At 40.8% G+C, this 72089-nt stretch overlaps 4 protein-coding genes across 4 annotated transcripts; all 4 read right to left on the reverse strand.

The window, feature by feature from the left end:
• Positions 1–447: 447 nt before the first annotated feature.
• Positions 448–3105, reverse strand: LOC311242632 (beta-1,4-galactosyltransferase 1-like). Its single transcript, XM_084331626.1, has one exon. The coding sequence runs from the start codon at positions 2967–2969 to the stop codon at positions 1965–1967; it is 1005 nt and encodes a 334-aa protein (XP_084187752.1). The 5' UTR covers positions 2970–3105; the 3' UTR covers positions 448–1964.
• A 17546-nt stretch (positions 3106–20651) lies between these two features.
• Positions 20652–23301, reverse strand: LOC311242659 (beta-1,4-galactosyltransferase 1-like). Its single transcript, XM_084331658.1, has one exon. It carries the CDS (start codon positions 23163–23165, stop codon positions 22161–22163), a length of 1005 nt encoding a protein of 334 aa, XP_084187784.1. The 5' UTR covers positions 23166–23301; the 3' UTR covers positions 20652–22160.
• A 16029-nt stretch (positions 23302–39330) lies between these two features.
• LOC311242718 (beta-1,4-galactosyltransferase 1-like) lies at positions 39331–41980 on the reverse strand. Its single transcript, XM_084331731.1, has one exon. The coding sequence runs from the start codon at positions 41842–41844 to the stop codon at positions 40840–40842; it is 1005 nt and encodes a 334-aa protein (XP_084187857.1). The 5' UTR covers positions 41845–41980; the 3' UTR covers positions 39331–40839.
• Positions 41981–58018: 16038 nt separating this feature from the next.
• LOC311242612 (beta-1,4-galactosyltransferase 1-like) lies at positions 58019–60680 on the reverse strand. The gene has a single exon (XM_084331599.1). It carries the CDS (start codon positions 60532–60534, stop codon positions 59530–59532), a length of 1005 nt encoding a protein of 334 aa, XP_084187725.1. The 5' UTR covers positions 60535–60680; the 3' UTR covers positions 58019–59529.
• Positions 60681–72089: the final 11409 nt, after the last annotated feature.

The following is a 72089-nucleotide window of genomic DNA, read 5'->3' on the forward strand; positions in this document are numbered from 1 at the left end:
GTTAATATATACGTTGAGGTTTAAACACATTAGTGTTGTAAAAAGTGGTTTTTGCAGCAAAAATTAAAAAAAAAAACGGGTGAGGAGCTATGACCAATGCGACCGTTACATGCTGATGCTAAACCGGAAGTGCTGTATATTCTGTATTTTTTAATATACTGTAAATAAAATAATTGTAAAAAGAAACTTTGCATAAAAAGGGCACTTTTTTACGAGGCACAAAAGGGCTGGTGCTCGAGCACCCTTTGGGCTCTATGTGTGCACGTGCCTGTAGCCTGGTAACACAATATCTTGAAAGAACTATAACATGTGTACCGGGATGCACCAAGCGGTGGTGGTATGCAACAAGAAGTGCAGGTTTTGTAATAAGATGTGCAGGTACACAGGTGGTAAATCTGAAGTGCTTTGTGTGTTCTTCAAGGTCTTGGATATGGTCTTAATAATATGGTATTTTGGAAGGACTTTTGACCTCTTTTTTATTATTATTCTTGAGTGGTCAACATTTTTCAGTTTCGCACCAAATCTGAATAACTAATGGTATCAACCCAAAAACTGTTGCAGCAGCTTGCAAGCGTTTGGAATGGCTATCATTAGGCATAGTTGTCCCAAGCCCCATACAAACAGAATGTTCATAATTTAAATAGACAATATTCATTAAAATAACACTTAAGACACAATAATATAACACAATAAGACAATAACACAATAAGAATATTGCATATTACTTAAAGCTTGAGTGAAGATACTGGTATCATATTCAACTAGAGACCTTGCTGCATCTGTAGATAACAACCATATACAGTAGCTTACTGGTAAAGGCAATAGATATTACTCCAAAGTTGAGCACAAATTTGATGTGAGAAATTGACATGTCCATTTTCAAAGGGATATGAATACGTTTCAGATACGTTTCAGATTTATAGGGTCATAGTCAGGGTAGACTAGGCAGGCAGGATATAGTTAAAAAAGCTGAGCCATGTAACTAAATTTGAATTAAACGTATTGTGATTGACTATAAGGCCAGAGCCTTAATCATTAACCTTACCCCTCAACCCAAACCCTCATTTCTGACCCTGTAAATCTGCTTTTTCCAAACTGCTTTTGTCCACAATAACCAGAAACTAATCCTGTGCATGCACACATACACACGCACACCCACATACACACACAATTGCACAATTTTAATATTACTGTAAAGCTAAGACTCGTAAATTATTATTTTGTGAAAATATGTAATACTGAATTGATTATAGATGCTTATAAAATTGGAATTGCATTTGTTGACGAGCATGAGAGGATGTTTTGAAACTACAGTATATGGACAAAATGTATAGAAAAACACATAGGGGGCTAGTGAAAATGCAAGCTATGAAACATTTTAAGCCATTAATGACTAACGAGTATATTTAGTCAATATATTTGTATATATTTACAAGGTAAATTAGCTATGTTAATTTATGAATTTGGTATTGTTTAGGCATGCAGTTTCTATGGTTATAGGTCAGGTTAGTGGTTAGGGTGAGGTACTTAAAAAGGCACACACACACACACGCACACGCGCACACACACACACACACACACACACACACACAGACGCACGCACGCACGCGCACACACACACACACACACACACACACACACACACACACACACACACACACACACACACACACACACACACACACACACACACACACACACACACACAGTAGAAGGAAAGGACTTTGACTTTTACCAGAGTATCTATTACATTTTTTATTTATACTTATACTAAAGGATCTGTGCACTTCTTCCACCACTGATTACTTACCAGCTATGCAGAATTGATTTAGATTTACATTTAGTCATTTAGCTGACACTTTTATCCAAAGCGACTTACAAGTTCTGTACGACAAGTCATCAGGAAGGGCTGAGTAACAATGTTCATCAAAGTGTTGAGTGCTACACTTGATTCTTTCCATGAATCACATGATAACATTAACAGTGATGAAAGTGAAGAGCCTGTCTTTCTTGATGTTAACAACAGTGTACTTGAGGGAGTTGATTCCATCTTTGCCCATGGTGTGTCTTGTATTATACATTAGATTATGTCTCCTGTGATTAAGTTCATTCTTCCTGTCCCGCTGATGCTTGATCATCCGGCATTTGCCAATGATCTCATTAGGCCTGGAAATATGCATTCCTCTGTAGGTGAAGCGTAGCTGGATAGCATCGTCTTCCCCTCCCCAACCCCAGAACTGATTGGAAAAGCCATTGATTTTCAAGAACTGCTCTTTGGACAGTGATGTGGCTCCACCAAAGAGAGTGGCATAGCCTAACCTGAAGCCAAACTTGTCAACAGCCACGGCCAGGTGACGAGGTTGCTTAAAACACCTGTAGGTGTTACGGTCATCCATAGGAATCAGATCCACGTCGCTGAAGACAAAGCAGTCATAGTTGTACTCTTTCAATGCTTCGACATAACCGGCGTTCATCAGCTTGGCTTTGTTGAATGTCCCTTCTCCGTGCTGGTTGATTATGTAGACCCCGTAGTTGAGTTGCTGGCGCTGGAGGAAGGGGTGAAGGTAGTGGAGCCAGTGCAGCAGGTGCTCGGAGCGATTGCGGAACGGGATGATGACCGCCACCTTCTGCGAGGCGATGCAGTCTGGGGGTTTGAAGAGTCCTCCCTCCTGGAGAGCTGGGTTCTCCGTGCGGATAGTGTCGAGAGTCCGCAGCGAGTTGAACTCCACGGTGAACGGACCCAGCAGATGAGGAGATGTGTCTGGGCAGGGGGGCAAGTTTGTCACCAGCTTTGTTTCGTCCGAATTCTTTACCGTTGATGCGGAGACATTCCTGGTTTGACTCCATGTCCATTTAAATCCATATGGTGATCTCGTTTTACAGCAGTTAACATAGCTGAGGTAAAGCCAATAGGGCATTAACGAAAATACAGCTAAAAGTAAAATCCATGGAAAGAATTTCTTCCACATCTTTAGTAATTCCAAGTATTTGTTCCTATGTGAATTATTTGGGTCAAGATTGTGAAGTAGAGTCAGAACACTACAATAGAGCTCCCGAAGTGGTGTTCATTCTCCCCACGATGATGAACGTCTGAACATCTGAACCCTGTCATGTCAATGTCATGAGGTGAGGAGATGAGGTGAGGAGAAAGGAATGATGTCAATCCACGAAAGATGGTTTTAGAACTGAAATATGTACTAAAACAAACCATCTGGAACTACTGACCACATCCATACCCTGTTATTGTACTCCCTGTTCTAAAAACCTGGAATTTCTAAGTTTAAACAAATAGCTAAGAACTACATACCAAAAAGACACAAACTCTCTCCAGGCCAGGCGACACAAGGGATGGGGGAAAACCAGGAACTCTAACTCACACAGGCCATCCGATAGACGGGGAAACAAATCTAAAACACCCGGTCATCTCACATCCGGACACAGCCAAACTAGGAGCAATTCTAGAAGAATCTATTATGACATCACCATGACATCATCAATCCAAAAGCAACCTTCCGGAACAACCCAACCAAGGGACACCATCCTTAAAAAATTCAAAATTTGAACTCAGGGAGATACATACTCCTACCAACCACCATCTCCACCCAATAACGTACAACATACCTCTCCTCTCTTCTTTTCCCCCCCCCCTCTCTTCTTCTCCTCTTTTTCAAAAAAATAGGGACCCGAAAAACAGAAAAAAAGATTGGTATATTCAAAAAAAAGGGGCTTCACAGCAACAAACTCCAATCCTTTGAGTCAGGTCCCACAACAAATAGGAACAAACACCCTAAGGTCCCCCTGACACAAACGAACGGAAAAGCTGAATAAAACTTAAGAAACCCGAACTGAAATACCTTCTAAACGCACAAAAAAAAGGGAAAACAAGCCATCATCAAGACGCAAGGAGAAAAGAAACCACCCCCTACTTGAAGATAAGAAGCACCATACCTGCACCATGAACCCATTTAAGAAAAAGATCGGAAAACCAGGGTATAAACCAAAACACGACACATCCTCAAACAAAGGAATGAGAACAAACCAACAGAACGAAGAGGAACAAAGCCAGACTACAAAACATGACTACACAGAAATGAGGGACAAAAGGACCCCTCTGGTGGTAAGCCGCGAAATCCTTATTCTAGGGGACACAAACACGTCTCTACTACCGCCCATCAATGACAACCAAATACAAATAGACAGCTACCAGAACGCAAAAATTAAGGACGCCATACGCATCCTTAAACACCAAACAGCCACAACAGACATAGTTAAACACGTAATACTATCCGTCGGCCTAAACGACAGGAAAACAAAACCTTCCACACTATCACACAGACTCCTACAACAACTCTGCTTAACAGCAAAAAACACTTTCCCGGCCGCCAAGATACACATACCACTAATCAACACAAACAGCCGACTACCACGCCAAACATTGATTAACATAAACAATCTGAATGAACAAATCACCCAAACAGGATACGCAGTACCCAAATTGGAACGGGAACTGTTCAAAACAGAAAAAGATCAAATCCAATGGACAAAAGATACGGGCAAAGCCATTTGGAGAAATTGGAACAAACACCTAAATTTGACAAAAAGACAAAAAGACGCCCCCACAAACTGGAAAAAGCTAATAATTAACTTAGCACCAGATTTCCACCCCACCACAGACCAAATCAACGCCCTCATGAAAGGTCTCTCCTTCGTGCCCTCAAAGGGAACAGACAAGGGCAAGGTAAAAAAACTAAGACACGACATAACACAGCACCACAGACAAATAAAACTAAGAACCTTCTTCGCGGACATGAACAAAACAAAGAACACCAAACTACCGTTCGTACACACATCAGACTGGACACCCCGAGATGACCAAATTAACGCAGCCACCCACGACCTAATCCGAAATAACTTGGAATCAATTAACAAAATAACACGGACACACTCGAACACGACCAAACCAAACCTATCCACAGCGGAAGAGAACGCATTAACACAACTAGCCAACAACCAGGACATAGTCATTAAACCAGCGGACAAGGGTAGCGCAATTGTGATACTCAACAAGGAACAATACAGGAAGGAAGCCCTCAGACAGCTCAACGACACAACATACTACCAACCCCTAGAAACCCCCATCTTCGAGGAAACCAGCAGGGAAATAAAACACGTCCTGGACCACTTAGCACACAGAAACTACATCAACGAAAAACAAAGGGACTACCTACAGGGACCACTCAACCCTAAGCCGAGAACGTTCTACTTACTCCCCAAGATCCACAAAACCCCGGACAAATGGGCCTTCCCCTTCGAAATACCAGCGGGTAGACCCATCATCTCGGACTGCGACAGCGAGAGCTACGCAGTAGCCGAATACATAGACTACTTCTTGAACCCACTCTCCAACCAACACGAGAGCTACATCAAGGACACGGGAGACTTCATCCAAAAAATCAAAAACACCAGAACGACGGAACCCTCTTTTCTATTCACAATTGACGTAGACAGCTTATACACTAACATCAACACAAAACAAGGCTTGGAAGCAATACAAAACTGCTTTAAGAAACACCCGGACAGAAAAAGACCAGACTCAGCACTCCTAACACTCCTAGAACTAAGCCTAACCAGGAACGACTTTATGTTTGACGACAAGTGGTACCTACAAACAAAGGGCACAGCAATGGGCAAAAAATTCGCACCAGCCTATGCCGACATCTATATGGCAGAATGGGAAGAAACCCTCTTTCCAAAATGCCCATACCTACCAACCAAATACTTCAGATACCTCGACGATATCTGGGGCACCTGGCCACACGGCCTCCCCCAATTCCAAAAATTCATAGACAAGATGAACCAACACCACGACTCCATAACAGTTAAGTACATCACACATAAAACCGAAGTGGAATTCCTGGACACAATAACGTACAAGGGAACCAACTTCGAAAATACCGGGATTCTAGAAACCAAGGTGTTCTTCAAACCCACAGACACCCACGCCCTATTACACAGAAATAGCTTCCACCCAAAACACACTTTCAAGGGACTCCTCAAAGCCCAATTCCTAAGATTCCACAGAATCTGCAGCCAGGACACAGACAGGGAGGAGGCGTGCAAAACCCTATGCGCAGCCCTCAGAACCAGAGGATACACAAGACAGGAACTAAAACATGCAAAACAGAATTACCTCAAAAGAAAAACACCACAGGACACAACAACACTACAACCTTCACTCCTACCCCTAATAACAACCTACTCGCAATACACCACAGACATAAACACCCTACTGAAGAAAAATTTCACCCAGGCACAACCGTTAAAGGACTGCAAAATCATCTCAGCATACAGAAGGAACAAAACCCTTAAGGACCTTCTAGTCACATCCAAATTTCCACCTCCACAAAAAAAAGAACACAGAACAAATCCGGAACCCAGAATAGAACCACCACCAAATTAAAAATGGAAAAATTGGAATTTGAAAAATTTGAAAATAAAAAAATTAAAATTTGAAATTTGAAATCTGGAAATTGAAATTTGAAATTAAAAATTAAATTGTCTACCTCCTCAGGGGTATGAAGACATACATCATGTGACAACTTAGATTATCTACCTCCTCAGGGGTATGAAAGCACATCATATGAAAATTGAAAACAAAAAGAAAAACAAAAAGAAAAAGGAAAAAAAAGAAAAAAAGAAAAAATTGAAATTTGAAATCTGGAAGTTGAAATTTGAAATTTGAAACATTGAAAATTGGAAATTGAAATTTGAAAAATTGAAATTTGGAATTTACAATTTGGAAATTGAAATTTGAAATAAAAATTCTCTACCTCCTCAGGGGTATGAAGACACATCATGTGACGACTTAGATTATCTACCTCCTCAGGGGTATGAAAGCACATCATGTGAAAACACCTATATTACAAAAAAATTTATTATAAAAAATTAAAAAATGAATACCAAAAACCACCTATAGAGGGCGCCATCCCACTTCAAAAGAATGGACCAAATAATGAATAAAATTCTCTACCTCCACAGGGGTTTGAAGGCACATCATGTGACGACTTAGATTCTCTACCTCCTCAGGGGTAGGAAAGCACATCATGTGAAACACTTATATTACAAAAAGATGAATTATTAAAATAATTGTGCCCCCCTCTACCTCCTCAGGGGTATGGATGCACATCAGGTTAAAAACTAGATTACGACGTGACCCCTCATACCTCCTCAGGGGTACGGGTGAACATCAGCACAAACAAATCTGGAAACTGGAGTGGTCCCTTGAGCCCATAATGGTTCTCTTTTCTGCCTCTAGACCCAGTAGGAAGCCAAGCAATGGATGAGGACCGTGCACCCCCCCAGCCGCCGACCACTCTATACCAAACTAGTACTAACCTACTGGGGAGTGACCGCCCGCAAAACCCAAAGCCAGAACCTAAGCCTAAGCCTGGTCTAGAGTGTAACTTCCTCATAACTGGTCCACAGGAGTAGAAAAGCAGAAACCATTCAAAAACAATGTAACTACAAACAACCGACCTTAACTAACTATTTACCTATCTATCTAAGTATAAATAACCTAGACTCTCTACCTCCTCAGGGGTATAAAGACACATCATGTGACGACTTAGAATCTCTACCTCCTCAGGGGTATGAAAGCACACCATGTGAAAACACCTATATTACAAAAAAAATGTATTATTAAAAAATAAAAAAATGAATACCAAAAACCACCTATAGAGGGCGCCATCCCGCTTCAAAAAAATGGACCAAATAATGAACAAAATTCTCTACCTCCACAGGGGTTTGAAGGCACATCATGTGACGACTTAGATTCTCTACCTCCTCAGGGGTATGAAAGCACATCATGTGAAGCACTTATATTACAAAGAGATGAATTATTAAAATAATTGTGCCCCCTTCTACCTCCTCAGGGGTATGGATGCACATCAGGTTAAAAACTAGATTACGACGTGACCCCTCATACCTCCTCAGGGGAACGGGTGAACATCAGCACAAACAAATCTGGAAACTGGAGTGGTCCCTTGAGCCCATAATGGTTCTCTTTTCTGCCTCTAGACCCAGTAGGAAGCCAAGCAATGGATGAGGACCGTGCACCCCCCCAGCCGCCGACCACTCTATACCAAACTAGTACTAACCTACTGGGGAGTGGCCGCCCGCAAAATCCAAAGCCCGAACCTAAGCCTAAGCCTGGTCTAGAGTGTAACTTCCTCGTAACTGGTCCACAGGAGTAGAAAAGCAGAAACCATTCAAAAACAATGTAACTACAAACAACCGACCTTAACTAACTATTTACCTATCTATCTAAGTATAAATAACCTAGACTCTCTACCTCCTCAGGGGTATGAAGACACATCATGTGACGACTTAGATTATCTACCTCCTCAGGGGTATGAAAGCACATCATGTGAAAACACCTATATTACAAAAAAATTTATTATAAAAAATTAAAAAATGAATACCAAAAACCACCTATAGAGGGCGCCATCCCACTTCAAAAGAATGGACCAAATAATGAATAAAATTCTCTACCTCCACAGGGGTTTGAAGGCACATCATGTGACGACTTAGATTCTCTACCTCCTCAGGGGTAGGAAAGCACATCATGTGAAACACTTATATTACAAAAAGATGAATTATTAAAATAATTGTGCCCCCCTCTACCTCCTCAGGGGTATGGATGCACATCAGGTTAAAAACTAGATTACGACGTGACCCCTCATACCTCCTCAGGGGTACGGGTGAACATCAGCACAAACAAATCTGGAAACTGGAGTGGTCCCTTGAGCCCATAATGGTTCTCTTTTCTGCCTCTAGACCCAGTAGGAAGCCAAGCAATGGATGAGGACCGTGCACCCCCCCAGCCGCCGACCACTCTATACCAAACTAGTACTAACCTACTGGGGAGTGACCGCCCGCAAAACCCAAAGCCAGAACCTAAGCCTAAGCCTGGTCTAGAGTGTAACTTCCTCATAACTGGTCCACAGGAGTAGAAAAGCAGAAACCATTCAAAAACAATGTAACTACAAACAACCGACCTTAACTAACTATTTACCTATCTATCTAAGTATAAATAACCTAGACTCTCTACCTCCTCAGGGGTATAAAGACACATCATGTGACGACTTAGAATCTCTACCTCCTCAGGGGTATGAAAGCACACCATGTGAAAACACCTATATTACAAAAAAAATGTATTATTAAAAAATAAAAAAATGAATACCAAAAACCACCTATAGAGGGCGCCATCCCGCTTCAAAAAAATGGACCAAATAATGAACAAAATTCTCTACCTCCACAGGGGTTTGAAGGCACATCATGTGACGACTTAGATTCTCTACCTCCTCAGGGGTATGAAAGCACATCATGTGAAGCACTTATATTACAAAGAGATGAATTATTAAAATAATTGTGCCCCCTTCTACCTCCTCAGGGGTATGGATGCACATCAGGTTAAAAACTAGATTACGACGTGACCCCTCATACCTCCTCAGGGGAACGGGTGAACATCAGCACAAACAAATCTGGAAACTGGAGTGGTCCCTTGAGCCCATAATGGTTCTCTTTTCTGCCTCTAGACCCAGTAGGAAGCCAAGCAATGGATGAGGACCGTGCACCCCCCCAGCCGCCGACCACTCTATACCAAACTAGTACTAACCTACTGGGGAGTGGCCGCCCGCAAAATCCAAAGCCCGAACCTAAGCCTAAGCCTGGTCTAGAGTGTAACTTCCTCGTAACTGGTCCACAGGAGTAGAAAAGCAGAAACCATTCAAAAACAATGTAACTACAAACAACCGACCTTAACTAACTATTTACCTATCTATCTAAGTATAAATAACCTAGACTCTCTACCTCCTCAGGGGTATGAAGACACATCATGTGACGACTTAGAATCTCTACCTCCTCAGGGGTATGAAAGCACACCATGTGAAAACACCTATATTACAAAAAAATGAATTATTAAAAAATAAAAAATGAATACCAAAAACCACCTATAGAGGGCGCCATCCCGCTTCAAAAGAATGGACCAAATAATGAATAAAATTCTCTACCTCCACAGGGGTTTGAAGGCACATCATGTGACGACTTAAATTCTCTACCTCCTCAGGGGTATGAAAGCACATCATGTGAAACACTTATATTACAAAGAGATGAATTATTAAAATAATTGTGCCCCCCTCTACCTCCTCAGGGGTATGGATGCACATCAGGTTAAAAACTAGATGACGACGTGACCCCTCATACCTCCTCAGGGGTACGGGTGAACATCAGCACAAACAAATCTGGAAACTGGAGTGGTCCCTTGAGCCCATAATGGTTCTCTTTTCTGCCTCTAGACCCAGTAGGAAGCCAAGCAATGGATGAGGACCGTGCACCCCCCAGCCGCCGACCACTCTATACCAAACTAGTACTAACCTACTGGGGAGTGGCCGCCCGCAAAACCCAAAGCCAGAACCTAAGCCTAAGCCTGGTCTAGAGTGTAACTTCCTCGTAACTGGTCCACAGGAGTAGAAAAGCAGAAACCATTCAAAAACAATGTAACTACAAACAACCGACCTTAACTAACTATTTACCTATCTATCTAGGTATAAATAACCTAGACTCTCTACCTCCTCAGGGGTATGAAGACACATCATGTGACGACTTAGAATCTCTACCTCCTCAGGGGTATGAAAGCACACCATGTGAAAACACCTATATTACAAAAAAATTAATTATTAAAAAATAAAAAATAAATACCAAAAAACCACCTATAGAGGGCGCCATCCCGCTTCAAAAGAATGGACCAAATAATGAATAAAATTCTCTACCTCCACAGGGGTTTGAAGGCACATCATGTGACGACTTAAATTCTCTACCTCCTCAGGGGTATGAAAGCACATCATGTGAAACACTTACATTACAAAGAGATGAATTATTAAAATAACTGTGCCCCCCTCTACCTCCTCAGGGGTATGGATGCACATCAGGTTAAAAACTAGATGACGACGTGACCCCTCATACCTCCTCAGGGGTACGGGTGAACATCAGCACAAACAAATCTGGAAACTGGAGTGGTCCCTTGAGCCCATAATGGTTCTCTTTTCTGCCTCTAGACCCAGTAGGAAGCCAAGCAATGGATGAGGACCGTGCACCCCCCCAGCCGCCGACCACTCTATACCAAACTAGTACTAACCTACTGGGGAGTGGCCGCCCGCAAAACCCAAAGCCAAAAAAAAAAAAAAAAATAAAAAAAAAAAAAAATAATAATAATAATAATAATAATAATAATAATAATAATAATAATAATAATAATAATAATAATAATAATAATAATAATAATAATAATAATAATAATAATAATAATAATAATAATAATAATAATAATGCAATAAAAGTCTGAAAATGAAGGGATTATGTCCATGAGTGTCATTTTTAGAAATTAAGGCCTGCCTCTTATATAAGCCTCTCTCTAATAAAGGCCTGGTGCTCTTTGCAGCTGAGGTAAATAGAAGACCTGTCCTATATTTGAGGATTTACGGTATAGCATTATTGTACATGATATCATACAGAGTTATATGGGTTACATGCAGGTGTATCAGTAGGTAAGTATTATATGCAGGTGTATCAGTAGGTAAGGATTATATGCAGGTGTATCAGTAGGTATATAAAAGTATTATATGCAGGTGTATCAGTAGGTATATAGAAGTATTATATGCAGGTGTATCAGTAGGTATATAGAAGGATTATATGCAGTGTTAATTTTGTTGACTAAATTGATGACGAAAGATGTTCGTCAACGAAGGTTTTTTTCATGACAACAACGAGACGTGACGTCACGTTATTGAAGACCATGCCACGCTAACGAGACTAAATAGTTTATTAAATATCGTTGACCACAACTGAGGACACAAAAATGTAATTTACAAAAACCAGGACGAAATCTATGTTGATATAGGCGGCACGGTGGTGTAGTGGTTAACACTGTCGCCTCACAGCAAGAAAGTCCAGGGTTCGATTCCCGCTTGGGGACCAGGTTTCCATGATGCCAGGTACGCAGGTGGGGTATCTCCCAGGCCTTTCTGTGTGGAGTTTGCATGTTCTCCCCGTGCTCGCAAGGGTTTCCCCCCCGATGAGATAAACCCAATGGAAAAACATGCACAACAACAGATCGCTAACGCTGTGGCGTCCTTGACGAAGACGGACAGGAGCACTTGGATTGGTCCCCTGGCGCGGCTCACGTTGATGCCTATCTGCTCCCGGCTGCCCTTGGGGGGGAAGGACGACGGGATGGGTTAATCGCAGAGATGAATCGCATCGGCGATCCTAAAGAGACAATGCATGCGTGTGTGTTCCGGTGTGTGTGTGCTAAACTAACCGCTGTGTGTACCGCTAAAAAACATTGAGTGTCGTTGCATGCCGAATAAAGACCTCTGCAACAGGTCCTACATTATTATTAATATTATTATATTGTTGACTAAAACAAGACGAGACAAAATAATTATAACTTTTCTTAATACCATCGTCCCGACAGAGCAGTGTGACGGGGAGCTCTGTTATTAGCATTAGCTGAAGAGCTATTTGAAAAGCTAGTTTTAGCTTAACGTTACCTTGGCTAAAGTTGGGACTATTCATAATCCAGCTGCAGACCTGCAAGCAAAGTACAGCAAGTTGGCAAAGGAGTATTCCAAGGTAAATCACTTTTTCACCAGTAACGTTACATTGTTTGTATTTCTAGCTCGCGTTAACTAGTGGCTAACCTAGCTCACGCTAATGTGGCTAACTGATCGACCTCTTGCACACAATTAATGACATGTTGCGGGCAGCCATGCCGGTGACAATGTTTAGCTTTTAGTGCCAAATGATAAGAGTCTGAGGCGGAGTCTCAAAAGAGAATGTTGAATATTTATTTTGCATTTAAAATCACAACAGAGCCTCTGCTACTAGCTGACCTAAACGGAGCAGCCTGGATAGGAAGTGCGCAACAATGTGTAACGTCTGTGCGGAACCAATGTACCAACAACCATTCCGTGGGTGAACTCATTGAGCTTAGTTGTCAATTAATGATAATAATACTAATCTATACAATCACCTGTTGTTGAATAAATACCATTACTTTCTAGTTATTACTAAAAAAAACAGTATAAACAGTAGCTGTAAAAAAGAAAAGAAAAAAAAGTTTTATAATTTATATAATATATATATATATATATATATTTTTTTTTATATATGCACTGGTATCGGATCAGTATAACCAGACCTAGACCACCTCTAACTCTAACCCCTAACCAGACCTAGACCACCTCTAACTTTAACCCCTAAGTTAGGGTTGTGACTTAGAGGTGGTCTAGGTCCGGATAGGGGTTAAGAGTTGGTCTAGCCTTTTACATCCATCTATCTAAATAATAATAATAAATTATAATGAATGCTTAACTACCCCTAAGATACCCTAACCAGACCTAGACCACCTCTAACTCTAACCACTAACCAGACCTATTCCATGTGGCACTTTAACACTGACCTCAGAATGTGATTTTATATAATGTTTTTATGCAAGCAGATTGCAATCAGTGTGTACTACTACTAGTACTACTGTGTGTTCTGTTTACTTAGTTTACAGTATCCTGTTATAGAATAAACCGCTGCCAGACACAGCAGAGAGAGAGCGGACAGACATGACAGAGAGGACAGACACAGCAGAGAGAGGACAAACATGGCAGAGAGAAAGGAAAGACACAGCAAACAGAAGACAGACAGAGTTCAGCGTCGTCTTTCTGGTCAGAAACAACATCACCACATCCGTAATGCTCTCTTTGATGCATACATTGGACCATGTCTACACCAACATATACTGTAGGAGCAACAATACATTGGACCATGTCTACACCAACATATACTGTAGGAGCAACAATACATTGGACCATGTCTACACCAACATATACTGTAGGAGCAACAATACATTGGACCATGTCTACACCAACATATACTGTAGGAGCAACAATACATTGGACCATGTCTACACCAACATATACTGTAGGAGCAACAATACATTGGACCATGTCTACACCAACATACAGTATACTGTAGGAGCAACAATAGCTTGTTTGCAGTCAAGTGATTTTGATGATGCGCGAAACTCACCTGGGGGGCAGGAAGTCAAGAACAGTGATTCAAAACAATGGAAAGTCAATACGCAAAAGCGTTGGACGAGCCTACACTCACTAGGTATCATCAGAAAATCTCAAAACATATTGAATATGATCCGTTCGCCATTGAAGTGGGTGTTAAAATGAGAGAGACTGAGTCCTGCACTATGGAAAAGTGCAAGTGGTTAATGCCATCACATGTCAAAAAGGTAATCAAATGCACGTAATTTACATTTGTTTCAGTGTGAGCTGTATTTAAGCATTACATCACGCGCAGGAGTGGTTTGTAAACAATAAACCATGCCTAGGGGTGGTCGTTAGACCCCCCTAGGCATGGTTTATTGTTCACAAATCACGACTGCAAATCACGACTAAACGAACAATAATCGCTAAACGAACAATAATCACTATGCAACAACCATCAAATGCACACAGCACACACACCCACAAGCACACACTCACTCAAACAAACAACACACTGCAGCACCCACTCTCCACACTTTAGATCACACAAACACACTTACACTTTATATTTATTGATAAAGGATTTGCACTACAACTCGTACACCTACTGTGAATTGTACCTAAACTGCACCTCGTCCATTTATGCCTTGCACTATATAGTATTGTATATTAGTACACTGCACAGTATTGTATATTGTATGGTAACTACGTCTACGAACATTGTACATATGTCTAAACTGAACACTGTGACCTCTTTTTTTTACTTCTAATTTTTACTATGTTTTTATTTCATACTTATCTTGTCATGCACAGTCTCTGGAGCGCAACAGTAAGAAGCATTTTGTACAAAAGTATTCTGTACTTCTGTATGACAACTATTAAAGAAACTTGAACTTGTAAAGCTTTTATACAACTGCCAGATTCATCCAACCTTATTTCTATACAATAAACACACATTAATCGAAGATTTATTGAAAAAACCATCCGCCAGAAAAAGTAGTTCCTACAACTACAAAAAAGACAAGTTGCCTCCATGTGGAAGCAGCTTGAAGTGCATCCAACCAAACTAACACATCCAACTGTGTATTATTGGAATGATTGAGAGAAGTTGCCTCATGTGGAAGCAGCTTGAAGTGCATCCAACCAACTAACACATCCAACTGTGTATTATTGGAATGATTGATTGAAAATTTTATTACCAGATGCAGAATGGGTACAATACAGTACGGCTCAATACACACAATTGTTAAGGGAATGCAGACCTACTTTCCATAGAACTTCATTCTTAGATGCTTCTATATAAAGTAGGTAAAACAAATTAAAAAGTTTTCTTTGCCCTATAGGAAAAAAACGTTTTCTTCGCCCTATTCTTTTATTTATTTTTTTAAACCTACTGTAGAGGGCCTAAACTTAACCAGTTGGAAACCAAGCGTACAGTAATAAAATTAGCAATCAATCAATCAATCAATCAACTCAATAGGCCATGCTCACTTAGAACAGCGCAGCACCCAGCTCTCTGACTATCCCCCGCGTTGCAGGCAGAGTGTGTGTGTGTGTGTGCGTGCGTGCGTGCGTGCGTGTGTGTGCGTGCGTGCGTGTGTGTGTGTGTGTGTGTGAGGGGGGGGGGGGGGGGGTGGCGGTGGGTGGAGACTAGAGCGAGCGCTGACAGTCGAAAGGAAAAAGAAATTGAAAATAAAATTGAAAATTAATCAATCAATCAATCCGCTTTTGTTACAGAATGATTCAAGACCCATCAATTACATCATCCAACATTGTTTAAACGACTAAGACATTCGCTGTGACAGAATCGCTTGATATTTAGTCGTTTAGTCGCTATCAACATATCCATTTGTAAAGATTATTGTCCACCTTCTTGTGATCCGGCGGAGTGATGTGATGTGGTTCGGTTGTGGGCGGGTCCTGGGCCAGCAGCGTGGAATTGTTGCCAATAAAGACGTGTAAAATGACTGTTTCAGCCAATCAGAATCGAGAAATTTGCATGCCGTTGTATAAGTAGGGGTACATTTAAAGCGTTTCTATTCTCTATGCCTCTCGCGCTTTCAGATTCCTGCCGCTCCAGTTGCGATGATAGACTTTTCATCTGCAAAATCTAAAAAGCAAAAACTAGATCATGCCATTGCAGGGACAGGTGAGCAGAGGTGTACAGTACTGAATGCAAAATACCTGTGCAATAATATGTTCCAAGTTTTGCTTTAAAGCTGTGCAATATCTGTCTTATAGAGAAACAAACACCTGAGAGTCCCACAGTCCAGTGTCCAAGAGTGAAGCAAGGATCAGAAACATAGTCAGTTTTTCAAGGCTTTACACCTAAACTCCCCAAAAAGTGCTGCACTGATGTCCAGGTCACCATATTGCAGAGAATTTGTCCCAAAGTCTGTGAGCAAGCTACCTAAACCACTAACTGCGTATAAGACACCAGAGACACTGCAGCTACCTCCAACAGAGTTGCAGAAAGCATGCCAGGATTTCAGACTGGAATAGCTAACACAGTCACAGGTACAGGCAGTAGAGGAGGAGACCAGAAACCAGAGCTCATCAACAATCTGGTTCCGCCAAAGAGCAGGAAGGATAACAGCACGCTTTTGCGTTTGTTTTGTTTATTTAGTCCCCCAGTATTCCAAATCATTATATTCAAACTAGCCATAATCTAAACATGTTGTTGTATTCTTGTGTATAATTCGTCTGGAGTAAAACTTCACAATAGATATATATATCCAATTATTGAGGTCCTGTTGAGAGCCGAGCCTAAAAACATACATATAAACCCAAACATATAATCCCCCCCTCCCTTACACAACCAGTCAGCCCAGAATGAGCCATGTATCCTTAACTTTCCTAAGCAATTTGCCATAGGATCTTAAACTCTTAATTCTACCTTAATAGAATGTCACCCGTGGCTTAGCCACTCTCCCGTTAAAATAATAAAATCAAAATAAAAAATATCATATATCATAGTATATTCACTTAAACCTTATACTAACATGTATAAGTTAAAACACACCGAAGGATAAGAAAGATGTATAGAACTAAATTATAGAAACCTCAAACAAATTAGAACCTTTGTTTAAATATTAATCTAACTTTGCCAAACTTAAACACCTAGATGAAAAGGAAGGTTTTTAATACGTGTATGCAGTTCGTCCCCCAAACAGGGGTGGGCAGTATTCCATTGTAAAGGTTGTTGTTCTTCCAGATATGATTCTTGTGTATAGTCACAAATTGTTGTTTATGTTCCAGGTCTTTCTGCGTGCCATAGGGTGATATTATTCCAGAATATTCTGTTATGACACAGAGCGTTGAAAGAGTCCAGAGTATTCTAAAATGTCAACAACATAGCATGACTTGCATAAAACCCATAAATCTAGCGGGCCCAAACAGCGAACCTTTACAGTAATATAGTATCTAGCGTCACATATTAACCTATCTCTAAATCAATGTCATCAAAGCTTGTTTGATGCCGTTTTTGGTGTCCAAGTTATAACGAAGTAATAAAAAAATAAAAAAGAAGAATAAGACTTAGCCTCCTCCGCTTAGTGGGTCCCTCATGTACTCCTCGGCTTCTTCAGGCGAGGAAAGTTTTACCCTTATTCCATTTTTATCCATGATGGAAATAATCGCAGGGTAGCGTAGTGTAGGTGGGAACCCCTTCTCAAAAAGACGAGACATCACTGACTTGTAACGGGCTCGTAGGGTTACAACCTCGCGGCAGAAATCCTCGTAGAAGTACACTGGTTTCTCGTTGTATTGCAGATTTCCCCTCTTCTTTCGTGATGCCCGGATAATCGTATCTCTTATTCCAGTTTGACGAAGGCTAGCATGGCGAAACGCTCGTCGTACATCATCAGTCAGCTAAAGCCATTTTGAGCAGTGTTGACCAGCAGTTTATAAAATAATATTTAAAACGTTTATTAGCAACGCCGAGCTTTCAAACCATTGCATTTCTCTGTCCGAAACTCTTGTGCAACTGTGAGTACCTTTGAATTTTCTCTGCGATACTTGTACAACAAGCAGGATTTTCCTATGGGTAAAATGTGCACAATTGTAAAAAAGAAAACAGCCATTTACCATTTCAAGAATACGAATATAATTCTTTGTATATAATTATTTGTAATAATTCTGTCTTTTGACAATAAATGCCGGCTTACCTCGTGTAATTCTTGTATATAATTATTTGTAATAATTCTGTCTTTTGACAATAAATGCTGGCTTACCTCATTTGTGCGTTTGGACTGTTTTTAATGTACAATAGCCTACGTGCATTTTTGAAGTCCAGCGCAGTATACTTCCTGGCAGAAGCTCACACTTTGGTTTTCTGTCATGATTAATCACGTCATCCAATAGTATTTGACAGGAAACTATTGTATGAGCTTCCTCCAGAAGTATACTGGAGCTGGGGACTATACAGTTATGCATACCATTGTAAATTGACAGTTATTTTGCCAAATTATTTATAATTATATAATATAATAATTATTATTATTCAATTATTTTGTTGGCAAGTCTGAAAAGTAATGCAAAAGACTTGCCAACAAAATAATTGAAAAATATATGTCAATTTACAATGATAGACATGCATAATTCTATAGTCCCCAGCTCCAGTATACTTCTGGAGGAAGCTCATACAATAGTTTCATGTCAAGATACAATAGGATGACGTGATTAATCATGACAGGAAACCAAAGTGTGACCTTCAGGAAGTGTACTGGAGCTGGACTACAAAAATACATGTAGGCTATTGTAAATACACAATACATTGTTGTAATATATATACAACAAAATAATGTGATATCACAGTAATTTCTTACAATTTGATGTTGTGAAGTCACAATACATTGTTGTAATATATATACAACAAAATAATGTGATATTACAGTAAATGTCTTACAATTTGATGTTGTGAAGTCACAATACATTGTTGTAATATATATACAACAAAATAATGTGATATCACAGTAATTTCTTACTGTAAGAAGTTGTGAAATTACAACAATGTATTGTACTACCATTACTGTGAAATTACAACACATTGCTGTGAAGCCATGCACAGTAAATTATTGTGAATCTTACTGTAAAAGTCATGCAACACATTGCCAGAAGGTATTGTAATATCACAGTAATTTCTTACAATATGATGTTGTGAAGTCACAATACATTGCTGTAATATATATACAACAAAATAATGTGATATCACAGTAATTTCTTACAGTAAGAAGTTGTGAAATTACAACAATGTATTGTACTACCATTACTGTGAAATTACAACACATTGCTGTGAAGCCATTCACAGTAAATTATTGTGAATTTTACTGTAAAAGTCATGCAAAATATTGCCTGTAAGCTATTGTAACTTTACGGTGAAAATGTTTACAGTGTAGCAATAATCACTCTCGCTTTGTTGTTGTTGTCGTCTCGGATGCCAATTCTGTAGCGCTGATCCACTATTGGTGTTGTAGAGAGGATATCTGATCCTAGGATTTGAGCTAACACTGTCGCGAAAGAGTCGTTTCTGCAGTCAACTGATTCATCCAGTCCCACTATACGGATATTAAATCTACGGGAGTGACGTTCCATTTCGAGTATCTTAGCTGTTCGCTTCTCGTTGTTGTCAACTATCGTATCCGTTAGTTTCCCGTTGGCCTCATCCATCTTCACCGTTAGTTCCACGATGCCGTCATTTAAAGCCCCTTCGTCTCTAATGAATCTCAGTGTATGTTCAACCAAGGTGGCTTCAGCTACATTAATGCGTTCGGTTTGTACTGCAGCCGCTACTTTTAAATCCTCGATTTTGGATTCGATAGATTCTTTGATAACGTCAGCCTTAGTATCAGCCTTATCAACCTTATCGGTTAAGATCTTTATTAGTTTAGCAAGAGACTCTATATCGGATGAGGTGGCGGGGATGATGGAAGAAGTGGCAATTTCAGCTGTTTTTCTTTTTTCGATCTCTCCAGCCAATTCCCGAACGGAGCCCGTATCCACAGGCGGATCCTCTGTAGCTAGTTTGGCTGCTGCGCGTGTATCTTTCTTTGGTCCCATCTTGATTCTTTCAGTCGATATAGTTAGTTGAAGATCTCAGTTAATATATACGTTGAGGTTTAAACACATTAGTGTTGTAAAAAGTGGTTTTTGCAGCAAAAATTAAAAAAAAAAACGGATGAGGAGCTATGACCAATGCGACCGTTACATGCTGATGCTAAACCGGAAGTGCTGTATATTCTGTATTTTTTAATATACTGTAAATAAAATAATTGTAAAAAGAAACTTTGCATAAAAAGGGCACTTTTTTACGAGGCACAAAAGGGCTGGTGCTCGAGCACCCTTTGGGCTCTATGTGTGCACGTGCCTGTAGCCTGGTAACACAATATCTTGAAAGAACTATAACATGTGTACCGGGATGCACCAAGCGGTGGTGGTATGCAACAAGAAGTGCAGGTTTTGTAATAAGATGTGCAGGTACACAGGTGGTAAATCTGAAGTGCTTTGTGTGTTCTTCAAGGTCTTGGATATGGTCTTAATAATATGGTATTTTGGAAGGACTTTTGACCTCTTTTTTATTATTATTCTTGAGTGGTCAACATTTTTCAGTTTCGCACCAAATCTGAATAACTAATGGTATCAACCCAAAAACTGTTGCAGCAGCTTGCAAGCGTTTGGAATGGCTATCATTAGGCATAGTTGTCCCAAGCCCCATACAAACAGAATGTTCATAATTTAAATAGACAATATTCATTAAAATAACACTTAAGACACAATAATATAACACAATAAGACAATAACACAATAAGAATATTGCATATTACTTAAAGCTTGAGTGAAGATACTGGTATCATATTCAACTAGAGACCTTGCTGCATCTGTAGATAACAACCATATACAGTAGCTTACTGGTAAAGGCAATAGATATTACTCCAAAGTTGAGCACAAATTTGATGTGAGAAATTGACATGTCCATTTTCAAAGGGATATGAATACGTTTCAGATACGTTTCAGATTTATAGGGTCATAGTCAGGGTAGACTAGGCAGGCAGGATATAGTTAAAAAAGCTGAGCCATGTAACTAAATTTGAATTAAACGTATTGTGATTGACTATAAGGCCAGAGCCTTAATCATTAACCTTACCCCTCAACCCAAACCCTCATTTCTGACCCTGTAAATCTGCTTTTTCCAAACTGCTTTTGTCCACAATAACCAGAAACTAATCCTGTGCATGCACACATACACACGCACACCCACATACACACACAATTGCACAATTTTAATATTACTGTAAAGCTAAGACTCGTAAATTATTATTTTGTGAAAATATGTAATACTGAATTGATTATAGATGCTTATAAAATTGGAATTGCATTTGTTGACGAGCATGAGAGGATGTTTTGAAACTACAGTATATGGACAAAATGTATAGAAAAACACATAGGGGGCTAGTGAAAATGCAAGCTATGAAACATTTTAAGCCATTAATGACTAACGAGTATATTTAGTCAATATATTTGTATATATTTACAAGGTAAATTAGCTATGTTAATTTATGAATTTGGTATTGTTTAGGCATGCAGTTTCTATGGTTATAGGTCAGGTTAGTGGTTAGGGTGAGGTACTTAAAAAGGCACACACACACACACGCACACGCGCACACACACACACACACACACACACACACACAGACGCACGCACGCACGCGCACACACACACACACACACACACACACACACACACACACACACACACACACACACACACACACACACACACACACACACACACACACACAGTAGAAGGAAAGGACTTTGACTTTTACCAGAGTATCTATTACATTTTTTATTTATACTTATACTAAAGGATCTGTGCACTTCTTCCACCACTGATTACTTACCAGCTATGCAGAATTGATTTAGATTTACATTTAGTCATTTAGCTGACACTTTTATCCAAAGCGACTTACAAGTTCTGTACGACAAGTCATCAGGAAGGGCTGAGTAACAATGTTCATCAAAGTGTTGAGTGCTACACTTGATTCTTTCCATGAATCACATGATAACATTAACAGTGATGAAAGTGAAGAGCCTGTCTTTCTTGATGTTAACAACAGTGTACTTGAGGGAGTTGATTCCATCTTTGCCCATGGTGTGTCTTGTATTATACATTAGATTATGTCTCCTGTGATTAAGTTCATTCTTCCTGTCCCGCTGATGCTTGATCATCCGGCATTTGCCAATGATCTCATTAGGCCTGGAAATATGCATTCCTCTGTAGGTGAAGCGTAGCTGGATAGCATCGTCTTCCCCTCCCCAACCCCAGAACTGATTGGAAAAGCCATTGATTTTCAAGAACTGCTCTTTGGACAGTGATGTGGCTCCACCAAAGAGAGTGGCATAGCCTAACCTGAAGCCAAACTTGTCAACAGCCACGGCCAGGTGACGAGGTTGCTTAAAACACCTGTAGGTGTTACGGTCATCCATAGGAATCAGATCCACGTCGCTGAAGACAAAGCAGTCATAGTTGTACTCTTTCAATGCTTCGACATAACCGGCGTTCATCAGCTTGGCTTTGTTGAATGTCCCTTCTCCGTGCTGGTTGATTATGTAGACCCCGTAGTTGAGTTGCTGGCGCTGGAGGAAGGGGTGAAGGTAGTGGAGCCAGTGCAGCAGGTGCTCGGAGCGATTGCGGAACGGGATGATGACCGCCACCTTCTGCGAGGCGATGCAGTCTGGGGGTTTGAAGAGTCCTCCCTCCTGGAGAGCTGGGTTCTCCGTGCGGATAGTGTCGAGAGTCCGCAGCGAGTTGAACTCCACGGTGAACGGACCCAGCAGATGAGGAGATGTGTCTGGGCAGGGGGGCAAGTTTGTCACCAGCTTTGTTTCGTCCGAATTCTTTACCGTTGATGCGGAGACATTCCTGGTTTGACTCCATGTCCATTTAAATCCATATGGTGATCTCGTTTTACAGCAGTTAACATAGCTGAGGTAAAGCCAATAGGGCATTAACGAAAATACAGCTAAAAGTAAAATCCATGGAAAGAATTTCTTCCACATCTTTAGTAATTCCAAGTATTTGTTCCTATGTGAATTATTTGGGTCAAGATTGTGAAGTAGAGTCAGAACACTACAATAGAGCTCCCGAAGTGGTGTTCATTCTCCCCACGATGATGAACGTCTGAACATCTGAACCCTGTCATGTCAATGTCATGAGGTGAGGAGATGAGGTGAGGAGAAAGGAATGATGTCAATCCACGAAAGATGGTTTTAGAACTGAAATATGTACTAAAACAAACCATCTGGAACTACTGACCACATCCATACCCTGTTATTGTACTCCCTGTTCTAAAAACCTGGAATTTCTAAGTTTAAACAAATAGCTAAGAACTACATACCAAAAAGACACAAACTCTCTCCAGGCCAGGCGACACAAGGGATGGGGGAAAACCAGGAACTCTAACTCACACAGGCCATCCGATAGACGGGGAAACAAATCTAAAACACCCGGTCATCTCACATCCGGACACAGCCAAACTAGGAGCAATTCTAGAAGAATCTATTATGACATCACCATGACATCATCAATCCAAAAGCAACCTTCCGGAACAACCCAACCAAGGGACACCATCCTTAAAAAATTCAAAATTTGAACTCAGGGAGATACATACTCCTACCAACCACCATCTCCACCCAATAACGTACAACATACCTCTCCTCTCTTCTTTTTCCCCCCCCCTCTCTTCTTCTCCTCTTTTTCAAAAAAATAGGGACCCGAAAAACAGAAAAAAAGATTGGTATATTCAAAAAAAAGGGGCTTCACAGCAACAAACTCCAATCCTTTGAGTCAGGTCCCACAACAAATAGGAACAAACACCCTAAGGTCCCCCTGACACAAACGAACGGAAAAGCTGAATAAAACTTAAGAAACCCGAACTGAAATACCTTCTAAACGCACAAAAAAAAGGGAAAACAAGCCATCATCAAGACGCAAGGAGAAAAGAAACCACCCCCTACTTGAAGATAAGAAGCACCATACCTGCACCATGAACCCATTTAAGAAAAAGATCGGAAAACCAGGGTATAAACCAAAACACGACACATCCTCAAACAAAGGAATGAGAACAAACCAACAGAACGAAGAGGAACAAAGCCAGACTACAAAACATGACTACACAGAAATGAGGGACAAAAGGACCCCTCTGGTGGTAAGCCGCGAAATCCTTATTCTAGGGGACACAAACACGTCTCTACTACCGCCCATCAATGACAACCAAATACAAATAGACAGCTACCAGAACGCAAAAATTAAGGACGCCATACGCATCCTTAAACACCAAACAGCCACAACAGACATAGTTAAACACGTAATACTATCCGTCGGCCTAAACGACAGGAAAACAAAACCTTCCACACTATCACACAGACTCCTACAACAACTCTGCTTAACAGCAAAAAACACTTTCCCGGCCGCCAAGATACACATACCACTAATCAACACAAACAGCCGACTACCACGCCAAACATTGATTAACATAAACAATCTGAATGAACAAATCACCCAAACAGGATACGCAGTACCCAAATTGGAACGGGAACTGTTCAAAACAGAAAAAGATCAAATCCAATGGACAAAAGATACGGGCAAAGCCATTTGGAGAAATTGGAACAAACACCTAAATTTGACAAAAAGACAAAAAGACGCCCCCACAAACTGGAAAAAGCTAATAATTAACTTAGCACCAGATTTCCACCCCACCACAGACCAAATCAACGCCCTCATGAAAGGTCTCTCCTTCGTGCCCTCAAAGGGAACAGACAAGGGCAAGGTAAAAAAACTAAGACACGACATAACACAGCACCACAGACAAATAAAACTAAGAACCTTCTTCGCGGACATGAACAAAACAAAGAACACCAAACTACCGTTCGTACACACATCAGACTGGACACCCCGAGATGACCAAATTAACGCAGCCACCCACGACCTAATCCGAAATAACTTGGAATCAATTAACAAAATAACACGGACACACTCGAACACGACCAAACCAAACCTATCCACAGCGGAAGAGAACGCATTAACACAACTAGCCAACAACCAGGACATAGTCATTAAACCAGCGGACAAGGGTAGCGCAATTGTGATACTCAACAAGGAACAATACAGGAAGGAAGCCCTCAGACAGCTCAACGACACAACATACTACCAACCCCTAGAAACCCCCATCTTCGAGGAAACCAGCAGGGAAATAAAACACGTCCTGGACCACTTAGCACACAGAAACTACATCAACGAAAAACAAAGGGACTACCTACAGGGACCACTCAACCCTAAGCCGAGAACGTTCTACTTACTCCCCAAGATCCACAAAACCCCGGACAAATGGGCCTTCCCCTTCGAAATACCAGCGGGTAGACCCATCATCTCGGACTGCGACAGCGAGAGCTACGCAGTAGCCGAATACATAGACTACTTCTTGAACCCACTCTCCAACCAACACGAGAGCTACATCAAGGACACGGGAGACTTCATCCAAAAAATCAAAAACACCAGAACGACGGAACCCTCTTTTCTATTCACAATTGACGTAGACAGCTTATACACTAACATCAACACAAAACAAGGCTTGGAAGCAATACAAAACTGCTTTAAGAAACACCCGGACAGAAAAAGACCAGACTCAGCACTCCTAACACTCCTAGAACTAAGCCTAACCAGGAACGACTTTATGTTTGACGACAAGTGGTACCTACAAACAAAGGGCACAGCAATGGGCAAAAAATTCGCACCAGCCTATGCCGACATCTATATGGCAGAATGGGAAGAAACCCTCTTTCCAAAATGCCCATACCTACCAACCAAATACTTCAGATACCTCGACGATATCTGGGGCACCTGGCCACACGGCCTCCCCCAATTCCAAAAATTCATAGACAAGATGAACCAACACCACGACTCCATAACAGTTAAGTACATCACACATAAAACCGAAGTGGAATTCCTGGACACAATAACGTACAAGGGAACCAACTTCGAAAATACCGGGATTCTAGAAACCAAGGTGTTCTTCAAACCCACAGACACCCACGCCCTATTACACAGAAATAGCTTCCACCCAAAACACACTTTCAAGGGACTCCTCAAAGCCCAATTCCTAAGATTCCACAGAATCTGCAGCCAGGACACAGACAGGGAGGAGGCGTGCAAAACCCTATGCGCAGCCCTCAGAACCAGAGGATACACAAGACAGGAACTAAAACATGCAAAACAGAATTACCTCAAAAGAAAAACACCACAGGACACAACAACACTACAACCTTCACTCCTACCCCTAATAACAACCTACTCGCAATACACCACAGACATAAACACCCTACTGAAGAAAAATTTCACCCAGGCACAACCGTTAAAGGACTGCAAAATCATCTCAGCATACAGAAGGAACAAAACCCTTAAGGACCTTCTAGTCACATCCAAATTTCCACCTCCACAAAAAAAAGAACACAGAACAAATCCGGAACCCAGAATAGAACCACCACCAAATTAAAAATGGAAAAATTGGAATTTGAAAAATTTGAAAATAAAAAAATTAAAATTTGAAATTTGAAATCTGGAAATTGAAATTTGAAATTAAAAATTAAATTGTCTACCTCCTCAGGGGTATGAAGACATACATCATGTGACAACTTAGATTATCTACCTCCTCAGGGGTATGAAAGCACATCATATGAAAATTGAAAACAAAAAGAAAAACAAAAAGAAAAAGGAAAAAAAAGAAAAAAAGAAAAAATTGAAATTTGAAATCTGGAAGTTGAAATTTGAAATTTGAAACATTGAAAATTGGAAATTGAAATTTGAAAAATTGAAATTTGGAATTTACAATTTGGAAATTGAAATTTGAAATAAAAATTCTCTACCTCCTCAGGGGTATGAAGACACATCATGTGACGACTTAGATTATCTACCTCCTCAGGGGTATGAAAGCACATCATGTGAAAACACCTATATTACAAAAAAATTTATTATAAAAAATTAAAAAATGAATACCAAAAACCACCTATAGAGGGCGCCATCCCACTTCAAAAGAATGGACCAAATAATGAATAAAATTCTCTACCTCCACAGGGGTTTGAAGGCACATCATGTGACGACTTAGATTCTCTACCTCCTCAGGGGTAGGAAAGCACATCATGTGAAACACTTATATTACAAAAAGATGAATTATTAAAATAATTGTGCCCCCCTCTACCTCCTCAGGGGTATGGATGCACATCAGGTTAAAAACTAGATTACGACGTGACCCCTCATACCTCCTCAGGGGTACGGGTGAACATCAGCACAAACAAATCTGGAAACTGGAGTGGTCCCTTGAGCCCATAATGGTTCTCTTTTCTGCCTCTAGACCCAGTAGGAAGCCAAGCAATGGATGAGGACCGTGCACCCCCCCAGCCGCCGACCACTCTATACCAAACTAGTACTAACCTACTGGGGAGTGACCGCCCGCAAAACCCAAAGCCAGAACCTAAGCCTAAGCCTGGTCTAGAGTGTAACTTCCTCATAACTGGTCCACAGGAGTAGAAAAGCAGAAACCATTCAAAAACAATGTAACTACAAACAACCGACCTTAACTAACTATTTACCTATCTATCTAAGTATAAATAACCTAGACTCTCTACCTCCTCAGGGGTATAAAGACACATCATGTGACGACTTAGAATCTCTACCTCCTCAGGGGTATGAAAGCACACCATGTGAAAACACCTATATTACAAAAAAAATGTATTATTAAAAAATAAAAAAATGAATACCAAAAACCACCTATAGAGGGCGCCATCCCGCTTCAAAAAAATGGACCAAATAATGAACAAAATTCTCTACCTCCACAGGGGTTTGAAGGCACATCATGTGACGACTTAGATTCTCTACCTCCTCAGGGGTATGAAAGCACATCATGTGAAGCACTTATATTACAAAGAGATGAATTATTAAAATAATTGTGCCCCCTTCTACCTCCTCAGGGGTATGGATGCACATCAGGTTAAAAACTAGATTACGACGTGACCCCTCATACCTCCTCAGGGGAACGGGTGAACATCAGCACAAACAAATCTGGAAACTGGAGTGGTCCCTTGAGCCCATAATGGTTCTCTTTTCTGCCTCTAGACCCAGTAGGAAGCCAAGCAATGGATGAGGACCGTGCACCCCCCCAGCCGCCGACCACTCTATACCAAACTAGTACTAACCTACTGGGGAGTGGCCGCCCGCAAAATCCAAAGCCCGAACCTAAGCCTAAGCCTGGTCTAGAGTGTAACTTCCTCGTAACTGGTCCACAGGAGTAGAAAAGCAGAAACCATTCAAAAACAATGTAACTACAAACAACCGACCTTAACTAACTATTTACCTATCTATCTAAGTATAAATAACCTAGACTCTCTACCTCCTCAGGGGTATGAAGACACATCATGTGACGACTTAGAATCTCTACCTCCTCAGGGGTATGAAAGCACACCATGTGAAAACACCTATATTACAAAAAAATGAATTATTAAAAAATAAAAAATGAATACCAAAAACCACCTATAGAGGGCGCCATCCCGCTTCAAAAGAATGGACCAAATAATGAATAAAATTCTCTACCTCCACAGGGGTTTGAAGGCACATCATGTGACGACTTAAATTCTCTACCTCCTCAGGGGTATGAAAGCACATCATGTGAAACACTTATATTACAAAGAGATGAATTATTAAAATAATTGTGCCCCCCTCTACCTCCTCAGGGGTATGGATGCACATCAGGTTAAAAACTAGATGACGACGTGACCCCTCATACCTCCTCAGGGGTACGGGTGAACATCAGCACAAACAAATCTGGAAACTGGAGTGGTCCCTTGAGCCCATAATGGTTCTCTTTTCTGCCTCTAGACCCAGTAGGAAGCCAAGCAATGGATGAGGACCGTGCACCCCCCAGCCGCCGACCACTCTATACCAAACTAGTACTAACCTACTGGGGAGTGGCCGCCCGCAAAACCCAAAGCCAGAACCTAAGCCTAAGCCTGGTCTAGAGTGTAACTTCCTCGTAACTGGTCCACAGGAGTAGAAAAGCAGAAACCATTCAAAAACAATGTAACTACAAACAACCGACCTTAACTAACTATTTACCTATCTATCTAGGTATAAATAACCTAGACTCTCTACCTCCTCAGGGGTATGAAGACACATCATGTGACGACTTAGAATCTCTACCTCCTCAGGGGTATGAAAGCACACCATGTGAAAACACCTATATTACAAAAAAATGAATTATTAAAAAATAAAAAATAAATACCAAAAAACCACCTATAGAGGGCGCCATCCCGCTTCAAAAGAATGGACCAAATAATGAATAAAATTCTCTACCTCCACAGGGGTTTGAAGGCACATCATGTGACGACTTAAATTCTCTACCTCCTCAGGGGTATGAAAGCACATCATGTGAAACACTTACATTACAAAGAGATGAATTATTAAAATAACTGTGCCCTCCTCTACCTCCTCAGGGGTATGGATGCACATCAGGTTAAAAACTAGATGACGACGTGACCCCTCATACCTCCTCAGGGGTACGGGTGAACATCAGCACAAACAAATCTGGAAACTGGAGTGGTCCCTTGAGCCCATAATGGTTCTCTTTTCTGCCTCTAGACCCAGTAGGAAGCCAAGCAATGGATGAGGACCGTGCACCCCCCCAGCCGCCGACCACTCTATACCAAACTAGTACTAACCTACTGGGGAGTGGCCGCCCGCAAAACCCAAAGCCAAAAAAAAAAATAAAAAAAAAAAAAAAAAATAATAATAATAATAATAATAATAATAATAATAATAATAATAATAATAATAATAATAATAATAATAATAATAATAATAATAATAATAATAATAATAATAATAATAATAATAATAATAATAATAATAATAATGCAATAAAAGTCTGAAAATGAAGGGATTATGTCCATGAGTGTCATTTTTAGAAATTAAGGCCTGCCTCTTATATAAGCCTCTCTCTAATAAAGGCCTGGTGCTCTTTGCAGCTGAGGTAAATAGAAGACCTGTCCTATATTTGAGGATTTACGGTATAGCATTATTGTACATGATATCATACAGAGTTATATGGGTTACATGCAGGTGTATCAGTAGGTAAGTATTATATGCAGGTGTATCAGTAGGTAAGGATTATATGCAGGTGTATCAGTAGGTATATAAAAGTATTATATGCAGGTGTATCAGTAGGTATATAGAAGTATTATATGCAGGTGTATCAGTAGGTATATAGAAGGATTATATGCAGTGTTAATTTTGTTGACTAAATTGATGACGAAAGATGTTCGTCAACGAAGGTTTTTTTCATGACAACAACGAGACGTGACGTCACGTTATTGAAGACCATGCCACGCTAACGAGACTAAATAGTTTATTAAATATCGTTGACCACAACTGAGGACACAAAAATGTAATTTACAAAAACCAGGACGAAATCTATGTTGATATAGGCGGCACGGTGGTGTAGTGGTTAACACTGTCGCCTCACAGCAAGAAAGTCCAGGGTTCGATTCCCGCTTGGGGACCAGGTTTCCATGATGCCAGGTACGCAGGTGGGGTATCTCCCAGGCCTTTCTGTGTGGAGTTTGCATGTTCTCCCCGTGCTCGCAAGGGTTTCCCCCCCGATGAGATAAACCCAATGGAAAAACATGCACAACAACAGATCGCTAACGCTGTGGCGTCCTTGACGAAGACGGACAGGAGCACTTGGATTGGTCCCCTGGCGCGGCTCACGTTGATGCCTATCTGCTCCCGGCTGCCCTTGGGGGGGAAGGACGACGGGATGGGTTAATCGCAGAGATGAATCGCATCGGCGATCCTAAAGAGACAATGCATGCGTGTGTGTTCCGGTGTGTGTGTGCTAAACTAACCGCTGTGTGTACCGCTAAAAAACATTGAGTGTCGTTGCATGCCGAATAAAGACCTCTGCAACAGGTCCTACATTATTATTAATATTATTATATTGTTGACTAAAACAAGACGAGACAAAATAATTATAACTTTTCTTAATACCATCGTCCCGACAGAGCAGTGTGACGGGGAGCTCTGTTATTAGCATTAGCTGAAGAGCTATTTGAAAAGCTAGTTTTAGCTTAACGTTACCTTGGCTAAAGTTGGGACTATTCATAATCCAGCTGCAGACCTGCAAGCAAAGTACAGCAAGTTGGCAAAGGAGTATTCCAAGGTAAATCACTTTTTCACCAGTAACGTTACATTGTTTGTATTTCTAGCTCGCGTTAACTAGTGGCTAACCTAGCTCACGCTAATGTGGCTAACTGATCGACCTCTTGCACACAATTAATGACATGTTGCGGGCAGCCATGCCGGTGACAATGTTTAGCTTTTAGTGCCAAATGATAAGAGTCTGAGGCGGAGTCTCAAAAGAGAATGTTGAATATTTATTTTGCATTTAAAATCACAACAGAGCCTCTGCTACTAGCTGACCTAAACGGAGCAGCCTGGATAGGAAGTGCGCAACAATGTGTAACGTCTGTGCGGAACCAATGTACCAACAACCATTCCGTGGGTGAACTCATTGAGCTTAGTTGTCAATTAATGATAATAATACTAATCTATACAATCACCTGTTGTTGAATAAATACCATTACTTTCTAGTTATTACTAAAAAAAACAGTATAAACAGTAGCTGTAAAAAAGAAAAGAAAAAAAAGTTTTATAATTTATATAATATATATATATATATATATATTTTTTTTTATATATGCACTGGTATCGGATCAGTATAACCAGACCTAGACCACCTCTAACTCTAACCCCTAACCAGACCTAGACCACCTCTAACTTTAACCCCTAAGTTAGGGTTGTGACTTAGAGGTGGTCTAGGTCCGGATAGGGGTTAAGAGTTGGTCTAGCCTTTTACATCCATCTATCTAAATAATAATAATAAATTATAATGAATGCTTAACTACCCCTAAGATACCCTAACCAGACCTAGACCACCTCTAACTCTAACCACTAACCAGACCTATTCCATGTGGCACTTTAACACTGACCTCAGAATGTGATTTTATATAATGTTTTTATGCAAGCAGATTGCAATCAGTGTGTACTACTACTAGTACTACTGTGTGTTCTGTTTACTTAGTTTACAGTATCCTGTTATAGAATAAACCGCTGCCAGACACAGCAGAGAGAGAGCGGACAGACATGACAGAGAGGACAGACACAGCAGAGAGAGGACAAACATGGCAGAGAGAAAGGAAAGACACAGCAAACAGAAGACAGACAGAGTTCAGCGTCGTCTTTCTGGTCAGAAACAACATCACCACATCCGTAATGCTCTCTTTGATGCATACATTGGACCATGTCTACACCAACATATACTGTAGGAGCAACAATACATTGGACCATGTCTACACCAACATATACTGTAGGAGCAACAATACATTGGACCATGTCTACACCAACATATACTGTAGGAGCAACAATACATTGGACCATGTCTACACCAACATATACTGTAGGAGCAACAATACATTGGACCATGTCTACACCAACATATACTGTAGGAGCAACAATACATTGGACCATGTCTACACCAACATACAGTATACTGTAGGAGCAACAATAGCTTGTTTGCAGTCAAGTGATTTTGATGATGCGCGAAACTCACCTGGGGGGCAGGAAGTCAAGAACAGTGATTCAAAACAATGGAAAGTCAATACGCAAAAGCGTTGGACGAGCCTACACTCACTAGGTATCATCAGAAAATCTCAAAACATATTGAATATGATCCGTTCGCCATTGAAGTGGGTGTTAAAATGAGAGAGACTGAGTCCTGCACTATGGAAAAGTGCAAGTGGTTAATGCCATCACATGTCAAAAAGGTAATCAAATGCACGTAATTTACATTTGTTTCAGTGTGAGCTGTATTTAAGCATTACATCACGCGCAGGAGTGGTTTGTAAACAATAAACCATGCCTAGGGGTGGTCGTTAGACCCCCCTAGGCATGGTTTATTGTTCACAAATCACGACTGCAAATCACGACTAAACGAACAATAATCGCTAAACGAACAATAATCACTATGCAACAACCATCAAATGCACACAGCACACACACCCACAAGCACACACTCACTCAAACAAACAACACACTGCAGCACCCACTCTCCACACTTTAGATCACACAAACACACTTACACTTTATATTTATTGATAAAGGATTTGCACTACAACTCGTACACCTACTGTGAATTGTACCTAAACTGCACCTCGTCCATTTATGCCTTGCACTATATAGTATTGTATATTAGTACACTGCACAGTATTGTATATTGTATGGTAACTACGTCTACGAACATTGTACATATGTCTAAACTGAACACTGTGACCTCTTTTTTTTACTTCTAATTTTTACTATGTTTTTATTTCATACTTATCTTGTCATGCACAGTCTCTGGAGCGCAACAGTAAGAAGCATTTTGTACAAAAGTATTCTGTACTTCTGTATGACAACTATTAAAGAAACTTGAACTTGTAAAGCTTTTATACAACTGCCAGATTCATCCAACCTTATTTCTATACAATAAACACACATTAATCGAAGATTTATTGAAAAAACCATCCGCCAGAAAAAGTAGTTCCTACAACTACAAAAAAGACAAGTTGCCTCCATGTGGAAGCAGCTTGAAGTGCATCCAACCAAACTAACACATCCAACTGTGTATTATTGGAATGATTGAGAGAAGTTGCCTCATGTGGAAGCAGCTTGAAGTGCATCCAACCAACTAACACATCCAACTGTGTATTATTGGAATGATTGATTGAAAATTTTATTACCAGATGCAGAATGGGTACAATACAGTACGGCTCAATACACACAATTGTTAAGGGAATGCAGACCTACTTTCCATAGAACTTCATTCTTAGATGCTTCTATATAAAGTAGGTAAAACAAATTAAAAAGTTTTCTTTGCCCTATAGGAAAAAAACGTTTTCTTCGCCCTATTCTTTTATTTATTTTTTTAAACCTACTGTAGAGGGCCTAAACTTAACCAGTTGGAAACCAAGCGTACAGTAATAAAATTAGCAATCAATCAATCAATCAATCAACTCAATAGGCCATGCTCACTTAGAACAGCGCAGCACCCAGCTCTCTGACTATCCCCCGCGTTGCAGGCAGAGTGTGTGTGTGTGTGTGCGTGCGTGCGTGCGTGCGTGTGTGTGCGTGCGTGCGTGTGTGTGTGTGTGTGTGTGAGGGGGGGGGGGGGGGGGTGGCGGTGGGTGGAGACTAGAGCGAGCGCTGACAGTCGAAAGGAAAAAGAAATTGAAAATAAAATTGAAAATTAATCAATCAATCAATCCGCTTTTGTTACAGAATGATTCAAGACCCATCAATTACATCATCCAACATTGTTTAAACGACTAAGACATTCGCTGTGACAGAATCGCTTGATATTTAGTCGTTTAGTCGCTATCAACATATCCATTTGTAAAGATTATTGTCCACCTTCTTGTGATCCGGCGGAGTGATGTGATGTGGTTCGGTTGTGGGCGGGTCCTGGGCCAGCAGCGTGGAATTGTTGCCAATAAAGACGTGTAAAATGACTGTTTCAGCCAATCAGAATCGAGAAATTTGCATGCCGTTGTATAAGTAGGGGTACATTTAAAGCGTTTCTATTCTCTATGCCTCTCGCGCTTTCAGATTCCTGCCGCTCCAGTTGCGATGATAGACTTTTCATCTGCAAAATCTAAAAAGCAAAAACTAGATCATGCCATTGCAGGGACAGGTGAGCAGAGGTGTACAGTACTGAATGCAAAATACCTGTGCAATAATATGTTCCAAGTTTTGCTTTAAAGCTGTGCAATATCTGTCTTATAGAGAAACAAACACCTGAGAGTCCCACAGTCCAGTGTCCAAGAGTGAAGCAAGGATCAGAAACATAGTCAGTTTTTCAAGGCTTTACACCTAAACTCCCCAAAAAGTGCTGCACTGATGTCCAGGTCACCATATTGCAGAGAATTTGTCCCAAAGTCTGTGAGCAAGCTACCTAAACCACTAACTGCGTATAAGACACCAGAGACACTGCAGCTACCTCCAACAGAGTTGCAGAAAGCATGCCAGGATTTCAGACTGGAATAGCTAACACAGTCACAGGTACAGGCAGTAGAGGAGGAGACCAGAAACCAGAGCTCATCAACAATCTGGTTCCGCCAAAGAGCAGGAAGGATAACAGCACGCTTTTGCGTTTGTTTTGTTTATTTAGTCCCCCAGTATTCCAAATCATTATATTCAAACTAGCCATAATCTAAACATGTTGTTGTATTCTTGTGTATAATTCGTCTGGAGTAAAACTTCACAATAGATATATATATCCAATTATTGAGGTCCTGTTGAGAGCCGAGCCTAAAAACATACATATAAACCCAAACATATAATCCCCCCCTCCCTTACACAACCAGTCAGCCCAGAATGAGCCATGTATCCTTAACTTTCCTAAGCAATTTGCCATAGGATCTTAAACTCTTAATTCTACCTTAATAGAATGTCACCCGTGGCTTAGCCACTCTCCCGTTAAAATAATAAAATCAAAATAAAAAATATCATATATCATAGTATATTCACTTAAACCTTATACTAACATGTATAAGTTAAAACACACCGAAGGATAAGAAAGATGTATAGAACTAAATTATAGAAACCTCAAACAAATTAGAACCTTTGTTTAAATATTAATCTAACTTTGCCAAACTTAAACACCTAGATGAAAAGGAAGGTTTTTAATACGTGTATGCAGTTCGTCCCCCAAACAGGGGTGGGCAGTATTCCATTGTAAAGGTTGTTGTTCTTCCAGATATGATTCTTGTGTATAGTCACAAATTGTTGTTTATGTTCCAGGTCTTTCTGCGTGCCATAGGGTGATATTATTCCAGAATATTCTGTTATGACACAGAGCGTTGAAAGAGTCCAGAGTATTCTAAAATGTCAACAACATAGCATGACTTGCATAAAACCCATAAATCTAGCGGGCCCAAACAGCGAACCTTTACAGTAATATAGTATCTAGCGTCACATATTAACCTATCTCTAAATCAATGTCATCAAAGCTTGTTTGATGCCGTTTTTGGTGTCCAAGTTATAACGAAGTAATAAAAAAATAAAAAAGAAGAATAAGACTTAGCCTCCTCCGCTTAGTGGGTCCCTCATGTACTCCTCGGCTTCTTCAGGCGAGGAAAGTTTTACCCTTATTCCATTTTTATCCATGATGGAAATAATCGCAGGGTAGCGTAGTGTAGGTGGGAACCCCTTCTCAAAAAGACGAGACATCACTGACTTGTAACGGGCTCGTAGGGTTACAACCTCGCGGCAGAAATCCTCGTAGAAGTACACTGGTTTCTCGTTGTATTGCAGATTTCCCCTCTTCTTTCGTGATGCCCGGATAATCGTATCTCTTATTCCAGTTTGACGAAGGCTAGCATGGCGAAACGCTCGTCGTACATCATCAGTCAGCTAAAGCCATTTTGAGCAGTGTTGACCAGCAGTTTATAAAATAATATTTAAAACGTTTATTAGCAACGCCGAGCTTTCAAACCATTGCATTTCTCTGTCCGAAACTCTTGTGCAACTGTGAGTACCTTTGAATTTTCTCTGCGATACTTGTACAACAAGCAGGATTTTCCTATGGGTAAAATGTGCACAATTGTAAAAAAGAAAACAGCCATTTACCATTTCAAGAATACGAATATAATTCTTTGTATATAATTATTTGTAATAATTCTGTCTTTTGACAATAAATGCCGGCTTACCTCGTGTAATTCTTGTATATAATTATTTGTAATAATTCTGTCTTTTGACAATAAATGCTGGCTTACCTCATTTGTGCGTTTGGACTGTTTTTAATGTACAATAGCCTACGTGCATTTTTGAAGTCCAGCGCAGTATACTTCCTGGCAGAAGCTCACACTTTGGTTTTCTGTCATGATTAATCACGTCATCCAATAGTATTTGACAGGAAACTATTGTATGAGCTTCCTCCAGAAGTATACTGGAGCTGGGGACTATACAGTTATGCATACCATTGTAAATTGACAGTTATTTTGCCAAATTATTTATAATTATATAATATAATAATTATTATTATTCAATTATTTTGTTGGCAAGTCTGAAAAGTAATGCAAAAGACTTGCCAACAAAATAATTGAAAAATATATGTCAATTTACAATGATAGACATGCATAATTCTATAGTCCCCAGCTCCAGTATACTTCTGGAGGAAGCTCATACAATAGTTTCATGTCAAGATACAATAGGATGACGTGATTAATCATGACAGGAAACCAAAGTGTGACCTTCAGGAAGTGTACTGGAGCTGGACTACAAAAATACATGTAGGCTATTGTAAATACACAATACATTGTTGTAATATATATACAACAAAATAATGTGATATCACAGTAATTTCTTACAATTTGATGTTGTGAAGTCACAATACATTGTTGTAATATATATACAACAAAATAATGTGATATTACAGTAAATGTCTTACAATTTGATGTTGTGAAGTCACAATACATTGTTGTAATATATATACAACAAAATAATGTGATATCACAGTAATTTCTTACTGTAAGAAGTTGTGAAATTACAACAATGTATTGTACTACCATTACTGTGAAATTACAACACATTGCTGTGAAGCCATGCACAGTAAATTATTGTGAATCTTACTGTAAAAGTCATGCAACACATTGCCAGAAGGTATTGTAATATCACAGTAATTTCTTACAATATGATGTTGTGAAGTCACAATACATTGCTGTAATATATATACAACAAAATAATGTGATATCACAGTAATTTCTTACAGTAAGAAGTTGTGAAATTACAACAATGTATTGTACTACCATTACTGTGAAATTACAACACATTGCTGTGAAGCCATTCACAGTAAATTATTGTGAATTTTACTGTAAAAGTCATGCAAAATATTGCCTGTAAGCTATTGTAACTTTACGGTGAAAATGTTTACAGTGTAGCAATAATCACTCTCGCTTTGTTGTTGTTGTCGTCTCGGATGCCAATTCTGTAGCGCTGATCCACTATTGGTGTTGTAGAGAGGATATCTGATCCTAGGATTTGAGCTAACACTGTCGCGAAAGAGTCGTTTCTGCAGTCAACTGATTCATCCAGTCCCACTATACGGATATTAAATCTACGGGAGTGACGTTCCATTTCGAGTATCTTAGCTGTTCGCTTCTCGTTGTTGTCAACTATCGTATCCGTTAGTTTCCCGTTGGCCTCATCCATCTTCACCGTTAGTTCCACGATGCCGTCATTTAAAGCCCCTTCGTCTCTAATGAATCTCAGTGTATGTTCAACCAAGGTGGCTTCAGCTACATTAATGCGTTCGGTTTGTACTGCAGCCGCTACTTTTAAATCCTCGATTTTGGATTCGATAGATTCTTTGATAACGTCAGCCTTAGTATCAGCCTTATCAACCTTATCGGTTAAGATCTTTATTAGTTTAGCAAGAGACTCTATATCGGATGAGGTGGCGGGGATGATGGAAGAAGTGGCAATTTCAGCTGTTTTTCTTTTTTCGATCTCTCCAGCCAATTCCCGAACGGAGCCCGTATCCACAGGCGGATCCTCTGTAGCTAGTTTGGCTGCTGCGCGTGTATCTTTCTTTGGTCCCATCTTGATTCTTTCAGTCGATATAGTTAGTTGAAGATCTCAGTTAATATATACGTTGAGGTTTAAACACATTAGTGTTGTAAAAAGTGGTTTTTGCAGCAAAAATTAAAAAAAAAAACGGGTGAGGAGCTATGACCAATGCGACCGTTACATGCTGATGCTAAACCGGAAGTGCTGTATATTCTGTATTTTTTAATATACTGTAAATAAAATAATTGTAAAAAGAAACTTTGCATAAAAAGGGCACTTTTTTACGAGGCACAAAAGGGCTGGTGCTCGAGCACCCTTTGGGCTCTATGTGTGCACGTGCCTGTAGCCTGGTAACACAATATCTTGAAAGAACTATAACATGTGTACCGGGATGCACCAAGCGGTGGTGGTATGCAACAAGAAGTGCAGGTTTTGTAATAAGATGTGCAGGTACACAGGTGGTAAATCTGAAGTGCTTTGTGTGTTCTTCAAGGTCTTGGATATGGTCTTAATAATATGGTATTTTGGAAGGACTTTTGACCTCTTTTTTATTATTATTCTTGAGTGGTCAACATTTTTCAGTTTCGCACCAAATCTGAATAACTAATGGTATCAACCCAAAAACTGTTGCAGCAGCTTGCAAGCGTTTGGAATGGCTATCATTAGGCATAGTTGTCCCAAGCCCCATACAAACAGAATGTTCATAATTTAAATAGACAATATTCATTAAAATAACACTTAAGACACAATAATATAACACAATAAGACAATAACACAATAAGAATATTGCATATTACTTAAAGCTTGAGTGAAGATACTGGTATCATATTCAACTAGAGACCTTGCTGCATCTGTAGATAACAACCATATACAGTAGCTTACTGGTAAAGGCAATAGATATTACTCCAAAGTTGAGCACAAATTTGATGTGAGAAATTGACATGTCCATTTTCAAAGGGATATGAATACGTTTCAGATACGTTTCAGATTTATAGGGTCATAGTCAGGGTAGACTAGGCAGGCAGGATATAGTTAAAAAAGCTGAGCCATGTAACTAAATTTGAATTAAACGTATTGTGATTGACTATAAGGCCAGAGCCTTAATCATTAACCTTACCCCTCAACCCAAACCCTCATTTCTGACCCTGTAAATCTGCTTTTTCCAAACTGCTTTTGTCCACAATAACCAGAAACTAATCCTGTGCATGCACACATACACACGCACACCCACATACACACACAATTGCACAATTTTAATATTACTGTAAAGCTAAGACTCGTAAATTATTATTTTGTGAAAATATGTAATACTGAATTGATTATAGATGCTTATAAAATTGGAATTGCATTTGTTGACGAGCATGAGAGGATGTTTTGAAACTACAGTATATGGACAAAATGTATAGAAAAACACATAGGGGGCTAGTGAAAATGCAAGCTATGAAACATTTTAAGCCATTAATGACTAACGAGTATATTTAGTCAATATATTTGTATATATTTACAAGGTAAATTAGCTATGTTAATTTATGAATTTGGTATTGTTTAGGCATGCAGTTTCTATGGTTATAGGTCAGGTTAGTGGTTAGGGTGAGGTACTTAAAAAGGCACACACACACACACGCACACGCGCACACACACACACACACACACACACACACACAGACGCACGCACGCACGCGCACACACACACACACACACACACACACACACACACACACACACACACACACACACACACACACACACACACACACACACACACACACACAGTAGAAGGAAAGGACTTTGACTTTTACCAGAGTATCTATTACATTTTTTATTTATACTTATACTAAAGGATCTGTGCACTTCTTCCACCACTGATTACTTACCAGCTATGCAGAATTGATTTAGATTTACATTTAGTCATTTAGCTGACACTTTTATCCAAAGCGACTTACAAGTTCTGTACGACAAGTCATCAGGAAGGGCTGAGTAACAATGTTCATCAAAGTGTTGAGTGCTACACTTGATTCTTTCCATGAATCACATGATAACATTAACAGTGATGAAAGTGAAGAGCCTGTCTTTCTTGATGTTAACAACAGTGTACTTGAGGGAGTTGATTCCATCTTTGCCCATGGTGTGTCTTGTATTATACATTAGATTATGTCTCCTGTGATTAAGTTCATTCTTCCTGTCCCGCTGATGCTTGATCATCCGGCATTTGCCAATGATCTCATTAGGCCTGGAAATATGCATTCCTCTGTAGGTGAAGCGTAGCTGGATAGCATCGTCTTCCCCTCCCCAACCCCAGAACTGATTGGAAAAGCCATTGATTTTCAAGAACTGCTCTTTGGACAGTGATGTGGCTCCACCAAAGAGAGTGGCATAGCCTAACCTGAAGCCAAACTTGTCAACAGCCACGGCCAGGTGACGAGGTTGCTTAAAACACCTGTAGGTGTTACGGTCATCCATAGGAATCAGATCCACGTCGCTGAAGACAAAGCAGTCATAGTTGTACTCTTTCAATGCTTCGACATAACCGGCGTTCATCAGCTTGGCTTTGTTGAATGTCCCTTCTCCGTGCTGGTTGATTATGTAGACCCCGTAGTTGAGTTGCTGGCGCTGGAGGAAGGGGTGAAGGTAGTGGAGCCAGTGCAGCAGGTGCTCGGAGCGATTGCGGAACGGGATGATGACCGCCACCTTCTGCGAGGCGATGCAGTCTGGGGGTTTGAAGAGTCCTCCCTCCTGGAGAGCTGGGTTCTCCGTGCGGATAGTGTCGAGAGTCCGCAGCGAGTTGAACTCCACGGTGAACGGACCCAGCAGATGAGGAGATGTGTCTGGGCAGGGGGGCAAGTTTGTCACCAGCTTTGTTTCGTCCGAATTCTTTACCGTTGATGCGGAGACATTCCTGGTTTGACTCCATGTCCATTTAAATCCATATGGTGATCTCGTTTTACAGCAGTTAACATAGCTGAGGTAAAGCCAATAGGGCATTAACGAAAATACAGCTAAAAGTAAAATCCATGGAAAGAATTTCTTCCACATCTTTAGTAATTCCAAGTATTTGTTCCTATGTGAATTATTTGGGTCAAGATTGTGAAGTAGAGTCAGAACACTACAATAGAGCTCCCGAAGTGGTGTTCATTCTCCCCACGATGATGAACGTCTGAACATCTGAACCCTGTCATGTCAATGTCATGAGGTGAGGAGATGAGGTGAGGAGAAAGGAATGATGTCAATCCACGAAAGATGGTTTTAGAACTGAAATATGTACTAAAACAAACCATCTGGAACTACTGACCACATCCATACCCTGTTATTGTACTCCCTGTTCTAAAAACCTGGAATTTCTAAGTTTAAACAAATAGCTAAGAACTACATACCAAAAAGACACAAACTCTCTCCAGGCCAGGCGACACAAGGGATGGGGGAAAACCAGGAACTCTAACTCACACAGGCCATCCGATAGACGGGGAAACAAATCTAAAACACCCGGTCATCTCACATCCGGACACAGCCAAACTAGGAGCAATTCTAGAAGAATCTATTATGACATCACCATGACATCATCAATCCAAAAGCAACCTTCCGGAACAACCCAACCAAGGGACACCATCCTTAAAAAATTCAAAATTTGAACTCAGGGAGATACATACTCCTACCAACCACCATCTCCACCCAATAACGTACAACATACCTCTCCTCTCTTCTTTTTCCCCCCCCCTCTCTTCTTCTCCTCTTTTTCAAAAAAATAGGGACCCGAAAAACAGAAAAAAAGATTGGTATATTCAAAAAAAAGGGGCTTCACAGCAACAAACTCCAATCCTTTGAGTCAGGTCCCACAACAAATAGGAACAAACACCCTAAGGTCCCCCTGACACAAACGAACGGAAAAGCTGAATAAAACTTAAGAAACCCGAACTGAAATACCTTCTAAACGCACAAAAAAAAGGGAAAACAAGCCATCATCAAGACGCAAGGAGAAAAGAAACCACCCCCTACTTGAAGATAAGAAGCACCATACCTGCACCATGAACCCATTTAAGAAAAAGATCGGAAAACCAGGGTATAAACCAAAACACGACACATCCTCAAACAAAGGAATGAGAACAAACCAACAGAACGAAGAGGAACAAAGCCAGACTACAAAACATGACTACACAGAAATGAGGGACAAAAGGACCCCTCTGGTGGTAAGCCGCGAAATCCTTATTCTAGGGGACACAAACACGTCTCTACTACCGCCCATCAATGACAACCAAATACAAATAGACAGCTACCAGAACGCAAAAATTAAGGACGCCATACGCATCCTTAAACACCAAACAGCCACAACAGACATAGTTAAACACGTAATACTATCCGTCGGCCTAAACGACAGGAAAACAAAACCTTCCACACTATCACACAGACTCCTACAACAACTCTGCTTAACAGCAAAAAACACTTTCCCGGCCGCCAAGATACACATACCACTAATCAACACAAACAGCCGACTACCACGCCAAACATTGATTAACATAAACAATCTGAATGAACAAATCACCCAAACAGGATACGCAGTACCCAAATTGGAACGGGAACTGTTCAAAACAGAAAAAGATCAAATCCAATGGACAAAAGATACGGGCAAAGCCATTTGGAGAAATTGGAACAAACACCTAAATTTGACAAAAAGACAAAAAGACGCCCCCACAAACTGGAAAAAGCTAATAATTAACTTAGCACCAGATTTCCACCCCACCACAGACCAAATCAACGCCCTCATGAAAGGTCTCTCCTTCGTGCCCTCAAAGGGAACAGACAAGGGCAAGGTAAAAAAACTAAGACACGACATAACACAGCACCACAGACAAATAAAACTAAGAACCTTCTTCGCGGACATGAACAAAACAAAGAACACCAAACTACCGTTCGTACACACATCAGACTGGACACCCCGAGATGACCAAATTAACGCAGCCACCCACGACCTAATCCGAAATAACTTGGAATCAATTAACAAAATAACACGGACACACTCGAACACGACCAAACCAAACCTATCCACAGCGGAAGAGAACGCATTAACACAACTAGCCAACAACCAGGACATAGTCATTAAACCAGCGGACAAGGGTAGCGCAATTGTGATACTCAACAAGGAACAATACAGGAAGGAAGCCCTCAGACAGCTCAACGACACAACATACTACCAACCCCTAGAAACCCCCATCTTCGAGGAAACCAGCAGGGAAATAAAACACGTCCTGGACCACTTAGCACACAGAAACTACATCAACGAAAAACAAAGGGACTACCTACAGGGACCACTCAACCCTAAGCCGAGAACGTTCTACTTACTCCCCAAGATCCACAAAACCCCGGACAAATGGGCCTTCCCCTTCGAAATACCAGCGGGTAGACCCATCATCTCGGACTGCGACAGCGAGAGCTACGCAGTAGCCGAATACATAGACTACTTCTTGAACCCACTCTCCAACCAACACGAGAGCTACATCAAGGACACGGGAGACTTCATCCAAAAAATCAAAAACACCAGAACGACGGAACCCTCTTTTCTATTCACAATTGACGTAGACAGCTTATACACTAACATCAACACAAAACAAGGCTTGGAAGCAATACAAAACTGCTTTAAGAAACACCCGGACAGAAAAAGACCAGACTCAGCACTCCTAACACTCCTAGAACTAAGCCTAACCAGGAACGACTTTATGTTTGACGACAAGTGGTACCTACAAACAAAGGGCACAGCAATGGGCAAAAAATTCGCACCAGCCTATGCCGACATCTATATGGCAGAATGGGAAGAAACCCTCTTTCCAAAATGCCCATACCTACCAACCAAATACTTCAGATACCTCGACGATATCTGGGGCACCTGGCCACACGGCCTCCCCCAATTCCAAAAATTCATAGACAAGATGAACCAACACCACGACTCCATAACAGTTAAGTACATCACACATAAAACCGAAGTGGAATTCCTGGACACAATAACGTACAAGGGAACCAACTTCGAAAATACCGGGATTCTAGAAACCAAGGTGTTCTTCAAACCCACAGACACCCACGCCCTATTACACAGAAATAGCTTCCACCCAAAACACACTTTCAAGGGACTCCTCAAAGCCCAATTCCTAAGATTCCACAGAATCTGCAGCCAGGACACAGACAGGGAGGAGGCGTGCAAAACCCTATGCGCAGCCCTCAGAACCAGAGGATACACAAGACAGGAACTAAAACATGCAAAACAGAATTACCTCAAAAGAAAAACACCACAGGACACAACAACACTACAACCTTCACTCCTACCCCTAATAACAACCTACTCGCAATACACCACAGACATAAACACCCTACTGAAGAAAAATTTCACCCAGGCACAACCGTTAAAGGACTGCAAAATCATCTCAGCATACAGAAGGAACAAAACCCTTAAGGACCTTCTAGTCACATCCAAATTTCCACCTCCACAAAAAAAAGAACACAGAACAAATCCGGAACCCAGAATAGAACCACCACCAAATTAAAAATGGAAAAATTGGAATTTGAAAAATTTGAAAATAAAAAAATTAAAATTTGAAATTTGAAATCTGGAAATTGAAATTTGAAATTAAAAATTAAATTGTCTACCTCCTCAGGGGTATGAAGACATACATCATGTGACAACTTAGATTATCTACCTCCTCAGGGGTATGAAAGCACATCATATGAAAATTGAAAACAAAAAGAAAAACAAAAAGAAAAAGGAAAAAAAAGAAAAAAAGAAAAAATTGAAATTTGAAATCTGGAAGTTGAAATTTGAAATTTGAAACATTGAAAATTGGAAATTGAAATTTGAAAAATTGAAATTTGGAATTTACAATTTGGAAATTGAAATTTGAAATAAAAATTCTCTACCTCCTCAGGGGTATGAAGACACATCATGTGACGACTTAGATTATCTACCTCCTCAGGGGTATGAAAGCACATCATGTGAAAACACCTATATTACAAAAAAATTTATTATAAAAAATTAAAAAATGAATACCAAAAACCACCTATAGAGGGCGCCATCCCACTTCAAAAGAATGGACCAAATAATGAATAAAATTCTCTACCTCCACAGGGGTTTGAAGGCACATCATGTGACGACTTAGATTCTCTACCTCCTCAGGGGTAGGAAAGCACATCATGTGAAACACTTATATTACAAAAAGATGAATTATTAAAATAATTGTGCCCCCCTCTACCTCCTCAGGGGTATGGATGCACATCAGGTTAAAAACTAGATTACGACGTGACCCCTCATACCTCCTCAGGGGTACGGGTGAACATCAGCACAAACAAATCTGGAAACTGGAGTGGTCCCTTGAGCCCATAATGGTTCTCTTTTCTGCCTCTAGACCCAGTAGGAAGCCAAGCAATGGATGAGGACCGTGCACCCCCCCAGCCGCCGACCACTCTATACCAAACTAGTACTAACCTACTGGGGAGTGACCGCCCGCAAAACCCAAAGCCAGAACCTAAGCCTAAGCCTGGTCTAGAGTGTAACTTCCTCATAACTGGTCCACAGGAGTAGAAAAGCAGAAACCATTCAAAAACAATGTAACTACAAACAACCGACCTTAACTAACTATTTACCTATCTATCTAAGTATAAATAACCTAGACTCTCTACCTCCTCAGGGGTATAAAGACACATCATGTGACGACTTAGAATCTCTACCTCCTCAGGGGTATGAAAGCACACCATGTGAAAACACCTATATTACAAAAAAAATGTATTATTAAAAAATAAAAAAATGAATACCAAAAACCACCTATAGAGGGCGCCATCCCGCTTCAAAAAAATGGACCAAATAATGAACAAAATTCTCTACCTCCACAGGGGTTTGAAGGCACATCATGTGACGACTTAGATTCTCTACCTCCTCAGGGGTATGAAAGCACATCATGTGAAGCACTTATATTACAAAGAGATGAATTATTAAAATAATTGTGCCCTCTTCTACCTCCTCAGGGGTATGGATGCACATCAGGTTAAAAACTAGATTACGACGTGACCCCTCATACCTCCTCAGGGGAACGGGTGAACATCAGCACAAACAAATCTGGAAACTGGAGTGGTCCCTTGAGCCCATAATGGTTCTCTTTTCTGCCTCTAGACCCAGTAGGAAGCCAAGCAATGGATGAGGACCGTGCACCCCCCCAGCCGCCGACCACTCTATACCAAACTAGTACTAACCTACTGGGGAGTGGCCGCCCGCAAAATCCAAAGCCCGAACCTAAGCCTAAGCCTGGTCTAGAGTGTAACTTCCTCGTAACTGGTCCACAGGAGTAGAAAAGCAGAAACCATTCAAAAACAATGTAACTACAAACAACCGACCTTAACTAACTATTTACCTATCTATCTAAGTATAAATAACCTAGACTCTCTACCTCCTCAGGGGTATGAAGACACATCATGTGACGACTTAGAATCTCTACCTCCTCAGGGGTATGAAAGCACACCATGTGAAAACACCTATATTACAAAAAAATGAATTATTAAAAAATAAAAAATGAATACCAAAAACCACCTATAGAGGGCGCCATCCCGCTTCAAAAGAATGGACCAAATAATGAATAAAATTCTCTACCTCCACAGGGGTTTGAAGGCACATCATGTGACGACTTAAATTCTCTACCTCCTCAGGGGTATGAAAGCACATCATGTGAAACACTTATATTACAAAGAGATGAATTATTAAAATAATTGTGCCCCCCTCTACCTCCTCAGGGGTATGGATGCACATCAGGTTAAAAACTAGATGACGACGTGACCCCTCATACCTCCTCAGGGGTACGGGTGAACATCAGCACAAACAAATCTGGAAACTGGAGTGGTCCCTTGAGCCCATAATGGTTCTCTTTTCTGCCTCTAGACCCAGTAGGAAGCCAAGCAATGGATGAGGACCGTGCACCCCCCAGCCGCCGACCACTCTATACCAAACTAGTACTAACCTACTGGGGAGTGGCCGCCCGCAAAACCCAAAGCCAGAACCTAAGCCTAAGCCTGGTCTAGAGTGTAACTTCCTCGTAACTGGTCCACAGGAGTAGAAAAGCAGAAACCATTCAAAAACAATGTAACTACAAACAACCGACCTTAACTAACTATTTACCTATCTATCTAGGTATAAATAACCTAGACTCTCTACCTCCTCAGGGGTATGAAGACACATCATGTGACGACTTAGAATCTCTACCTCCTCAGGGGTATGAAAGCACACCATGTGAAAACACCTATATTACAAAAAAATGAATTATTAAAAAATAAAAAATAAATACCAAAAAACCACCTATAGAGGGCGCCATCCCGCTTCAAAAGAATGGACCAAATAATGAATAAAATTCTCTACCTCCACAGGGGTTTGAAGGCACATCATGTGACGACTTAAATTCTCTACCTCCTCAGGGGTATGAAAGCACATCATGTGAAACACTTACATTACAAAGAGATGAATTATTAAAATAACTGTGCCCCCCTCTACCTCCTCAGGGGTATGGATGCACATCAGGTTAAAAACTAGATGACGACGTGACCCCTCATACCTCCTCAGGGGTACGGGTGAACATCAGCACAAACAAATCTGGAAACTGGAGTGGTCCCTTGAGCCCATAATGGTTCTCTTTTCTGCCTCTAGACCCAGTAGGAAGCCAAGCAATGGATGAGGACCGTGCACCCCCCCAGCCGCCGACCACTCTATACCAAACTAGTACTAACCTACTGGGGAGTGGCCGCCCGCAAAACCCAAAGCCAAAAAAAAAAAAAAAAATAAAAAAAAAAAATAATAATAATAATAATAATAATAATAATAATAATAATAATAATAATAATAATAATAATAATAATAATAATAATAATAATAATAATAATAATAATAATAATAATAATAATAATAATAATAATAATAATAATAATAATAATGCAATAAAAGTCTGAAAATGAAGGGATTATGTCCATGAGTGTCATTTTTAGAAATTAAGGCCTGCCTCTTATATAAGCCTCTCTCTAATAAAGGCCTGGTGCTCTTTGCAGCTGAGGTAAATAGAAGACCTGTCCTATATTTGAGGATTTACGGTATAGCATTATTGTACATGATATCATACAGAGTTATATGGGTTACATGCAGGTGTATCAGTAGGTAAGTATTATATGCAGGTGTATCAGTAGGTAAGGATTATATGCAGGTGTATCAGTAGGTATATAAAAGTATTATATGCAGGTGTATCAGTAGGTATATAGAAGTATTATATGCAGGTGTATCAGTAGGTATATAGAAGGATTATATGCAGTGTTAATTTTGTTGACTAAATTGATGACGAAAGATGTTCGTCAACGAAGGTTTTTTTCATGACAACAACGAGACGTGACGTCACGTTATTGAAGACCATGCCACGCTAACGAGACTAAATAGTTTATTAAATATCGTTGACCACAACTGAGGACACAAAAATGTAATTTACAAAAACCAGGACGAAATCTATGTTGATATAGGCGGCACGGTGGTGTAGTGGTTAACACTGTCGCCTCACAGCAAGAAAGTCCAGGGTTCGATTCCCGCTTGGGGACCAGGTTTCCATGATGCCAGGTACGCAGGTGGGGTATCTCCCAGGCCTTTCTGTGTGGAGTTTGCATGTTCTCCCCGTGCTCGCAAGGGTTTCCCCCCCGATGAGATAAACCCAATGGAAAAACATGCACAACAACAGATCGCTAACGCTGTGGCGTCCTTGACGAAGACGGACAGGAGCACTTGGATTGGTCCCCTGGCGCGGCTCACGTTGATGCCTATCTGCTCCCGGCTGCCCTTGGGGGGGAAGGACGACGGGATGGGTTAATCGCAGAGATGAATCGCATCGGCGATCCTAAAGAGACAATGCATGCGTGTGTGTTCCGGTGTGTGTGTGCTAAACTAACCGCTGTGTGTACCGCTAAAAAACATTGAGTGTCGTTGCATGCCGAATAAAGACCTCTGCAACAGGTCCTACATTATTATTAATATTATTATATTGTTGACTAAAACAAGACGAGACAAAATAATTATAACTTTTCTTAATACCATCGTCCCGACAGAGCAGTGTGACGGGGAGCTCTGTTATTAGCATTAGCTGAAGAGCTATTTGAAAAGCTAGTTTTAGCTTAACGTTACCTTGGCTAAAGTTGGGACTATTCATAATCCAGCTGCAGACCTGCAAGCAAAGTACAGCAAGTTGGCAAAGGAGTATTCCAAGGTAAATCACTTTTTCACCAGTAACGTTACATTGTTTGTATTTCTAGCTCGCGTTAACTAGTGGCTAACCTAGCTCACGCTAATGTGGCTAACTGATCGACCTCTTGCACACAATTAATGACATGTTGCGGGCAGCCATGCCGGTGACAATGTTTAGCTTTTAGTGCCAAATGATAAGAGTCTGAGGCGGAGTCTCAAAAGAGAATGTTGAATATTTATTTTGCATTTAAAATCACAACAGAGCCTCTGCTACTAGCTGACCTAAACGGAGCAGCCTGGATAGGAAGTGCGCAACAATGTGTAACGTCTGTGCGGAACCAATGTACCAACAACCATTCCGTGGGTGAACTCATTGAGCTTAGTTGTCAATTAATGATAATAATACTAATCTATACAATCACCTGTTGTTGAATAAATACCATTACTTTCTAGTTATTACTAAAAAAAACAGTATAAACAGTAGCTGTAAAAAAGAAAAGAAAAAAAAGTTTTATAATTTATATAATATATATATATATATATATATTTTTTTTTATATATGCACTGGTATCGGATCAGTATAACCAGACCTAGACCACCTCTAACTCTAACCCCTAACCAGACCTAGACCACCTCTAACTTTAACCCCTAAGTTAGGGTTGTGACTTAGAGGTGGTCTAGGTCCGGATAGGGGTTAAGAGTTGGTCTAGCCTTTTACATCCATCTATCTAAATAATAATAATAAATTATAATGAATGCTTAACTACCCCTAAGATACCCTAACCAGACCTAGACCACCTCTAACTCTAACCACTAACCAGACCTATTCCATGTGGCACTTTAACACTGACCTCAGAATGTGATTTTATATAATGTTTTTATGCAAGCAGATTGCAATCAGTGTGTACTACTACTAGTACTACTGTGTGTTCTGTTTACTTAGTTTACAGTATCCTGTTATAGAATAAACCGCTGCCAGACACAGCAGAGAGAGAGCGGACAGACATGACAGAGAGGACAGACACAGCAGAGAGAGGACAAACATGGCAGAGAGAAAGGAAAGACACAGCAAACAGAAGACAGACAGAGTTCAGCGTCGTCTTTCTGGTCAGAAACAACATCACCACATCCGTAATGCTCTCTTTGATGCATACATTGGACCATGTCTACACCAACATATACTGTAGGAGCAACAATACATTGGACCATGTCTACACCAACATATACTGTAGGAGCAACAATACATTGGACCATGTCTACACCAACATATACTGTAGGAGCAACAATACATTGGACCATGTCTACACCAACATATACTGTAGGAGCAACAATACATTGGACCATGTCTACACCAACATATACTGTAGGAGCAACAATACATTGGACCATGTCTACACCAACATACAGTATACTGTAGGAGCAACAATAGCTTGTTTGCAGTCAAGTGATTTTGATGATGCGCGAAACTCACCTGGGGGGCAGGAAGTCAAGAACAGTGATTCAAAACAATGGAAAGTCAATACGCAAAAGCGTTGGACGAGCCTACACTCACTAGGTATCATCAGAAAATCTCAAAACATATTGAATATGATCCGTTCGCCATTGAAGTGGGTGTTAAAATGAGAGAGACTGAGTCCTGCACTATGGAAAAGTGCAAGTGGTTAATGCCATCACATGTCAAAAAGGTAATCAAATGCACGTAATTTACATTTGTTTCAGTGTGAGCTGTATTTAAGCATTACATCACGCGCAGGAGTGGTTTGTAAACAATAAACCATGCCTAGGGGTGGTCGTTAGACCCCCCTAGGCATGGTTTATTGTTCACAAATCACGACTGCAAATCACGACTAAACGAACAATAATCGCTAAACGAACAATAATCACTATGCAACAACCATCAAATGCACACAGCACACACACCCACAAGCACACACTCACTCAAACAAACAACACACTGCAGCACCCACTCTCCACACTTTAGATCACACAAACACACTTACACTTTATATTTATTGATAAAGGATTTGCACTACAACTCGTACACCTACTGTGAATTGTACCTAAACTGCACCTCGTCCATTTATGCCTTGCACTATATAGTATTGTATATTAGTACACTGCACAGTATTGTATATTGTATGGTAACTACGTCTACGAACATTGTACATATGTCTAAACTGAACACTGTGACCTCTTTTTTTTACTTCTAATTTTTACTATGTTTTTATTTCATACTTATCTTGTCATGCACAGTCTCTGGAGCGCAACAGTAAGAAGCATTTTGTACAAAAGTATTCTGTACTTCTGTATGACAACTATTAAAGAAACTTGAACTTGTAAAGCTTTTATACAACTGCCAGATTCATCCAACCTTATTTCTATACAATAAACACACATTAATCGAAGATTTATTGAAAAAACCATCCGCCAGAAAAAGTAGTTCCTACAACTACAAAAAAGACAAGTTGCCTCCATGTGGAAGCAGCTTGAAGTGCATCCAACCAAACTAACACATCCAACTGTGTATTATTGGAATGATTGAGAGAAGTTGCCTCATGTGGAAGCAGCTTGAAGTGCATCCAACCAACTAACACATCCAACTGTGTATTATTGGAATGATTGATTGAAAATTTTATTACCAGATGCAGAATGGGTACAATACAGTACGGCTCAATACACACAATTGTTAAGGGAATGCAGACCTACTTTCCATAGAACTTCATTCTTAGATGCTTCTATATAAAGTAGGTAAAACAAATTAAAAAGTTTTCTTTGCCCTATAGGAAAAAAACGTTTTCTTCGCCCTATTCTTTTATTTATTTTTTTAAACCTACTGTAGAGGGCCTAAACTTAACCAGTTGGAAACCAAGCGTACAGTAATAAAATTAGCAATCAATCAATCAATCAATCAACTCAATAGGCCATGCTCACTTAGAACAGCGCAGCACCCAGCTCTCTGACTATCCCCCGCGTTGCAGGCAGAGTGTGTGTGTGTGTGTGCGTGCGTGCGTGCGTGCGTGTGTGTGCGTGCGTGCGTGTGTGTGTGTGTGTGTGTGAGGGGGGGGGGGGGGGGGTGGCGGTGGGTGGAGACTAGAGCGAGCGCTGACAGTCGAAAGGAAAAAGAAATTGAAAATAAAATTGAAAATTAATCAATCAATCAATCCGCTTTTGTTACAGAATGATTCAAGACCCATCAATTACATCATCCAACATTGTTTAAACGACTAAGACATTCGCTGTGACAGAATCGCTTGATATTTAGTCGTTTAGTCGCTATCAACATATCCATTTGTAAAGATTATTGTCCACCTTCTTGTGATCCGGCGGAGTGATGTGATGTGGTTCGGTTGTGGGCGGGTCCTGGGCCAGCAGCGTGGAATTGTTGCCAATAAAGACGTGTAAAATGACTGTTTCAGCCAATCAGAATCGAGAAATTTGCATGCCGTTGTATAAGTAGGGGTACATTTAAAGCGTTTCTATTCTCTATGCCTCTCGCGCTTTCAGATTCCTGCCGCTCCAGTTGCGATGATAGACTTTTCATCTGCAAAATCTAAAAAGCAAAAACTAGATCATGCCATTGCAGGGACAGGTGAGCAGAGGTGTACAGTACTGAATGCAAAATACCTGTGCAATAATATGTTCCAAGTTTTGCTTTAAAGCTGTGCAATATCTGTCTTATAGAGAAACAAACACCTGAGAGTCCCACAGTCCAGTGTCCAAGAGTGAAGCAAGGATCAGAAACATAGTCAGTTTTTCAAGGCTTTACACCTAAACTCCCCAAAAAGTGCTGCACTGATGTCCAGGTCACCATATTGCAGAGAATTTGTCCCAAAGTCTGTGAGCAAGCTACCTAAACCACTAACTGCGTATAAGACACCAGAGACACTGCAGCTACCTCCAACAGAGTTGCAGAAAGCATGCCAGGATTTCAGACTGGAATAGCTAACACAGTCACAGGTACAGGCAGTAGAGGAGGAGACCAGAAACCAGAGCTCATCAACAATCTGGTTCCGCCAAAGAGCAGGAAGGATAACAGCACGCTTTTGCGTTTGTTTTGTTTATTTAGTCCCCCAGTATTCCAAATCATTATATTCAAACTAGCCATAATCTAAACATGTTGTTGTATTCTTGTGTATAATTCGTCTGGAGTAAAACTTCACAATAGATATATATATCCAATTATTGAGGTCCTGTTGAGAGCCGAGCCTAAAAACATACATATAAACCCAAACATATAATCCCCCCCTCCCTTACACAACCAGTCAGCCCAGAATGAGCCATGTATCCTTAACTTTCCTAAGCAATTTGCCATAGGATCTTAAACTCTTAATTCTACCTTAATAGAATGTCACCCGTGGCTTAGCCACTCTCCCGTTAAAATAATAAAATCAAAATAAAAAATATCATATATCATAGTATATTCACTTAAACCTTATACTAACATGTATAAGTTAAAACACACCGAAGGATAAGAAAGATGTATAGAACTAAATTATAGAAACCTCAAACAAATTAGAACCTTTGTTTAAATATTAATCTAACTTTGCCAAACTTAAACACCTAGATGAAAAGGAAGGTTTTTAATACGTGTATGCAGTTCGTCCCCCAAACAGGGGTGGGCAGTATTCCATTGTAAAGGTTGTTGTTCTTCCAGATATGATTCTTGTGTATAGTCACAAATTGTTGTTTATGTTCCAGGTCTTTCTGCGTGCCATAGGGTGATATTATTCCAGAATATTCTGTTATGACACAGAGCGTTGAAAGAGTCCAGAGTATTCTAAAATGTCAACAACATAGCATGACTTGCATAAAACCCATAAATCTAGCGGGCCCAAACAGCGAACCTTTACAGTAATATAGTATCTAGCGTCACATATTAACCTATCTCTAAATCAATGTCATCAAAGCTTGTTTGATGCCGTTTTTGGTGTCCAAGTTATAACGAAGTAATAAAAAAATAAAAAAGAAGAATAAGACTTAGCCTCCTCCGCTTAGTGGGTCCCTCATGTACTCCTCGGCTTCTTCAGGCGAGGAAAGTTTTACCCTTATTCCATTTTTATCCATGATGGAAATAATCGCAGGGTAGCGTAGTGTAGGTGGGAACCCCTTCTCAAAAAGACGAGACATCACTGACTTGTAACGGGCTCGTAGGGTTACAACCTCGCGGCAGAAATCCTCGTAGAAGTACACTGGTTTCTCGTTGTATTGCAGATTTCCCCTCTTCTTTCGTGATGCCCGGATAATCGTATCTCTTATTCCAGTTTGACGAAGGCTAGCATGGCGAAACGCTCGTCGTACATCATCAGTCAGCTAAAGCCATTTTGAGCAGTGTTGACCAGCAGTTTATAAAATAATATTTAAAACGTTTATTAGCAACGCCGAGCTTTCAAACCATTGCATTTCTCTGTCCGAAACTCTTGTGCAACTGTGAGTACCTTTGAATTTTCTCTGCGATACTTGTACAACAAGCAGGATTTTCCTATGGGTAAAATGTGCACAATTGTAAAAAAGAAAACAGCCATTTACCATTTCAAGAATACGAATATAATTCTTTGTATATAATTATTTGTAATAATTCTGTCTTTTGACAATAAATGCCGGCTTACCTCGTGTAATTCTTGTATATAATTATTTGTAATAATTCTGTCTTTTGACAATAAATGCTGGCTTACCTCATTTGTGCGTTTGGACTGTTTTTAATGTACAATAGCCTACGTGCATTTTTGAAGTCCAGCGCAGTATACTTCCTGGCAGAAGCTCACACTTTGGTTTTCTGTCATGATTAATCACGTCATCCAATAGTATTTGACAGGAAACTATTGTATGAGCTTCCTCCAGAAGTATACTGGAGCTGGGGACTATACAGTTATGCATACCATTGTAAATTGACAGTTATTTTGCCAAATTATTTATAATTATATAATATAATAATTATTATTATTCAATTATTTTGTTGGCAAGTCTGAAAAGTAATGCAAAAGACTTGCCAACAAAATAATTGAAAAATATATGTCAATTTACAATGATAGACATGCATAATTCTATAGTCCCCAGCTCCAGTATACTTCTGGAGGAAGCTCATACAATAGTTTCATGTCAAGATACAATAGGATGACGTGATTAATCATGACAGGAAACCAAAGTGTGACCTTCAGGAAGTGTACTGGAGCTGGACTACAAAAATACATGTAGGCTATTGTAAATACACAATACATTGTTGTAATATATATACAACAAAATAATGTGATATCACAGTAATTTCTTACAATTTGATGTTGTGAAGTCACAATACATTGTTGTAATATATATACAACAAAATAATGTGATATTACAGTAAATGTCTTACAATTTGATGTTGTGAAGTCACAATACATTGTTGTAATATATATACAACAAAATAATGTGATATCACAGTAATTTCTTACTGTAAGAAGTTGTGAAATTACAACAATGTATTGTACTACCATTACTGTGAAATTACAACACATTGCTGTGAAGCCATGCACAGTAAATTATTGTGAATCTTACTGTAAAAGTCATGCAACACATTGCCAGAAGGTATTGTAATATCACAGTAATTTCTTACAATATGATGTTGTGAAGTCACAATACATTGCTGTAATATATATACAACAAAATAATGTGATATCACAGTAATTTCTTACAGTAAGAAGTTGTGAAATTACAACAATGTATTGTACTACCATTACTGTGAAATTACAACACATTGCTGTGAAGCCATTCACAGTAAATTATTGTGAATTTTACTGTAAAAGTCATGCAAAATATTGCCTGTAAGCTATTGTAACTTTACGGTGAAAATGTTTACAGTGTAGCAATAATCACTCTCGCTTTGTTGTTGTTGTCGTCTCGGATGCCAATTCTGTAGCGCTGATCCACTATTGGTGTTGTAGAGAGGATATCTGATCCTAGGATTTGAGCTGACACTGTCGCGAAAGAGTCGTTTCTGCAGTCAACTGATTCATCCAGTCCCACTATACGGATATTAAATCTACGGGAGTGACGTTCCATTTCGAGTATCTTAGCTGTTCGCTTCTCGTTGTTGTCAACTATCGTATCCGTTAGTTTCCCGTTGGCCTCATCCATCTTCACCGTTAGTTCCACGATGCCGTCATTTAAAGCCCCTTCGTCTCTAATGAATCTCAGTGTATGTTCAACCAAGGTGGCTTCAGCTACATTAATGCGTTCGGTTTGTACTGCAGCCGCTACTTTTAAATCCTCGATTTTGGATTCGATAGATTCTTTGATAACGTCAGCCTTAGTATCAGCCTTATCAACCTTATCGGTTAAGATCTTTATTAGTTTAGCAAGAGACTCTATATCGGATGAGGTGGCGGGGATGATGGAAGAAGTGGCAATTTCAGCTGTTTTTCTTTTTTCGATCTCTCCAGCCAATTCCCGAACGGAGCCCGTATCCACAGGCGGATCCTCTGTAGCTAGTTTGGCTGCTGCGCGTGTATCTTTCTTTGGTCCCATCTTGATTCTTTCAGTCGATATAGTTAGTTGAAGATCTCAGTTAATATATACGTTGAGGTTTAAACACATTAGTGTTGTAAAAAGTGGTTTTTGCAGCAAAAATTAAAAAAAAAAACGGGTGAGGAGCTATGACCAATGCGACCGTTACATGCTGATGCTAAACCGGAAGTGCTGTATATTCTGTATTTTTTAATATACTGTAAATAAAATAATTGTAAAAAGAAACTTTGCATAAAAAGGGCACTTTTTTACGAGGCACAAAAGGGCTGGTGCTCGAGCACCCTTTGGGCTCTATGTGTGCACGTGCCTGTAGCCTGGTAACACAATATCTTGAAAGAACTATAACATGTGTACCGGGATGCACCAAGCGGTGGTGGTATGCAACAAGAAGTGCAGGTTTTGTAATAAGATGTGCAGGTACACAGGTGGTAAATCTGAAGTGCTTTGTGTGTTCTTCAAGGTCTTGGATATGGTCTTAATAATATGGTATTTTGGAAGGACTTTTGACCTCTTTTTTATTATTATTCTTGAGTGGTCAACATTTTTCAGTTTCGCACCAAATCTGAATAACTAATGGTATCAACCCAAAAACTGTTGCAGCAGCTTGCAAGCGTTTGGAATGGCTATCATTAGGCATAGTTGTCCCAAGCCCCATACAAACAGAATGTTCATAATTTAAATAGACAATATTCATTAAAATAACACTTAAGACACAATAATATAACACAATAAGACAATAACACAATAAGAATATTGCATATTACTTAAAGCTTGAGTGAAGATACTGGTATCATATTCAACTAGAGACCTTGCTGCATCTGTAGATAACAACCATATACAGTAGCTTACTGGTAAAGGCAATAGATATTACTCCAAAGTTGAGCACAAATTTGATGTGAGAAATTGACATGTCCATTTTCAAAGGGATATGAATACGTTTCAGATACGTTTCAGATTTATAGGGTCATAGTCAGGGTAGACTAGGCAGGCAGGATATAGTTAAAAAAGCTGAGCCATGTAACTAAATTTGAATTAAACGTATTGTGATTGACTATAAGGCCAGAGCCTTAATCATTAACCTTACCCCTCAACCCAAACCCTCATTTCTGACCCTGTAAATCTGCTTTTTCCAAACTGCTTTTGTCCACAATAACCAGAAACTAATCCTGTGCATGCACACATACACACGCACACCCACATACACACACAATTGCACAATTTTAATATTACTGTAAAGCTAAGACTCGTAAATTATTATTTTGTGAAAATATGTAATACTGAATTGATTATAGATGCTTATAAAATTGGAATTGCATTTGTTGACGAGCATGAGAGGATGTTTTGAAACTACAGTATATGGACAAAATGTATAGAAAAACACATAGGGGGCTAGTGAAAATGCAAGCTATGAAACATTTTAAGCCATTAATGACTAACGAGTATATTTAGTCAATATATTTGTATATATTTACAAGGTAAATTAGCTATGTTAATTTATGAATTTGGTATTGTTTAGGCATGCAGTTTCTATGGTTATAGGTCAGGTTAGTGGTTAGGGTGAGGTACTTAAAAAGGCACACACACACACACGCACACGCGCACACACACACACACACACACACACACACACAGACGCACGCACGCACGCGCACACACACACACACACACACACACACACACACACACACACACACACACACACACACACACACACACACACACACACACACACACACACACAGTAGAAGGAAAGGACTTTGACTTTTACCAGAGTATCTATTACATTTTTTATTTATACTTATACTAAAGGATCTGTGCACTTCTTCCACCACTGATTACTTACCAGCTATGCAGAATTGATTTAGATTTACATTTAGTCATTTAGCTGACACTTTTATCCAAAGCGACTTACAAGTTCTGTACGACAAGTCATCAGGAAGGGCTGAGTAACAATGTTCATCAAAGTGTTGAGTGCTACACTTGATTCTTTCCATGAATCACATGATAACATTAACAGTGATGAAAGTGAAGAGCCTGTCTTTCTTGATGTTAACAACAGTGTACTTGAGGGAGTTGATTCCATCTTTGCCCATGGTGTGTCTTGTATTATACATTAGATTATGTCTCCTGTGATTAAGTTCATTCTTCCTGTCCCGCTGATGCTTGATCATCCGGCATTTGCCAATGATCTCATTAGGCCTGGAAATATGCATTCCTCTGTAGGTGAAGCGTAGCTGGATAGCATCGTCTTCCCCTCCCCAACCCCAGAACTGATTGGAAAAGCCATTGATTTTCAAGAACTGCTCTTTGGACAGTGATGTGGCTCCACCAAAGAGAGTGGCATAGCCTAACCTGAAGCCAAACTTGTCAACAGCCACGGCCAGGTGACGAGGTTGCTTAAAACACCTGTAGGTGTTACGGTCATCCATAGGAATCAGATCCACGTCGCTGAAGACAAAGCAGTCATAGTTGTACTCTTTCAATGCTTCGACATAACCGGCGTTCATCAGCTTGGCTTTGTTGAATGTCCCTTCTCCGTGCTGGTTGATTATGTAGACCCCGTAGTTGAGTTGCTGGCGCTGGAGGAAGGGGTGAAGGTAGTGGAGCCAGTGCAGCAGGTGCTCGGAGCGATTGCGGAACGGGATGATGACCGCCACCTTCTGCGAGGCGATGCAGTCTGGGGGTTTGAAGAGTCCTCCCTCCTGGAGAGCTGGGTTCTCCGTGCGGATAGTGTCGAGAGTCCGCAGCGAGTTGAACTCCACGGTGAACGGACCCAGCAGATGAGGAGATGTGTCTGGGCAGGGGGGCAAGTTTGTCACCAGCTTTGTTTCGTCCGAATTCTTTACCGTTGATGCGGAGACATTCCTGGTTTGACTCCATGTCCATTTAAATCCATATGGTGATCTCGTTTTACAGCAGTTAACATAGCTGAGGTAAAGCCAATAGGGCATTAACGAAAATACAGCTAAAAGTAAAATCCATGGAAAGAATTTCTTCCACATCTTTAGTAATTCCAAGTATTTGTTCCTATGTGAATTATTTGGGTCAAGATTGTGAAGTAGAGTCAGAACACTACAATAGAGCTCCCGAAGTGGTGTTCATTCTCCCCACGATGATGAACGTCTGAACATCTGAACCCTGTCATGTCAATGTCATGAGGTGAGGAGATGAGGTGAGGAGATGAGGAGCCTGTTCCGCAGGTTGAAATACTTGGGTAATAACGGCATTTAACTTTTGTGTCGTGTTAGTTTCTCCCTCCTTAAGGCGAGACACTGCAGGTGAATAGTCAAATATACTTTTTTTGTTGATTTTGAGATTTTGTTATATTTTGCTTCCTAAACATGTCTTCTATGAAACTAGTGACAATAAAACGTCAATAACACACATTTAGTTGTTTATTTTACATAATTTTGCCTTATTGCATCCATAAATGTGCACATATTTAATGGGGAAGTGCCTCATTTGCATATATAAACATACATTTCAGAAAACTTGCAATATATTTTTTCTTAGTTTATATGTACATAACAAATTGGGAATGTTTCATAGTGATATCTATTCAAATATTTTTTGCCTATTAGGGAGTACTACACTGTACTACACTGTTTGTAGCCTGTGTGTAGTTCTGTTCAGTTCAATAACATCATTATTATTATTATTATTCAGTTATCAGGCATGTGTTTAGGTTGTCTATTACTAATGGTTTGATTAGGTATTGTGTTTGTAAATATCTGTTTAAAAAAAAAAAGTATGGCATTTTACAATACAGAACTCTGAGCCAGAAATCTCCACTTCAGTAGCACACTGTACACATACACCAAACCTTCCAGTTCTATTCATATCTATGTTCTGAAGGTATTTACAGAAGGGTTTGTTGATATCGCATTCATACCCTGATTTATATCACATTGTATTCCTAAAAACATGGCGAAATATGGAATTTTACCATAAAAATGGACTGAATGGAGTATTTTCTGATTTATGGAGTGATAAAAAGAGATATCCAAAATCCCCTCTGTAATAACCTTTGGCTCTAATATGTCAACAAAATAAAACTATAATTTTGAAAATGGCTTTATCCAATGTTCAGATTTCTGTCCTGGAATTATATGCAAATTAGTGCATATTTAAGTAGATCATGCCTCATTTGCATATTTAAACATACAATTTCAGAAAACTTGTAATACAAAAAAGTCTTGTCTTAATATAAGTAATCAACTGGGGAAGTTTCATTGTGATATCTATTAGTTCATTTTTTTACCCTATTCACCTGCAGTGTCTCCCCTTAATTTGGTGCTTCCAGTCCAATTTGACAGGCCTGTTTTAACTGCTCTAACATTACAGGTTTTCTCCAATTGCATAAACACTAAAATCAAAAGTATTACACAATTATCAAAACCTTACACACAAGGAGCAAAACATTGGCCCAGATTTGCACCACTATAAGCACAATGTCAGCCTCACACCTTTTGCAAAACAATACACACAGTGATTTGCAAAACACTAAACACACTTGCATTACATTAGACACAGAATGACAAAATTACCACACATATGAGCCAATTGGTTAAACACATGATTGCTTAATTGTAGACACACCAATCGGGTTTAAGCACTATAAAAATGCAGCAGGTGAGTTCACCTGTCTTCAACCAAAATGGAGGTACACAGAGAATGTGCAAATATACAATACAGTAAATTCACCAAACACTACACAAGACCAATGCTATAGACTGATGCAAATATAATTATTTTCTCTCCATATAACTGTCACGGTTGTGTTTTGAACCCAATTAGGCCGGGAGCCAGGTCCACCGCTCAGGATGTTTTTTGCTACCTTTTTTTCATTATTATTTCCTGTTATCCCATACCATGGGTCATCACAAGTTGATAATGACCACCCCCAACTCAGCCCCGTTTGGCCTCAGGGGTCAAAAAACATATTTTTGGGGAAGGCTTCTGGCGAAATTATGTAATTGCAAATATGAGGGTACTGCAACTGCATAAATTGTCAGATTAGTCTGAAACTTTGCATGGTGTATCCTGACACATAGGGGAAAGTATCAGAATAATACTCTGGGGCTTACTACCTTTCTATTGTCAAATATCACACTCAGAATACCCCAAAAGACTAAACAATTTCTGTCCGCCTGACAAATTGTTATCAAAAGTGATCATTTTCAAGTATTTTATTATACATGTTGCTGCCTCACATGGATATGAAAAACGTCCCACATCTATAAGCTTCAATTTAAGTCCAAGATTACCTTTCCATCTAGAAGATTACACCTGATATGACCAAAGTTCTCCATTGTACCTCAAATATATCTAAAAAATATATTAAACAAGAGTTGAGACTTAAGTAATGTACTGCTATACTATCTGAAGTGAATTACATGAAAAGTTAACAATGTTACGCCCCCTGGTGGAACAGGGTATCACAGTGCAACATAAAGCAGTGCTGACCCGGTTACACACACCAACCAACCAAAGCCCTAACCCTGTTTCATGTCACATCCCACCTGAAGTTATTGAGCAAAGACAATTTTGGGTAAGTTGATCTATTTTTCTGGCTGTGGGAAGAGATTGAGTCTATTACGAGATTGGTATTTTTCTATATGAAAGGTGGCAACTCAGCCCAATGTAGCTAGCCAGTGAGAGCAGGAGCGGCAGACTAGCTAGTGAGAGTAGAAGTGGGAGAAAAATTATGAAATTATAATTATTAAGAAATTATAATTATTAGCAACTCTACTTCTAGAGTGATAACATTAGCTAGTTAGTTTGTAGATTGTTAGCTGCCAGCCCAATGTAGCTAGCTAGTGGGAGTGGGCGACTAGTGAGAGCAGAAGTGGGATATAAATTATGGTGTGTGTGTGTACACATGTGTGTACAATGGTTGCAATGCTACGCTATAGTCAAGGTGCCAAAGAGACGACAAGATGCCTGGATACCTTGCCAGAGTGCTTCCATGCTGGAAGCTCTTGAGACTCCTCGATGACAAGTATCTGGAAACGTATGAACCACTCTCTGCAGAATGGGCTGCATTTCTGGAAAATCTCACTCTGAATGAATCTACTCTCACTGAAGTGCTCTTATCAGAAGATGTATCTCACCACATGGCAGAATATCATGCATTTAGAGAAGCAGTGAGAAATGGGGAGCTGGGAGAAACTGTACAGTTTTAGATGGAATACATGGACTGCACCTGGCTCGTCCTGTCAATGAATAAGGCAATCAAAATGAATGACTATGAAGGATACAAAGCCATCCTAAACAACATGCCAGACCTCTTCTTCTGCTCAGACCAGCAGAACTATGCTAGATTCCTCACATACTTGGGATAATTTCTTGAACACATTGAGGAAACACATCCAGGATCTGATAAACTTTTGCAAAACAATAGAAGAGACGTGATAGATATCAGTGTCTGCCGTTCCAGGAAGTCTCTGCGTTGTGTTTGTTGTTTGTTTGTTGATGGCAATCTTACTGGCTGTCACACTGTCTCACCCCGTTGATGCATCCGTAACAGAAGAATTAGTACTGGAAACGTGATCTCTTTCTCAGTAGGATGTTTATTTTCATAAACGTAGCATCTCGTAAAAAAATGTAAGTCTTTGATGGTCTAATCCAGGGGTCAGCAACCTTTTTGACATGGAGTGCCTATTTGAAATATAGTTGTAACTAGTGTGCCTCAACAATATTCCATGCATCGTATTTTTTTTTCTCTCATAATCAGGTCTTTTTAATGATAATTCTTACATTATTACATCATTATTGTTATTGTTATTATTAACAATATTATTATGATGGTTGTATCAACCCTAAATCTGAGTTGGGGAGGGGGGGGGGGGGTGCAATGCAGACAAACAGCTGCATACAGTGCGACCATTTCACTCACATTTGCCCATTCATTTTTGGACACAGCACACACCATAGCTCCACCTACAGGCCTAATGGAGAACTGTACAAAAATAAATAATAATAAGTTACCCAAACTTAAAAATATTGAGTTCAGTTACTGTGCTCAGTTTTCAATCCATAATAAGTTAACAGAAAAATAAGTACACAACCACATTATTTCAACCTAATAAAACTATGTTTATTGTCATTGTTTTAAGAACACAAGTTGACTTGGTAATACTCACATTTTGAGTAAGAAAAATGGCTTTTAACATGTGCAATGTTCAATGAAATAATAGAAAAATAAATAATAAAATGTGTTGATTAAGCACTGGTCACAATGGTGACCGTAATAATGTTTTTGTTATAAGGCTCTGCAAATGTTACTGAATGATGTAGCAATGTATTTCCAGCTAAATTGAAATAATAAACAAATAAAGGGTTTCAATTAAATATGTGTACTATTGTCACATGACACAGCTCAGAAGCTCAGAACACCTCAGAACACAGCTTCATCTAACGAGGCGTCGCAAGGTTTAAGTTTAACTGAGGCTAACGTTAACATGATGGCACACACACAGTGCACACGCAAAGCACACTGTGCTCCACGAGAGAGAGAGAGAGAGAGAGAGAGAGAGAGAGAGAGAGAGAGAGAGAGGGGTTCAGCACCACATGCACAGTGGACAGCTCCCCTACACATACACATGCCGCGTAATAATAATAATAATAATATATGCGCGATTGTGCGTATGATCTATTATGCGTAGAGCCCTGCATATGCACGTTCAAGTTCAAGTTAACATGCAAACCGATGTACAGGAAAATAAACAGCAGCCTACCTGTCGCGTCAGTGTTTTGCCTGGCTGAGCTCCGGTTATTTGGGGGGTGTAATTAGTCACTTTAAGCTGGACACATGCTTCGGAGTGGTCGGTTGTCAATCGACTCCGGGAGGGGTTGAGCACGTACTTCATGTGCGAAAAGATCTGCTCACAGAGGTATGTTGACCCGAAGACCGTCAGCAAAGCCATTGCAACGTTCCGTTGACATGGTGGGGATATCTTTTATCCTTGTTTTTATTGTCTCTTTATTTGGCAAGCCTTCAAACAAAACATATGAGGTACAGATAAAAGCCTATATACGTCGCCATCGGTGAATGGCTTTCCACGTTTTGCAATGCAATGAGCAATGCGATAGCAATTGCTTCAGTTGCGTGTTTTTTAGCGCTTGTGAACACTTTGAGGGTGCTGGCTTGCTTCCCATACCTGGCGACGGCACGTTTAATGGATTCTGCCTTATCCGCCTGATCCTTGAAACTTGTTTTATGCTTAGTCTCGAAATGGCGTTTCACAGATGATGTTTGGCAAACTACATTTTCCAAACAGAAAGAACACATAGCACGGTCCTTCTGACGGTCCACAAACCCGTAATCGTCTGTCCACGAGGGCTGGAATGTGCGAATTTGCTTTGATTTCTTAGCGGGGGTTGATCATGACACTGCACAGAATGCAACCTCAGCACTGTGTGTTACCTGGCGCGACTGCTGCGGGAGGCCGGCGGGAGGCCGGCTACAGCGGAGCACATGGGAACAGCTGATTGCTGTCATAATATAGGGGTGTGCAGAACAGTCGACTTACAAAAAAGAACCTGTGGGAGGATTTCAACAAGAGATATGCGACAACAGTGCAAAACATTTCACAATAATATTTCAAAGCGAAGTAAAAAAATAAAATAATAATAATAATAATAATTTTTTTTTTTTTTTTTTATGCTGCCCCCCCCCCCCGCGTGCCTATGGAAATGGTCCCGCGTGCCTAAGCAGGCACGCGTGCCTAGGGTTGCCGACCCCTGGTCTAATCAATGAACCTAGATTTTTTTGTATCCTCTTTTTCTTTGCCTGATTTTTCTATTTTTCTCCCCATCCCAATTTAGTCGTTATGCCAATTCCCCCCCTCCCCTACCTGGTTGTTGTGCGCATGTTCTTCCTACTGGTCGGTACAAGGGAACCCTGAAGTCCACCACATGCTTCCTCCGACACATGTGGAGACAGCCAGTGGCTCTCTTTCCACCTGGCAGCGAGGACTCTCATTGGTGAAGTGTAACGTGTGGGAGGTCACGCTGCCTTCACCATTTCCTGCCTTTCGCTGAGCAGGCACCCAGACCTGACCTGTAGGCGTCGCTGTCCACAACACCAGATTACCACCCACGACTTCCCTCCCCCTAACTCAGCCAAACGAATTAGTATGATGACCGGCCCAAGCCGCAGGGCAATGCTGACTCCGGGAACCAGAGCCGCAGCCTCTTGCATTGGTGACGAGCGCAATCTCCGCTACGCCACCCGACCGCCCCCAATGAACCTAGATTAATAGATGAATCTCTCTGACACCCGCTTGGTGGTTGCGGCCAATCTGTTAGCCTGTAGCTATCGGTTCTGTTAGCCAGTAGCTAGCTCTGTCCTCGTGGCCATTTCCCTTCCCCCTCCCAACGCTCGTCAGAGAGCTGGGAGCTCTATTGGTGTGATTCATCTCGCCGTCGCCACCACGTCTGACTCAAACCGGAACTCACAGCTATAAAGTTTTTTCCCTAGCAACGGCTGCCAGCCCATACAAACCTATCATACTAAATGTTTACATTCCCGCGACTGTGCGGGTGACCATGCCTCTCTCTATCTGACTTCTCTATCTTTCCCACTCCCTGTCTGTCTGTCTCTTACAGTTTACAGTTCAACACATACACAGGGGATCCATTACTGAATATCTACCTTACATACACATATGAAAACCAGATGAAACCCAGTGATTTCCTTCAGACGTGAAATCACTCCAGCAAACAGTAGAAGCATTTCAGTGTTTTATCAACCCATTTCAGCTTGAGACTTCTCAGCCCTTGACAAGTTTGACTTCAGGAGCAGCTATGTCAGAAGAGGTGCGCTATGATGTGCTGAATGCCCTGAAAATGGCAAAACTCAAAAAGAGGAGTTCATCTGTGATCGACTTCAAACAAAAAAAGTAATTTTCTTTGAACCTATCAAGAGGAACAGACAATGTCATCTACCATACCTAAAAGGAAGCTTGTGGCATCAAACCAGAAAGTGATCCAGTACAAGGCCACAAGTGGGTTCATCTTTCAGATCTTCGTCAAATCACAACAACTCAAGTCACAAAAACCTATCCCTTGACTCTGACGCCATACTCCATCTCAACAATCTATGGCTTTTTCACAAAAACCAACAAAGCAAACGGAATAAACTTCCTTCTCCAAGCCAATGGGCTCTCATTCAAGATGGAAACTCCTCATTCTACATGCATGATGTGCCACGAACAATGAAGAATATATCAGAGTACACCACTGCACCTTCAAAAGTCTACCGGCTACCGCTGAAACAATATTCAGCACAGACACTTACCTTGACCATTGAAGGAGAATGGAGCTTCTTTAAGGAAAGTAGACTAGGCTGGACTGAAGTTTAAACAGGTGTGTCCTCCCTCATATCATGCAATCTTACATCATCGGACAAAGATCCCAGGCTTTGACGAATCCCCCCTTAATCCTGAACCAAGATCCTGGTGACCTGGCTTCAACATTCTGGGTTATGTTATCTTGACCTGCTTTGTACACATTCTACTTCTTGAATATTGTTTGGTGAAGACAAACACAACCCTTCCCACAGAGGTCTGTCAACGTCAGTGTTTACAGAGCTCGAGGGGAGGATAGTGTCTTTACATGACTTCAATATCACTGAATTGTAGATTAATAGTAATTATGATTTTATGGTAGTAACCATACATTTTCCACTACAACCTCTTTATTCACCAAAATCAGCTGAGAGTAATCACAGAGGTTGTGGTGAACGTTTTATGGTGAATGGGCTAAATGTTCATCGACAAGCGGTTTGGTTTATTACATATGAAAGTCCATTATGTAGTATGATAACTACATCTCTGATGTTTATAACAAAACAAACCGTTTGGAAATCGGTTGAAAATTTAGCAAGCTATGGTTATTTCAATAGTACATGCACCATAGACATTGTTATGTGTGGGCATGCTGCCTGTTCCAAGATGGCCGCCATGTGGCAACATCGGTCTCCATTGGCCAGCAGCACAGGTGAGTCATCGAGCCTTATATATGTCTATGGTCGGGGGACTGTAAGCTGTAAGTATGGTCGCCCCCGGTGATGATGTCACTCAGTCCTCCTAATCTACCCCACAATGCAAAGTGTCCGGGAAGAAATAAGGGTAATGCTTTAATGTTCTATTTTCTCGATTTGAGGTACAGTGGATAATTTTGGTCATGGCAGGTGTAATCATTTAGATAGAAAGGTCATCTTGGACTTAAATTGAAGCGTATAAATGTGGGACGTTTTTCATATCCATGTGAGGCAGTGACATGTTTAATAAAATACTTGGAAATTATCACTTTTGATGACAATTTGTAAGGCGGACAGACAGGGTTTTTTGGCCCCTCAGGCCAAACGGGGATGAGTTGGGGGTGGTCATTATCAACTGGTTATGGCCCAAGGTATGGGATAACAGGAAATAATAGTGAAAAAAAGGTAGCAAAAAACATCCTGAGGGGTGGACCTGGCTCCCGGCCTAAATGTGCAGGCAACGAGACACGGCAGGCAGAACTGAGCAAAACATACGGTTATCCTATAACCATAGTTATATGAGTACAGCGAGCGCTCTGCTCGTAGTGGAACATATCCCATAGCCAGTCTAATACTGAATACATTTCTTCACATGTACACACCCATCCGCCTGGCCACACCCCCATCCGCTTCTCTACATAAGCGGGGATGTGGCCATACTAACAGCTCCTTCCCAAGTCTTTCACCACCGAAGGCGAAGAACACGGGGTCCTCAGTGAGTCAGAGCAGAGCACTCGCTATACTCATATAACTATGGTTATAGGATAACCGTATGTTATATATCGTAATAGCTTACGCTCTGCTCGTAGTGGAACACAGAGCTGACAAATGTACCCGCTGAGGCCCCCCACAACCATCAGAACCGGAGAGGACCCAAGCCCCCGGACCCCCCTAGTGGAGGTCGGGAGGGAATCGGATCCGACTGTGTGAAGAGGGTTTAGCAACTCAAACGCAGAGGGTAAGCAGATCGTGGGACTTACCTTCCCACAGAAGAACCCACGACTACACAGGCGCGCAACCCACATGCCACTAGGGAACGAACGGGAAGAAAAAAAACCTGTTACAATCCCTAATATCACAGGGTCAAGGTCAAGAACCCAACCCTGTGGCAAGGCCGTAGCTGCGGAACGCGAAGGAGGACCCACCCCCAGGAAGGGTCAGGACCCCCCAGAAAAAGTGCTGAGGCCAACTAGTGACACTACCCCCCACATCGCCAGCGTATCGGACAGGGCCCATCCAAGAGCAGGCCCTTCCCCCCTACAGCACGCCGCTGTAGCGTGACAACGCCACGCCATTAGCGGCTGCGGCAGCCGCCATGAGCTCGGGGAACAAGGCAAGCAACTCCCCTTGCGTACCTCCCTCCACGTCACTCGTGTCCCTCACGTACGGGAGGCTGCCATGTCGGGCGCCACCATCCGACCCGGCAGATAGCTGGGCATCTTGTCTCAGGGTCGGAGGTTCTAACCCAACACCGGAGAAGAAGGGACCCCAAGGAGACGCAACACTCCTTGCCACACCTCGAGGGGGAGAATGATACGAATCCATTGGGGCATCAAACAAGAGCGCTCTCGCCCCCTCCATGTGATCCTCAGTTTCCATTGGAAACGGAGACAGGGCAAGAGCACTCTCGTTCGGCTCGAGCACAACCCCAAAGCCAGGCTGTTCGCCCCTGCAGCTCGTCGCCCTACGACGGGAGCGAGCAGAGGTGAAGAGCCTGCGTTGCAAATCCCCAGGCACCAGAGGAGCTGTCGGCCGACCGTCCACTGGCGGGGGAACCAGGGCCGAAACCAGGCCATCTCACGGGAGACGGCGGCTCAATGGCCCCTCGGAGAGGCAGACTCACCACCGGGCGCCGCTCGGGCGTATCTGACTGCCACGACCATGGAGTCAGAGCAGCCCCACGACGCACGGCAAATGCGGCAATGGAGAAACGCTGGTGAAGGGTGACGTTGTGAGCGTTCAAACCCCCCGAAGGTGCAGACATTATGACTTAGCTTTTCTCGTAAATTGGCGAGAGAGAGAAGAAATAAGATACAATGTCCACATAGCTCCTTTCCTCCATTTCGGGACTAAACTCAAGTGGTGTATACAGACACTTGTCTGTGGTGAAAATCGGGAAGGAGCTGTTAGTATGGCCACATCCCCGCTTATGTAGAGGAGCGGATGCAGTAGGAGTTAAATCATTTTGTGTCCTGTTGTAATTGTGTAGGGACTGTCCTGCTCCACTAGGGGCAGGCTTTTCTCATTCACTAGGCTGGGCGCACGATTTTCGAGACACATGTTAAGATAAGATAAGATAAGATATTCCTTTATTGATCCCCTTGGGGAAATGTTGTTCTGTTGCAAAAAGGTGTCCCACGGTCTCCTCTATGGCCGTGAATATTTTCACGCGGATCGGAATCACGGCGCGCCCGTGGGACACTTTACCGTTTCGGCGAGTTTATTCCACGCTTTCAACTTTCCTTTTCTAAGCGTTTTCGGGGCTACATGTGAATGGGTAAAATTTGCGGGACGCCCAGATGTACCCACGGTAAAAAGCTTGCATGGAGCCTATAATAGACTCACTTAATACAGCGTTTTTAAAATCATGCGACATTTTCAGAGTCGCGAGCCAACCTTTTCCCCTCGTTTTCGATGATGGAAGTGATTTAGGAAAAGCTTCGGCACACCGAGAGGTACCCGTGGATTTAATCTCGCAAGGATCGGGGTAATATTCGGCCCGTGGGAGCCGTGGGAGAGAGAGAGACAGAGACAGAGAGAGAGACAGAGACAGAGACAGAGACAGAGACAGAGACAGAGACAGAGAGAGAGAGAGAGAGAGAGAGAGAGAGAGAGAGAGAGAGAGAGAGAGAGAGAGAGAGAGAGAGAGAGAGAGAGAGAGAGAGAACACAGAGAGACCAAGCCTCACCCTTGTATATATCTACTGTATGTCACAAACAGGGACGTGCACAGGACTTTAGAGGGGCAAGTGCTCAAAGGCTGAAAAGGGCACTACACTTGTGTGTATATATTAACCGATTTTTAAGGGCCCTTTTCGGGCGGGGGGCCCCTTTTTATGCTTTTTGGGGGGTTTTGGTGATCAAATATTGAATATTGAACTATAATAATCAGTGCAGGAGCTCACTTATCCTTGAAAGACACTTTTATCACTGACTTAAAAGGCCCATACATCTCCATAAATGTTCAGGGGGGAGGGAATAAGTGCTTACCCTACAGACCCCAAGAAGTGCTGTATATTCTGTATTGTTTAATATAAATGCAATTTTTATTCCAATCCCGATTTGTATTTGAGATTCCCAAATCGGACTTGACTTCTTCGTGTCCCTCAATGAGTGTAATACCAGCATTCAACTGTATGGGCCACAGCGGTTTCTATCATCATCATCATCACCACCCACACTATGCATAAAATATATAGGTCCGCGGAGAGGCACGCTGAGGAGGCTGTGCAAACTGCAATGGAATATGGGGCATCTCTCTCTCTTTACATAATATTTTGATTCTATCCTG

This window comes from Notolepis coatsorum (assembly GCF_963971535.1).
Source record: "Notolepis coatsorum genome assembly, chromosome: 16".
Lineage (NCBI taxonomy): Eukaryota > Metazoa > Chordata > Actinopteri > Aulopiformes > Paralepididae > Notolepis > Notolepis coatsorum.

Bases quoted from the DNA above. Each gene is read 5' to 3' on its own strand.
- LOC311242659 (XM_084331658.1), bottom strand. From the start codon at position 23,165: ATGTGGAAGAAATTCTTTCCATGGATTTTACTTTTAGCTGTATTTTCG.
- LOC311242632 (XM_084331626.1), bottom strand. From the start codon at position 2,969: ATGTGGAAGAAATTCTTTCCATGGATTTTACTTTTAGCTGTATTTTCG.
- LOC311242612 (XM_084331599.1), bottom strand. From the start codon at position 60,534: ATGTGGAAGAAATTCTTTCCATGGATTTTACTTTTAGCTGTATTTTCG.
- LOC311242718 (XM_084331731.1), bottom strand. From the start codon at position 41,844: ATGTGGAAGAAATTCTTTCCATGGATTTTACTTTTAGCTGTATTTTCG.